The following is a 72,089-nucleotide window of genomic DNA, read 5'->3' as shown; positions in this document are numbered from 1 at the left end:
CTACACCTACTGGTTTTCATAAGTGGCACCATAGAGGAGTTTTTTTGATAAATCTATATGGCAAAATGTAGGGTAAAATAGTTCAAAGATTATATGGTAAGACTTCAATAGTTAAATAAGAATTACCCCTCAGTACACAGAGAACAGTGCATTCATATGACGTTTCACCACATTTCTGTCCTTTCTGCATACAGCCATGTCCCGCGATGACCTAGTGCATGCCACTATCCCTTTGAGAGGCTTTCTATAGGGTCTGTGCAGTTAGGCCAGATTATAGCAGCATCATCCATTTCTAATACACAAAAACATGCTTCAGCGCCGGTACGTACTGTATCAGACATATGCTTATATTAATAGCTTCTCAGCTCAGTGCCTCCAGGTCAGCCTGCAACAAAAGAGCCTCGTTGACTCTCTGAGGGATTCTGCCTTATTGTGCCAGCCAAGGAAAAAGATGCAGGGAGGGATAATCTGTATCAAAGGCTCTGGAGGACCCCTTCATTTGGTGTTGCTATCACAGCAGTATATTAGCATCTAAAAAAGGAGGCAGTGTACCCCGCAGCACAGGAGGAGCGTTTCAAGTGGTCACTCACCAACCTTATTTATTTCTTCATCATCCGTCACGTTTTATGCTGAGTAGCAGAGTTCTGCAATACACCCCTCCCTCCCCCCAAAAAATCCTAGTGTCTTCAACACAAAAGTATTAAAGTTGCTGCTTCTCTTTTTTCTCCTTCCCTACGTTTCACTTCTTTATGGCAGCGAGAGGTATGACAGCTGTCATCTGTACTCAGCTCCTCTCAGATCTACATTTCAAGGTCTGCAGGTTCGCTGGATAGATCTCCAGGTTCTGCTTGAATAGACAACAGAGAGGAGAAAAGAATCATCCCCACCTCTGATGATTATCCTATTTAGAATTTTTTTAATTTAGAATTTTTTTAATTTAACTTTTATTTAACTAGGCAAGTCAGTTAAGAACAAATTCTTATTTACAATGACGGCCTACACCAGCCAAACCCGAATGACGCTGGGCCAATTTTACCATTGTTTGGGTTTTATTGTAGTTCTTTAAAAAGATTTGGTAGTATTTTTTGACTACTTAGAATTTCTATAACACCATGTTTATTAGAATGCTAACTGCTGTAAATCTTGACTAGATTTACCAAAATAGGAAATCCCTTTTTTTGTAACATAAATGTTGTGATACTGGATCATTTTTTATGAAACTGCTGGCTGTTGTGGAGGAACGTGATGGCCAATATATAGAGAAAGGGGGGTATGGGTGGGTTGGGGGGGCATTACAACAGAGACGCTTTTTGTAAGGCTCTCTGATGTGAGGGCTTGAACCGAAATGGTGGGAAAGGGTGGTGAAATGGAGGTGTCTTGGTGTCTTTTATCCCAGCCTGTGTCTAATCACCAAAGGATTTGATGGCCATTTGTCTGTCACCGATCCTATCAGCATGATTATACTGCCACATTTGGCCCTGTTAGGCCTGCTGGTCTCGGTATGCCATGACTCAAAACATAGTGCAACTAAAAGAGGCCTTATAAACGGGCGTCTGTCAACTTGAAAAATTGCCATCCACTCTGGTTGAAATACCAAGGTAGAGTGTCTCAAATAGTGTGTGTCAAACATTTTATCCTGCAATGAAGGATGCTCACATTCAAAGATTGACATACATTAGACACACAAAAAAAATGGGGCGAAAGAAAATAGCTCAAACCCTTGTGTTTCAGGGTTATAACCTCAGGGCTAACGTTATTGAAATGCCGATCAGTTTTAGACAGGAGCAGGCAGCCTCAATCCCCATCACCAGCTAGCTGGCAGTCCTGTTTTTGAACCTGACAGTGCCTTCCCCTCTCCAATGCTCTCAGTTGAACCCTGTATGGGAGTCACATGTGAGTGGTCACCAAGTAACCTGCCTTCCACTATCCCCCGAATAGTGATCGCAATACACGCCATGGCCAACCCAGAATGCCGCGGGGCAGACTACAACAGCATGATAAGATGGATCAATCACCTGCTGAGGGACACTAACAGTTCTCCCTCTCACAGTGGTAAAGGAGAGCAGGAACTGCTGACTGAAGGTGAGGAAAGGCTAGACTTGGTAAATGGTTTACTGGAGGCTATTTCGACCCATTGCTAATTGTGTTGAGGGGGTTTTCACAATATGTGGAAAGGAAAGAAGAAATACTTGCCTTACAGTTGTGTGTATTCTGTTGTCCAGATGAAAACATTGTTGTTCAGAAAAACATGTTCACTCATAGAGAATGTCTGATTGATGTTACCATTGCTTTTGGATTCTGTGTAGACCCTCCTCCAGGCTGAAGGAGTTGGAGAGCCTGTGTATACTGTACCAGGCAAAAATGTGGATACGCCTACTCATTCAAGCGTTTTTCTTGATCTTTCCTATTTTCTACATCGTAGAATAATAGTGAATACATCAAAATTATGAAATAACACATATGGAATCATGTGGTAACCAAACAAGTGTTAAACAAATAAATATATATTTTATATTTGAGATTCTTCAATGTAGCCACCCGTTGCCTTGAAGACAGCGTTACACACTCTTGGCATTCTCTCAACCAGCTTAATCTGGAATGCTTTCCCAACAGTATTAAAAGGAGTTCCCACATATGCTGAGCACTTGTTAGCTGCTTTTCCTTCACTCTTTGGTCCAACTCATCCCAAACTATCTCAGGTAGGTTGGGTGATTGTGGAGGCCAGGTCATCTGATGCAGCACTCCATCACTCTCCTTCTTGGTCAAATAGCCCTTACACAGCCTGGAGGTGTGTTGGGTCATTGTCCTGTTGAAAAACAAATGATAGTCCCACTAAGCACAAACCAAATGGGATGGTGTACTGCTGCATAATGCCGTGGTAGCCATGCTGCTTAAATCACAAACAGTGGCACCAGGAAAGCAACCCCACACCATCACACCTCCTCCTCCATGTTTCATGGTGGGAACCACGCATGCAGAGATCATCCGTTCTCACACAGACACAGTGGTTGGAACCAAAAATCTCAAATTTGACTCATCAGACCAAAGGACAGATTTCCATCTGTCTAATGTCCTTTGATTGTGTTTCTTGGCCTAAGCAAGTCTCTCCATCTTATTGACACTTGATGGTTTTTGCAGCTGCATTTGAAGAAACTTTAAAAGTTCTTGACATTTAAAGAAATGATGGTCTGTCATTTCTCTTCGCTTTTTTGAGCTTGTTGTCACGTTCGTTTAGAGATGGATTGGACCAAGGTGCAGCGTGGTAGGCGTACATCTTTCTTTTATTTAAACAACCAAATACAAAACGAACGTAAAGCTACATGCAGTGCAGAATGCAACTTCACACAAACAAGATCCCACAAACTAAAGGTGGAAAAAAGACTGCCTAAGTATGATCCCCAATCAGAGACAACGATAGACAGCTGCCTCTGATTGGGAACCATACCCGGCCAACAAAGAAATAGAAAACATAGAATGCCCACCCAAATCACACCCCGACCTAACCAAATAGAGAAATTAAAAGGCTCTCTAAGGTCAGGGCGTGACACTGGTCTTGCCATAATATGGATTTGTTTTTTACCAAATAGGCCTATCTTCTGTATACCATCCCCACCAATTCACAATACAACTCATTGGCTGAAACACATTAAGAATAAAATAAATTCAACAAATTGACTTTTTACCAGGCACACCTATTCATTGAAATGGATTCCAGGTGACTTCCTCATGAAGCTGGTTGAGAGAATGCCAAGAGTGTGCAAAGCTGTCTGTAAGGCGAAGGGTGCCTACTATGAATAATCTCAAATATAAAAAAAAAAAGATTTGTTTAACACATATTTGGTTACTACATGATTGCACGTGTTATTTCAGTTGTGATGTCTTCACTATTATTCTACAATGAAGAAAATAGGAAAAATAAAGAAAATGTTTTGAATCAGTAGGTGTGTCCAAACTTTTGACTGGTATTGTACGTAACTGGGATAATTTACACAATTCTCCAAGCAAGCGTCGCTCAATAATTTACATTCTACAAACGTTTGAACCCTCTCCCCCCATTATAGTCCCTCTGTTTTGGGCTGCCCACAACTACCACACCCAAGCTCGTCTGAATAGCTTGGGGCCTAGTAGGGGATGGATCATAGGCAAAAGGTACAACGACTTATCTCAATACATGCATGAGAGCAAAATGCAGGGTCATTAGAGGTGGCTTGGGTTAACCTCCCGAAATCGCCTCTGAAAAGGAAGGAGATCCATGTCATCATCTCCGAATACATAAACAGCATTCATGCATCTGTCTGGACCATGCAACCAAGGATGGAGCAATTACAGACAATAACCTCAGAACAGTTATCAAACCATTTTTACAATCCTTTTTCTAAAGACTTTCTGTATCAACCATGTACTGTAGAAGCAACCCAGTTTCTTTCTTTCTTTTCTGTCTCATGATGAAGCATTCACAAATTTGCAAAGAATCACTGTTGTCATGATTTCAATTAATTCAATGGCTCTTTAAATTGATTAATGGACAATAAACACCCTGCCAAATAATACATTCCTATGAGTATATTTGCGTGCAATATGAACCCTCTTCATGCTCCATTGAACCCTCTTGAATTTTGACGTCTTCCCTCCCTATTAGAATGAATGCATTTCTCTGGGTTTGAGTCTCCAGCCAGACTCATGGAATTCCTAGCCAATCAGAAGGCAGGGTCTAGGCTGGCCACTACAGTACCTAATGGAATCCCACAGCAAAACAACCAACATCAAGTGTTTATTTTACCCCTTCAACTACAAAGAGGAGCTTATGCTGAAGCTCTTGGCATGATCTGGTCAAAAGCGAGCTTCAGATTTCAGATCATCTACAGCAGAGTACTTCGGCGAGTCTTCAAAACGAACTTGACTCCTTCAAAATCTCAGAAACTTTAGCGGTTCTTCTGTTCCTATTGGAGTGTGACGACTCTGACGAGGGGGAGTGGTTGGTTCCACAGTAGTTCTGTGCACTAATGGTGTCTCAGAGAAGGCAGAGCCAATCTACCCAGCTGGCAGGGACTCTCTCAGAGCAGCACACTTGTCACAGCCCATCACATGAGCACTCCTCTGAACTGGAGCCGTGAATAATTTCTTAAAGATCCAAAATGTCTTTATTTTGCTTTCTGTTGCTTTGCAAGAACCAACCAACACCAAGTCCTTGCAACTATTTCAACACACGCAGTGGAAAAAGTAAAGAGAGAGACGAAAATGGATGTCTCTTCTTTGTTTAACGGAATCATGTCAGCTGAGAAGTTTAGTAAAACTGCGTCTTGGAACTTGATATGAAACAGAGCAGAGCTATGCAGAAACGGAGAGGTGGTGACAGGGATCATGGGTAGAAGTGAACTCAGTTGATTGTAAACAAGAACACGAGTGCATGGACACTCATCATGCACATGCCAAAACACTGTTGCCCTTGACTCTGTTTGATGGCCACTATTCTGATTTACGCTTGAGGTTGTGTTTATATTCTAACTGGGGTTTTGTGATCCCAGTTTGAAATGGTGATTGTGTCAATTACTCACATGAATGCTGTTCGTTAAATGGAAACAAAGGAATGGATTTATTGCTAAGTCTCTAGGGCTTTTTCTCTGCCCTTCTCTTTGCTAGGTCTCTAAAAGCATCTGCCTGAGTTCCAATACTCTGAAATATCCCTGTACTCTGGATTATCACTGAGAGGTAAAAAGCATGGATGCCACCTGATTGCCATGACCTTTCAAGTGCTTTGAGATCGGAGGTCATGAAGGTAAGGCGACAAGGACAGGAGAATAAGGAAGAGGCTTAAAGCACCGGTTCTGTCTTTCCTGCCCTGGTGCTGTTGGTGTCTGTCTATGGAGAGGAGAGCAGGAATGTGTCCATTGAGGAGAACAGGACAAGCCTTGGACCAAAAGGCTTCTCAACAGCTTTTACCCCCAAGCCATAAGACTCCTGAACAGGTAATCAAATGGCTACGCGGACTATTTGCATCAAATGGCTACGCGGACTAAAGCAGCTTAATTGAATTTAAAACCCCAAATATAACTTTCATGACAAACTTTGTGAATATCTGGGGTTTCCCTCTTCACAATGCAGAAAGACTATTTAATCAGGGGACACCACTCGTTTTTATTGCAACACACCTGTCATAAATTGTTTTCTTTACTAAAGTAGAGGTTTATTATTATTATTATTATTGCTAAAGGTACTGCATAGGTGTTAACATATATTTTTTAGCAAGCGATAACTCTTGTATAGCCTAAGAAAGTGGCAGCAATGTGCAGAAAGTGGTTTTGAATGGATTTTATTGAAGGGAAACAATAACAGTCTTGAACTTTTTTGGTAACATTCAATTCAACTACAAAATACACGTCTTCATCTATTTTTTAACCATTGCCCCCACCCACAAGGTGTATAAATAACAACAATAAATAAGAATAAAATAAGATAGACACAACAAAAACCTGAAGAACATAAATCAATCAACTCTAATTAGTAAATGTAGGACAGTATGCAAGTGTGTGTGCATGGACTTCGCAGATGTATTTCTCACATGTGCAGCACATAGTATTTGTTTTACAGTCCTTTGGGGGGCAAAATTGGCATCTCCTCCTCTTGCCTGCCCCAGCTACAGCCTCAGGTGGATCAGGACAAGAATCAGCCCCCTGAACAGCTTTCACAAGTGCTGCAGAGGCTGCTGTGTGGGGGAGGTGCTCCCTTCTTTGAATGTGTGGGGTTAAAAGTGCTTTCCCAGCTGCTCCAGGAACACCCTCCTCTTGTTCCGCTTATCAGGCATCCAGGTATGGTTGATCTTGTTACACATCACAAAGGAATTGTATGAGGACACGTCAATGATGTTATGGAAGATGTCCAGGGGCCAGCGGGCAGTCATCCTCCTGCAACTGTAAGTTCCAATCACCTTGTCCAGGTTGTCCACGCCTCCTTTGTTGTGATTGTAGTCCAGTATGATGGCTGGCTTCCTTTCCTCATGCTCACTGATCTTAGCCGTTTTGTGCAGTGTGCTCAGGAGGACCACATTCTTGTTCCTCTTTAGGAGATAAGAAACTAGAGTGGTGGTGGGGGTGGAGACAAACTTTGATGAGAAGGCCTCTCTCCCCCTTGTTGTGAAGAGTGCAGGGGGGGAGCTCAGGCTTGTTCTTTCTAACTGTGCCAACCATGGTGATCTTCCTCTTCAGGAGCTGCTGGCTGAGTTCAATCAGTAGCACACATAATCTCAGTTTCTCATTGTGTGTGTGTGTGTGTGTTTGTTTGTTTGTTTGTTTGTGGTTTTTGTGCTGTGTAAATGATTTTATAACTGCCGGGTCAGACCCTAAGACAATCTTTGTACCCTGGTGGTGTACAGCTTTCATGGAAATATGAAAAAAGGTGATGATTCACTTTTCTAATGTTGGGGTCACTCTAGGAAAAGTCATAAAGCAGAAAAAACATCATTTAGGGTGTTTTCTCTGCTGTTAAACATAGTGGAGGGTCATTTTTGACCCTTAAGACAACACAGGGGTTAAATTGCACTGTTGGTTAGGGCTTGTAAGTAAACATTTCACAGTAAGGTCTTCACCTGTTGTATTCGGCGTACATGACAAATAAACTTGATTTGATTTGATTTGACAGCAGGCAGATGGGCTATGGCAAAGGGGACCCTTCCAGGGCTCATATTGCACTTCATTTCAGGTGGAGAAGACAGGGCAAGCTCCCCTCACACAGATATTCACAGGCTGCTGCTCCTAGAATGTCATGGGTTCGTGAAATTGTCTTCAGAAAGGACAAACACAGGCAGTCTTACGGTAAGGGGTTAATCTCTCTAGGGTATGTGGGACGCTAGCGTCCCATCTGGCCAACATCCAGAGAGGTTGCAGAGCACCAAATTCAATTACAGAAATGCTCATTATAAAAATTCAGAAAACAAAACATATTTTACATAGGTTTAAAGATTAACTTCTTGTTAAACCAACCAGTGTCATATTTATCAAATGCTTTTCGGCGAAAGCATACCTAGCCCAGAACATACCTAGCCCAGAACATAGCCCAGTTGCCAAATTATTACAAACAGTAACCAGCCAAGCAGAAGCGTTACAAAACTCAGAAATAGAGATACAATTAATCCCTTACCTTTGATGATCTTCATATGGTGGCAATCAGAAGACATTCGTTTACTCAATAAATGTTCCATTTGTTTAATGAATTCTCTTTATATCCAAAAACTTCTGTTTTGTTAGGCTCGTTTTCTTCAGTAATCCACAGGCTCAAACTCAGTCAAAACAATTAGACAAAAAAAATCCAAATTGTATCTGTAAAGTTCATAGAAAAATGTCAAACAATGTTTATATTCAATCCTCAGGTTGTTTTTTAGCCTAAATGATCTAGAATATTTCAACCGGACAATAACATTGTCAATATAAAAGGTAAACAAGAAATGCACATGCGCCTGAAAAAAATTCTGCGTCATGTTAGGGTCCACTCGTTCAGACTGGTCTTACTCCCTCATTTATAAGAATACAAGCCCGAAACGATTTCTAACGACTGTTGACATCTAGTGAAAGGCATAGGAACTGCAAATTGAGTCCTAAGTCAATTGATACTGTAATGGCATTGAATAGAAAACTACAAAACCGACAAAAAAAACGACTTCCTGAATGGATTTTTCTCCAGTTTTCGCCTGCTAAATCAGTTCTGTTATACTCACAGACACCATTTTAACAGTTTTGGAAACTTTAGAGTGTTTTCTATCCAAATCTACAAGATGCATATCATATCTTCTGGGCCTGAGTAGCAGGCCGTTTAATTTTGGCATGCTTTTCATCCAAAATTCCGAATGCTGCCCCCTGGAGGTTAAACAAGCTTCCCACAATAAGTTGGGGGAATTTTGGCCCATTCCTCCTGACAGATCTGGTGTAACTGAGTCAGGTTTGTAGGCCAACCTTGCTCGCACACACTTTTTCAGATCTGCACACAAATGATTTTGAGGTCAGGGCTTTGTCCTGGCCACTCCAATACCTTGACTTTGTTGTCCTTAAGCCATTTTGCCACAACTTTGGAAGTGTGCTTGGGGTCATTGTCCATTTGGAAGACCCATTTGCGACCAAGCTTTAACTTCCTGACTGATGTCTTGAGATGTTGCTTCAATAGATACACATAATTGTCCTGCCTCATGATGCCATCTGTTTTGTGACGTGCACCAGTCCCTCCTGCGGCAAAGCATCCCACAACATGATGCTGCCACCCCCGTGCTTCACGGATGGGATGGTGTTCTTCGGCATGCAAGCCTCCCCCTTTTTCCTCCAAACATAACGATGGTCATTATAGCCAAGAATTTATATTTTTGTTTCTTCAGACCAGAGGACATTTCTCCAAACAGTACGATCTTTGTCCCCATGTGCAGCTGCAAACCGTAGTCTGGATTTTTTATGGTGGTTTTGGAGCAGTGGCTTCTTCCTTGCTGAGCGGCCTTTCAGGTTATGTCGATATAGGACTGGTTTTACTATGGATATAGATACTTCTGTACCTGTTTACTCCAGCATCTTCACAAGGTCCTTTGCTGTTGTTCTGGGATTGATTTGCACTTTTCGCACCAAAGTACGTTCATCTCTAGGAGACTGAGTGGTATGAGCGGTATGATGGCTGAGTACCTGAGCGGTATGGCGGCTGCGTGGTCCCATGGTGTTTATACCTGCGTACTATTGTTTGTACAGATGAACGTGTTTGGAAATTGCTCCCAAGGATGAACCAGACTTGTGGAGGACTACAAATTTTTTTCTGAGGTCTTGGCTGATTTTTTTGATTTTCCCATGATGTCAAGCAAAGAAACACTGAGTTTGAAGGTTGGCCTTGAAATACATCCACAGGTACACCTTCAATTGACTCAAATGATGTCAATTAGCCTATCAGAAGCTTCTAAAGCCATGACATCATTTTCTGGAATTTTCCAAGCTGTTTAAAGGCACAGTCAACTCAGTCTATGTAAACGTCTGACCCACTGGAATTGTGATACAATGAATTGTAAGTGAAATAATCTGTCTGTAAAGATTTGTTGGAAAAATTACTTGTATCATGCATAAAGTAGATGTCCTAACCGATTTGCCAAAACTATAGTTTGTTAACAAGAAATGTGTGGATTGATTGAAAAACTAGTTTTAAAGACTCTTCATCTGTATATACACTACCGTTCAAAAGTTTGGGGTCACTTAGAAATGTCCTTGTTTTTGAAAGAAAAGCACATTTTTGCCCATTAAAATAACATCAAATTGATCAGAAATACAGTGTAGACATTATTAATGTGTAAATGACTATTGTAGCTGGATATGGCTGATTTTTTATGGAATATATACTTAGGTGTACAGAGGCCTATTATCAGCAACCATCACTGATCAATTAACCAATGCTAATTGATCATTAGGAAACCCTTTTGCAATTATGTTAGCACAGCTGAAAACTGTTGTTCTGATTAAAAAAGCAATACAACTGGTCTTCATTAGACTAGTTATGTATCTGAAGCATCAGCATTTGTGGGTTCGATTCCAGTGAGAAATTGCCAAGAAACTGAAGATCTCATACAATGTTGTGTACTTCTCACTTCAAATCAAATCAAATCAAATGTATTTGTCACATACACATGGTTAGCAGATGTTAATGTGAGTGTGGCGAAATGCTTGTGCTTCCGACAATGCAGTAATAACCAACGAGTAATCTAACCTTACAATTCCAAAACTACTACCTTATACACACAAGTGTAAAGGGATGAAGAATATGTACATAAGGATATATGAATGAGTGATGGTACAGAACGGCATAGGCAAGATGCAGTAGATGGTATCGAGTACAGTATACACATATGAGATGAGTAATGTAGGGTATGTAAACAAAGTGGCATAGTTTAAAGTGGCTAGTGATACATGTATTACATAAAGATGCAGTAGATGATATAGAGTACAGTATATGCATATACATATGATAATAATGTAGCATGTAAACATTATATTAAGTAGCATTGTTTAAAGTGGCTAGTGATATATTTTACATCAATTCCCATCAATTCCCATTATTAAAGTGGCTGGAGTTGAGTCAGTGTGTGGGTAGCAGCCACTCAATGTTAGTGGTGGCTGTTTAACAGTCTGATGGCCTTGAGATAGAAGCTATTTTTCAGTCTCTCGGCCCCTGCTTTGATGCACCTGTACTGACCTCGCCTTCTGGATGATAGTGGGGTGAACAGGCAGTGGCTCGAGTTGTTGTTGTCCTTGATAATCTTTATGGTCTTCCTATGACATCGGGTGGTGTAGGTGTCCTGGAGGGCAGGTAGTTTGCCCCCGGTGATGCGTTGTGCAGACCTCACTACCCTCTGGAGAGCCTTAAAGTTTTGGGCGGAGCACTTCACAGAACAGCGCAAACTGTCTCTAACCAGAATAGAAAGAGGAGTGGGAGGCCCCGGGGCACAATTGATTAGGAGTAAAAGTACATTAGAGTGTCCAATTTGAGAAACAGACACTTCACAAGTCCTCAACTGGCAGCTTCATTAAATAATACCTGCAACACACCAGTCTCAACGTCAATGGTGAAGAGGCGACTCAGGGATGTTGGCCTTCTAGGCAGAGTTCCTCTGTCCAGTGTCTGTGTTCTTTTGCCCATCTTAATATTTTCTTCTTATTGGCCAGTCTGAGATATGGCTTCTTCTTTGCAACTCTGCCTTGAAGGCCAGCATCTTCACTGTTGCCATTGAAAAAAAAAGAAATTTCTAAGTGACCCCAAACTTTTGAACGGTAGTGTATATATACTGTATACATTTTTTTTTTCATGGACTGAGGTCAAAGTTGAATTTAGGGTAGAAATAGCCATACCAGTATTCAGCAAAAGAAGAAGAGCCATACCAAGAAATTGTTTCCGTGGTTCTTAGCATTGCATCATGCTAGAACAAATGCTGTGGTAGTATGCTAATCCAATGGCTGTTGGCAACACATCATCTGCTCAACAGAGCAAAAGATTCAAAAGAAACTCCTTTAACTTGTGTTTTTAGAGACAAATATTTGTTTGGCAGTGTTGTGCACAACTCTCTGTGCCATAAGGCATAAGGATCAAGTAATAAATTGGACTTAATTTCTGTGGCTTGGAGCATTAAAACTCGATGCTCTTCTCCCCTTCGCTTTAAATGCCTGTGGACTCCTTAATGTGTTAACCAAATGCCCTGCTGGGCTGGATTTGCTGTAATGGATTGGGTCCAACAACAGATACCCAACGCTCATCAATTGACTTAAAGAAACAGAGATGATATTTACATTTGAGACATCAATGGGACACGGACCACAACAGTGAGACATTGAGAAAGTCAATCCCCCTGGAAACAACATACAAATTGACATATGAAAGGAAATCTCAATAATAGTTTGTTTCATTTCTAGAAGTGATTATTTTTTACAGTACCCAGTAGAATTTTTTAAATGTTTTCGCTAATAGTGAAAGTCTTTGTTATTCTTTCCATATTTAATTTTACAAGGATGCAATTAATTAACACGTGTGTATTTAGTGTTTAACGTCTAACTCATATACTTCATCAAAAGTTAATACTTAATTAATTACTTTTGTATTATTAATAGCATTAATATGATCTTATTGTGATTAGTAGTAGTATTAATATAGGTTTCTAGGTTTCTGTCTCAGAACATAATCTAAACAACTTTAGGCCACAGATTCTGTTTTTAAATCTAGTCACTTTGCCAGCTAGAGTCAGATTGCTCATAGATGTGGCATTGAATCAAGTGATCAGATTACATTAAATGCATTTTTTGTATCCGCAGCCCTCTGCCATAAATTAAAACGATCTAAAAGCGTCTGGAGTGCATTTCCTTTTGCCTTGATTCATGTGCTGTAATATAACCCCTCTCTGATTCCTCCGCCATGGCACAGGCCGGCAAGGCGAGTGGGCTGCGGAGCGCGTCAGGAGATTAAAACCCAGTCGTGAGATTGAAAACGAGATCGAGAATCAGATAATGTAGTAGAGATATAATGAAAGTGTAAACAAAAACCTGGCGCAAGAGAAATGGCTGCTCATAAAGTCTCTCCACTGTCTTCATCACAAAATAGATTTTGCAAGCCTGGCGCCCAGCAAGTTATTAACAATTGACCGAATTACACTGTTCAAAACTTCAACTGATTAGATTTTTTTCTTTCTTCCCTCCAAATGTCTTAGAGTCTGAGTACATGTGGCACGTCATAGTAGGGTGGACTAGGAATCTGCTCACTCTTTGTGTTTGAAACCATTTCATAGCATGTTCATAGCAAAATTATATTGGTTGAAGGACTGTCCTCATCGGAATGGTACAACTTTTGATTATATCTCTAGATCAAAGTTTATAGATGTTTTATTTTATTTATTTAACATTTACTTAACTAGGCAAGTCAGTTAAGAACAAATTCTTATTTTACAATGACTGCCTACCCCGGCCAAACCCTCCCCTAACCCGGACGACACTGGGCCAATTGTGCCACCATTATTATCTCATTTATCAAATAATTTCTGGGTAACAAATTAGTACCTTACTGTGATATTCTGGGAGTGGTCTGAGTGTGGAGGGGAAAACAAGCTGTTATTGGCAGAGAGGTTTAGAATTATCAGTCTTATTGGTCTATTAACTTACTTACAACCTGGTGATGTCACCAGGCAGGCCACAGCTCCATCCCAAAAAACCAGGCTGAAATTCCAGGCTGTCTTTTCAAACAGCTCTTACACTAAAAGGGTATAATCATCATTTTCACAATTTCACTGTATTATTCCAAACTCATAGTGTGGAAATATACATAAAACACAGGAAACTGCACTGGGCCTTTTACAATGAAATGGGTCTATAAGACTTCATCAAAATGTACATTCCTGACTCAGTCAAGGCATTGACAAAGAAATTCCATAGCATTTAAAAGAAAGGGTGATTTTACCGATCTCATCCTCTCCCTGACAGTGATGTGTAAAGCCCTCACACTCCACCAGCACACTACTGAGCTGGAGCCTGTCTTTCCAGGGTTCGTTTACAGCTTTGTGTCCTGGTGTGCCCGGCTGCCATGTTGAAAGATTTGCAGGCGCTGTGATGTGGGCGAGCGGGGAGCATCATTCGCTGAGTGACTGGCAATCCGGACAGCTGTGTTGGCAGGGCCTGCCATCCTATCTTCCAAGTCTCAGAGCAGACAGCAGAGCATCTTTCCTTTCCTTCTCCCTGAGTACTGCTCATTATACCCTGATGAAGACAGCTTGTCTGTCGAAACGTTGGTTATTAGGTTATTAAATGATTGCATCTGAGCTCCTAGTGTTCTACTCCGCTAGCCAGCACTTCGCCTAAACAGGTGTTCCACTCCGCTAGCCAGCACCTCGCCTAAACAGGTGTTCCACTCCGCTAGCCAGCACCTCGCCTAAACAGGTGTTCCACTACTCAGCACTAGCCAGCACTCCGCTCCAGCACCTAAACAGGTGTTCTACTCCGCTAGCCAGCAGGTGTTCACCCGCTAGCGCCTAAACAGGTGTTCTACTCCGCTAGCCAGCACCTCGGTGTTCCTAAACAGGTGTTCTACTCCGCTAGCCAGCACCTCGCCTAAACAGGTGTTCCACTCCGCTAGCCAGCACCTCGCCTAAACAGGTGTTCTACTCCGCTAGCCAGCACCTCGCCTAAACAGGTGTTCCACTCCGCTAGCCAGCACCTCACCTAAACAGGTGTGCGTTTCTTTCACCTCCAGATTACTGCTCAGTACTTACCACCAGTGCTTCACTGCTGCCACGCTACAGCGGGGAACAGGCAGCAACACTTCACATCTCTTTTCTACTCTTGCTAAACTGGTCAGTTTCTGGCTATTGGGGAAGTCACTCGGTCTGTACTGCTGGGTCTTCTAATGGAGAGGGTCATGTTTGGTTTCTTGCAGTCTATCACAACCCAGGCTGTATCTGTGGGGAGCAAACACCATAAACAGTATTGATAAGTTAGATTTGCAAAATGATGGTACATTGTAAAACACTGCAGCCTCAGTTAACAAACTCAGGAATTGAGACATGCTCTCACTTCATTAGGGTAATTGAAGAAGTGAACATGAAAAATGTAGTAGGATGGATGTAATTAGTATTTTGTTCTGGCACCAGACTGCATTAATAAGAGATGAGAAATCAATAGCAGTCATTATACCACATACAGTATACAAGATGAAATATTAACTAGTCTGGAAACTGACCTGAAGAGTTTTCTTCTCTCCTAGACAGAGTACTCTGTCTGTGGCTTAATGTTGTCAGTGCTGCAACAAGCAGGGGAAAAATCATATGTACAAAATAACACCAGGGTAGGTTAGCAGTTAAACTTAAAAGCTAATACATTTTACCTGCAATGTCCCAAATGTTTTGCCAAACCAGTGCTTGCAGTGGAGATTTTTCAACGTATCCTCTTTAATATAATGGAAATCTATGGAAAATAAGTATTTGCATGGAAATGATTGCTTTTTTGAATCCAGGACCTCAGAAACATATCTGCTGTACTCCAGCTTTGTGCAAACATCTGTCAGTGTCATCGTACAGTATCAAATGGATGTAGTTGCTTTGATCACTCTGAGCTAATATCAAGTGTAAATGCACAATAGGATCCTGTTGGTCTTAATGACTTACCCTCTGTTGTATGAAAAAATAAAAATTCTCCATAACAGGATGCAGATAACGTAGCTGGCTTCAATTCCAAACAACACCCCCCCCCCATCCAAAACAGAACTCTTACACTGTACTCCTCTGCCGGCAACTCCCCCCATCCTCCCCAACCTCCATACCCTCTCTCGGTTTTGTGAATGGATTCCCAGTGGTAGGATCGTCAAGAATTTCACAAACAATTTATTGTAAATTGCAGGAAGATTGGCTGCAGATCTTAGAGGAGAAAGAGAAGGGGAAAAAAACTGAATGAATTTACGATAATCCTGGGGTATTTATTCACTGAGGCTCTCATGGCTGTCCGTTCCACAGCGTTCCGCAGGGCTCTCCCCTTTCAAAATAGCCCCCCTAGTCCCCTCCTCGCCCCTTTCATTTGCCGTTTCAAATGTATTAATGGGCCGGAACCTTCCTGGATGATCTTGGCCCTCTTCCTAATGAAAATGCTCTGCGGCTGGGTCCCAACACAGTAATCAGGCCCTGGCCTCTGGAGCTCAAGGGGTTGCCGCTGCAGAGCAGGAAGAGCCCCATCATGACCCCACACTACATCCCTCTGTCACCCCAGACCTGCCTCTGTCCTACCCATCTCCTCCCCAGGCCTCTCCCCTGTCCTCCACGGGGCACACCTGTCTCCACGCCTGAGCTCCACTGGGCTTGATGGACTGGAAACAGCACTGTTCACCACAGTCATTGTATATTTAAACTCAATGATTTGTGAAACCCAGTAGTACAGTAGTTTCTTTATAACAAGCAGAAAGTGCTCTGGCTTGGCTTTGGCTGGAAATGAGCTGATCTAATTTTAAGACTCTTTTATATGTGTTTTATTAAATGTTTTGTAGATTTCCACCGAAATATACATACCCAAAAGTAATAATGTATCATGAAAGGGCAGTAAACAATAACTAGTATTGCTTATGCTGTTAGAAACATTCAATTTCTTGTAAAAAATATATTTAAATTGCTGAGGTGTAGAGGACAAAAGCTCAAGTACACAGTACAAATATGATACAAATACGAAATGATGAAAAATAATGTTTTTTCCCTGTTCAACAAAAGTGGTAGAATAGGGCTTGAATTGATTGAAATGCTTTGTCAATATAGTACCATTCAAATTAGAAACAACTTACTATAATATTTCACCTCATGGAACGAACTGCAAAATCACTGAAGTTGGCTCTGCCTCACTAGCTTTAAGCACCAGCTGTCAGAGCAGCTCACAGATCACTTGTACCTGTACTTAGCCCATCTGTAAATAGCCCATCCAACTACCTCATCCCCATAGTATATGTATTTATCTATCTTGCTTCTTTGCACCCCAGTATCTCTACTTGCTCATTCATCTTCTGCACATCCATCATTCCCGTGTTTAATTGGGAAATTGTAATTACTTTGCCACCATTGCCATTTATTGTCTTACCTCCCTTATCTTACCTCATTTGCACACACTGTATATATACTTTTTCTACTGTATTATTGACTGTATGTTTGTTTATTCCATGTGTAACTCTGTGTTGTTGTATGTGTCGAACTGCTTTGCTTTATCTTGGCCAGGTCGCAGTTGTAAATGAGACCTTGTTCTCAACTAGCCTACCTGGTTAAATAAAGGTGAAAAAAATATAGTTAAAAAATGTAACATATAACTGTAAAATAAATGTGATCATACTACAAAATTCACCTTTTCATATAACTGTTTACATAGCATTTTCTGCCCTGCTGACTCGTTACAACTTCAGCTTTAAGCTTTGTCCCTCTGTGACCAAGAGAAAGTGGTCTTGATTAGATTTTATGAAATGATTTAGCATTTTTTTCATGATGAGAGCTCTAAATCACAGCGTGATGAGACTGTGTTTGTTGTAATCTTTAGTCTCCCATTTCATATGCCATATTGTAAGTGGAGCTGCTAGGTTCAGAGACAGGGGAGTTAGATCGTTTGTCTGGATAGGCCAGAAAATGTGACGTGTTGCTCCCTACGCAAATGAGGTGTCAGATTTCAAATACTGCATCACCAATGAGAGAGGAGAATGGCATGCAAAGCGCTATAACCAGAGCTTTCACTGAGTGCACAGCAATTGATGTTGTGCTGTTTACAGAGTGCTTCGTACACACACATGTTGATCAGAACCGGTCCAGAATCACTCAAAGTCCTCTAAATAAGGTACTAACAAATATCTTAAACTCTGATGCCCTCTGGTGGCATTTTCTAAACGACATATAATATTGTATACTACCCTCATAAAGTACTTTTTGGGTCGTACAAACCCATGCTTAGTACTGTTAGAAAGGTGTCAGTAACAATCTGACTAATACAGAGCCCGAGATACAGCAGGCCCAAAAAACTGACAAATAGTTTTTTGTTGTTGTTAGTTTTCTTCTTCGGGGCGAAGAAGGGTCCCCCCAATTATCTTAATGTTGGGGAATAAGATATTTGAAAGTCTAGGCTTTAAATATTTGACCTAATGGGGTTGCTCTAAACATGTGCAAATTACCATAGGAACAAAGCCATTTTAAAAGTACTAGACTTGTGCAACACCTTCATTTCCCTACTTACAAGAATGATATACATACGAGGAGAAAGCTGAAGTCTCTACCTATCCATTTATATAAATATATCCCCTATCGGATTTGCATTTTGTACACTAGATAGCAGTGGGAGATTACATGATGTCTCTTGGCCACTTGAGAAAAAACAAGAAACCCGTATACTGCTCTTTCTAGTATCAGTGCTCTTTATTAAGCTTTATGTAACGGCCTCAAGGCCCTCATCTGAGCTTGGCCATTTGAAACCAGTTGAGTCTGCTTGGGGTAGTGAGTCACTGTGCCAAAATGGCTGAACAGATTTCCAAGCCTTAAAATGCCCTTAGCATACAGGGCTTCAAGTTATGGAGTTGTATATATAAGGCACAGACAGGTAAGGAAACTTCCAACAAATGTTCCCATTTACCTATTGTAAATGATGAGCTAGATCAACAACGCATGTGGAGAAAGCATACAAGGTAATGTGGATGGAGAAGGAAAAGCATTACTTCACAATGACCATCAGGGTGTACCATTTTCTTGCATACAAAATGTTTGACTTGACCGAAGTTGCATACTCTTTAAATATGATCATAGCGCGTGATTTATGGCCTTTAAAGGGGGGGGAGACGGTGGGGGGAGACGATTCTCATGACAGTGAGATCTGAGTTCAATTTCCAAAAAGACCAGCTCTGTAGCTCAAATGATGTGTCACAATGTGAGCAAGACAAAGGTGCTGATCGGGGACTAAAGAAACAGGAGAGCCAAACAGGCCCCCATTAACATTGACGGGACAGAAGTGGAGTGTCAAGAGTTTCAAGTTCCTTGTTGTCCACATCACCAAGAAACTATCATGGTCCAAGCACATCAAGACAGTTGTGAAGAGGGCACGACAACACCTTTTCCCCCTCAGGAGACTGAAAAGATTTGGCATGGGTCCCCAGATCCACAAAAAGTTCTACAGCTGCACTATCGAGAGCATCCTGACCGGTTGCATCACCGCCTGGTATGGCAGCTGCTCAGCATCCGACCATATGGCACTACAGCGGGTAGTGCGTACAGCCCAGCTTCCTGACATCCAGGACCTATATACTAGGCGGTGTCAGAGGAAGGCCCATAAAATTGTCAAAGACTCCAGTCACCCAAGTCATAGACTGTTCTCTCTGCTACCTTATGGCAAGCAGTACCGGAGCACCAAGTCTTGGACCAAAAGCCTCCTTAACAGCTTTTACCCCCAAGCCATAAGACTGCTGAACAACTAATCAAATGGCCACCCAGACGATCTACAGCATTGAACCCCCCCCTTTGTTTTTACACTGCTGTTCCCCTGCAAATTGACTCGGTACAGGTACCCCCTGTATATAGCCTCGTTATTGTTATGTACATTACTTGTGTTACTTACTTTAACTTTAGTTTATTTAGTAAATATTTTATCTCTTTCTTGAACTGCATTGTTGGTAAGGGCTTGTTTTTTTTAAATTGTTTTTTATTTCACCTTTATTTAACCAGGTAGGCCAGTTGAGAGCAAAGCAGTGCGACAAAAACAACAACACAGAGTTACACATAAACAAATGTTCAGTCAATAACACAATAAGGGCTTGTAAGTAAGCATTTCACGGTAAGGTTGTATTGTATTCGGCGCATGTGACAAATTAAATGTGATTTGAACCAGGAACAGATATAGCCCTTGGTTCTCCCCAGACCTGACTGCCCTTAACCAACACAAAAACATCCTATGGCGTTCTGCATTAGCATCGAACAGCCCCCGTGATATGCAGCTGTTCAGGGAAGCTAGAAACCATTATACACAGGCAGTTAGAAAAGCCAAGGCTAGCTTTTTCAAGCAGAAATTTGCTTCCTGCAACACTAACTCAAAAAAGTTCTGGGACACTGTAAAGTCCATGGAGAATAAGAACACCTCCTCCCAGCTGCCCACTGCACTGAAGATAGGAAACACTGTCACCACTGATAAATCCATCATAATTGAGAATTTCAATAAGCATTTTTCTACGGCTGGCCTTGCTTTCCACCTGGCTACTCCTACCCCGGTCAACAGCACTGCACCCCCAACAGCAACTCGCCCAAGCCTTCCCCATTTCTCCTTCTCCCAAATCCATTCAGCTGATGTTCTGAAAGAGCTGCAAAATCTAGACCCCTACAAATCAGCCGGGCTAGACAATCTGGACCCTTTCTTTCTAAAATTATCTGCCAAAATTGTTGCCACCCCTATTACTAGCCTGTTCAACCTCTCTTTCGTGTCGTCTGAGATTCCCAAAGATTGGAAAGCAGCTGCGGTCATCCCCCTCTTCAAAGGGGGGGACACTCTTGACCCAAACTTCTACAGACCTATATCTATCCTACCGTGCCTTTCTAAGGTCTTCGAAAGCCAAGTCAACAAACAGATTACCGACCATTTCGAATCTCACCATACCTTCTCTGCTATGCAATCTGGTTTCAGAGCTGGTCATGGGTGCACCTCAGCCACGCTCAAGGTCCTAAACGATATCTTAACCGCCATCGATAAGAAACATTACTGTGCAGCCGTATTCATTGATCTGGCCAAGGCTTTCGACTCTGTCAATCACCACATCCTCATCGGCAGACTCGACAGCCTTGGTTTCTCAAATGATTGCCTGCCTGGTTCTCCAACTACTTCTCTGATAGAGTTCAGTGTGTCAAATCGGAGGGTCTGCTGTCCGGACCTCTGGCAGTCTCTATGGGGGTGCCACAGGGTTCAATTCTTGGACCGACTCTCTTCTCTGTATACATCAATGAGGTCGCTCTTGCTGCTGGTGAGTCTCTGATCCACCTCTACGCAGACGACACCATTCTGTATACTTCCGGCCCTTCTTTGGACACTGTGTTAACAACCCTCCAGGCAAGCTTCAATGCCATACAACTCTCCTTCCGTGGCCTCCAATTGCTCTTAAATACAAGTAAAACTAAATGCATGCTCTTCAACCGATCGCTACCTGCACCTACCCGCCTGTCCAACATCACTACTCTGGATGGCTCTGACTTAGAATACGTGGACAACTACAAATACTTAGGTGTCTGGTTAGACTGTAAACTCTCCTTCCAGACCCATATCAAACATCTCCAATCCAAAGTTAAATCTAGAATTGGCTTCCTATTTCGCAACAAAGCATCCTTCACTCATGCTGCCAAACATACCCTTGTAAAACTGACCATCCTACCAATCCTCGACTTTGGCGATGTCATTTACAAAATAGCCTCCAATACCCTACTCAAAAAATTGGATGCAGTCTATCACAGTGCAATCCGTTTTGTCACCAAAGCCCCATATACTACCCACCATTGCGACCATTTATTTATTTTGCTCCTTTGCACCCCATTATTTTTATTTCTACTTTGCACATTCTTCCATTGCAAAACTACCATTCCAGTGTTTTACTTGCTATATTGTATTTACTTTGCCACCATGGCCTTTTTTGCCTTTACCTCCCTTCTCACCTCATTTGCTCACATTGTATATAGACTTGTTTATACTGTATTATTGACTGTATGTTTGTTTTACTCCATGTGTAACTCTGTGTCGTTGTATCTGTCGAACTGCTTTGCTTTATCTTGGCCAGGTCGCAATTGTAAATGAGAACTTGTTCTCAACATGCCTACCTGGTTAAATAAAGGTAAATAAATAAATTATAAATAAATAAACTTGGGAGGATTTGACAGCATAGTGCCACTTGAGTCATGACTGCAACAGTAGGGACCGGAGAAATTAATGTTCATCACTAACCACGTTAGTTCATCAGATGCTCCAAAAAAATACATCTGCAAAAACAAATCAATGCTAACTAGTTAAGATTTTCCTCGTTGAACCTGCATTTACATTAGCTAGATTTCCATCCAATTGGCGACAGATTTTCATGTGAATATAAAAACATCTACATAAACAAAATATGTGGTGTGTTTCCACCAAACCTACTTGTTCTGGATAGAATTCAGTGCAATGGCATAGTGTACACAAAATGTACTTTTTTGGTTACGTTTTCATGTACCGAATAAAAATTGATTGTGCTTCCATTGCATTTTTAACTCTACCAATAGCTTTTTCACTCTGGCCTTGCCACATGCGCTCTAGCCAACAGCTCGCAGACACAGTGTGGGTGGGCTGTGCAGGTAGGCTAGTCTACATGATGAGATTATTATGGATGACAAACGGACTTGTTCAAACTGACTTGTTCTGTCAAACAGCAGTCAAGCATCGATCATCATGTCACCAGAATAAGACCCTCGATATTTATTGGAAAGGATCATCAAGATCACTGCACTTTCACCACCCTGTGAAGTTCATTCTAACTTATTTCATCCCTAGACTTGTAAACTGCAGAGTTTCCTGAGTCGTTGTGAGAGGACCACACACCATATCATTGCGTGACTCCAAGTTTACTTTGACATGATGGTTATTATATAAATATTTGAGCCTAAAGGAGTTTCCACCACAATTTCTCGCATAATTAATTTTACAGGCACAAAAAGATTCCACCATGTCAAACAAACAAATTATCTGTCAGCATTTATACAATTGTTTCCAGCACAACTATTTTATAAGGTATGACTTTACTCGCATAAAGAATGTGGATGGAAACGTGGTTAATGTATCCAATTTTGGTTTGTGTGGTTGTTGGTTTAGCTTTCTATAACTTCGTAGAAGTACTGTGCATGTGTAGGTGCATATATCGAGCCATGACGGTAAGATGTCCCGATATCTTTCCCAACTGTCCCAATATCTTTCCCAACTGTCCCAATATCTTTTCCAACTGTCCCATTATATGATTTTAATTTCCATTCTAGAATGCCCTTCTAGCCAATCAGAAACGAGTATTCAACAATGCTGCGCGATAACAGGTTTTAAGATGTTGCTACGCTGTCAAGCACAGTAGAGGCTAGTTTGGATAAAGTGGGATTTGGGTCCCCTCGCACACTCTCAGAAAGACGAGACCTGCCTGACAAAGTTTGAGTCGCAAAGATAATGATTATTCTATGAAGTCAGTTCCTCCTACATATTTCAAAAGATTACATCACCCTAAGAAGAGAAAAATAGTAATTATTTTCCCATGTTGTGTTGGATATGTTGCATCTGCACCATATACCGAAGCCGGTCACATTGACATCAAAACACTGTGCTCCTTCATCTATACATTGTGAGCTGTCATTCTGAAAGGCCGTACTCTTGGCCACGATGATGGATTAATGTATCACCAGAGAGGTTTTCTCTCTCCATGTGTGTTTACCCTGCCGGTGGCTAGATAAGGCCTTTGTCTGGTCAGGTTTGAATGGTCTCCTTTTGTCTCACCTGTCCCTCCAGGCCCTGCCCTCAGCCTCCAGGTGAGCACGGCCAGATGTGGAGACCCATGATCCTCAGCATGTAGCTGCACGCGATACTAGGCTGGTTGGTGGGAGCTGGCGATGGGGCAACCGCAATGCTGCGGCTCACGTCATCTGTTTCAGCTTGTCCATCTTCCCTGACAGATCTGCTGAGTGCTATTTTCATACCCTCTGATAATATATTGTACAGTTTCGCAAAACTGTCAGTGGACCTTCAAGGAACTAGAAAACAGAGCTCTGCAGCCAACCGGCCCTAATCACAACCCCCAAAACGGGGCACAGAGGTGCTAACTACAACACTGAGGCTGGCTCAGATTTTCTGATTGTATTATGATTCACCAGGGTGATTTTCTCTGACCATTTAGCTCGTTGACACACAGTATTATTTTTGCATTTGAAAATATATGTTTTATTTTTTCATGCGTAAAGTGTAGCCTTTAAACGTAGCTTTTTTTCAACCCAAAGCTCAAATGAACCTTAAGGCTTTTTCCTCATGTCATCGTTTGGCAACCTCAATTACTTTTATATCGTCTCTGAGGCCAAGTTGAAATTCCTTACATTACTGCGAAGAAGTACAATAATTTAAAGAAGGTGGAACGTCACTGGAACGTCACTCACCACCAATATCATCACAATAAAGAAAACTCTGGAGGCCTTTTTCTTAAATCATGAAAAATGTTCCTCTTACTTCAGTTTATAAGGTCCACATTTATGTATGAGTATTTCTTCAGAGCAATTTATGAAAAAGGAGCCAGTCTTCAGATGTATTTTAGAAAGCTCAGTTAAAAGCGGAGGGTGTGACAACTACACTATGGTCTGCATTTGTTTTTCTTGGGCACCTCCATTTTCTCTCTGACCTTGAGGAACAATGACCGCTGGGCAATTGGCTGTTGTCTCGAATAGTTAAGTCAGACATTTTATTGTTTCAAAAGAACCACCACAACCCTTAACTAGTGAAGAAACCATTGAAAAAAATTATGGAGAGTAATCTGTAAGATCTGAAAAGTCTCTTTATTGTAAGTGCTCAGCTGAGCTTTAAATGCACAATTTAAAAACATTTTTTTTCCATAAACAAAGGCTTCCATCCCATCTTCCCAGATAATGATTGTCTGAGAGAAAGTCGGGAAAGCCTTCAATTTTCATCTCCAACACCCACAACCCCCCCTCCCTTACCTCCCCTCCCCTTCTTCTGCCACATCCCAACACCTTCCAAACCCCACTTTCCCAGCCCCATCCCATCCTCAGACGGAACTAGCTATAATGTTCTGCCTGGGTCCTGCCTGGAGTTAAGAATCAAATTTGGCGAAAAGCATCAGGCGATGAATCTCTTCAAGTCCCCCTGAACCACATAAAACAGAGTGGGCTTCCATTATTCACAGGGCTGGCTGAAGTGCGAAGGGATAGCTGATTGTTTACAGTGGAGTGGAGTGGACCACCGCTGCACCTGCACTCCACACAGCCTGACAGCTTGATGGGGCCTTTAATGATGATTCACAGGCCTGATCTATGGGAATAAAAACATGGAATTCTGGGAGAGCAATTTAATAAGAAAAATAAAGTGTTGTTGAATGGCTGCCATGGTCATTGGATGGGCTTCAAGAGGGCCATGTTTGGACCACGTTGTCTGGAATCTTGGGCATTTATTATATGCTATCACTTGGAGCTGAGAAAGCTGGAATAGAGTGCCATAGGGTCAGTGGTCGACCGTCATTCAGGGCAGGTGGGACAGATCTTAGCTAGCAAGCAAGACAAGCAGTCATCATCATGAATCAAGTCTACAATCTACTGGCAAATCCTTTTCAAACCTTGTCATATGAAGAGAAATTATAGATAATAAAGTATCGGTGCTCATCGGCCATTGGACATAAACATTACACAACAAGTTGGAATTCGCAAATTCAACAATGAGCGGTTTGGAAGGAATCAGTGGCTAACTGCAAGTATTGCAAACCAATCACTAGCCTGCTATTCAGTGGAGTGGGTGTGTGGTCCAAGTCTGGGTTTGAGGGTCTCTTTTTCAAGCTTAAAAGGATAAACATGCACATGCAACACAATGGGAGAGAAAAGTTTTAATACGTTGGCCATGCTGTCAATCCAGCATGACTGGGAAATCTCAGACTTCAGTGAGTTCAAGACAACTGGGAACTTGGGAAAAAACGAGCGTGGACTGGAAAATAAGTTTTGAACGGTCATCCAACTCGAAATTCCAAGTCGGGAACTTGTGCCCCTTTCTAGAGCTCCGACCTGAAGATCACTTACATTACCATTCAACCTTGTTTTTTCAAGTTCCCAGTTGTCTTGAAAGCACCATGACTCCAGAGCATGCCAGACTTTGGTGACAGTTAGATGACAAAATGTGCCCACAAGAAGGACCGCTGCGCCACCTTCCTGTTCAAGTCATACCACTGCATACCACTGCTGGCTTGCTTCTGAAGCTAAGCAGGGTTGGTCCTGGTTAGTTCCTGGATGAGAGACCAGATGCTGCTGGAAGTGGTGTTGGAGGGCCAGTAGGAGGCACTCTTTCCTCTGGTCTAAAAAAATATCCCAATGCCCCAGGGTAGTGATTGGGGACACTGCCCTGTGTAGGGTGCTGTCTTTCGGATGGGACGTTAAATGGCTGTCCTGACTCTCTGAGGTCATTAAAGATCCCATGGCACTTATCGTAAGAGTAGGGGTGTTAACCCTGGTGTCCTGGCTAAATTCCGAATCTGGCCCTCAAACCATCAAGGTCACCTAATAATCCCAGTTTACAATTGGCTCATTAATCCCCCTCCTCTCCCCTGTAACTATGCCCCAGGTCGTTGCTGCAAATGAGAACGTGTTCTCAGTCAACTTACCTGGTAAAATAAATAAATAAATAAAAGTTTAAAAAGTTGTATAAATGATGTAATATGCCAGGGAGATATGTACAGTGGGGCAAAAAAAAGTATTTAGTCAGCCACCAATTGTGCAAGTTCTCCCACTTAAAAAGCTGAGAGAGGCCTGTAATTTTCATCATAGGTACACTTCAACTATGACAGACAATAGTAATAATAATATGCAATAGTAATAATAATATGCATATATTAGCATCTAGGACAGAGTAGGAGGCAGTTCACTATGGGCACGCATTCTCTCCAAAGTGAGAATGCTGCCCCCTATCCCTAAAAAGTTAAGCAAGTCAGCCATATCAGCGATGTTTTTTTAAAGGCAGTAAATGAGGCTGAATAAACTGTTTCACTGCCAGACAAGGCTCCGCTAATAGCCAGGTGTAGTGATGGTAAGGATTCACTCCTTGGTGCTGAAAAGAAAGCTCTGCTGTTGGGACAGCTTTATGTCGGCCCTAACAGTTTGTGGGCACTGTTTGTCACCGTTATAGTGCAATTAATATATTGTTTAGTGTTGTGTTGTGGCTTTGCTGGCATGCATCTAAAAAAATGCTTTTGAGATTGCCCCCCACCAAGATTAAAATCACCATTGCATACGGTCAAGTGAGGGGTGATTCTGCTGTTACCTTTAAACCTATACTCTTCTATCATCGCTCATTGCAAGTCATGTGGGACATTTGCGGTGTCATTGGCCCGCCCACCAATGTCAACGCTAAACTCTTTGATTGTATAGGCATCCTATGTACTAATGACTGCAATAGGCACCTTAACAGTAGACAACCAACTTTAGTTATCCCAAGTCACTCTCCATTGAGGTGTAAAGTATCCAGAGGCAGACAGAGCTCTGTGATGTTCAGCATGTAGCTATTAAAGACAAATGGGGCCTTAACCCCAAAGTCCCCATTGATCTCCCCTTTCCTATATCATTAAGGAGGGTATTATATCCTTGTTTAGGAAGCACAAGACTGGGTGTATAAGTGAGTTTTGCCAGATTAACTCATAAAGCCAAATACCCCCTCTAAAACCTCCCCAAGGTTAGGGCACTCCTAGCCCAGCCAGGACAATAATGGAGTGATGTCATGGAGTCTCATGTGATACAGTATCTCTCTGGGACAGACCCCCAGACTGATCTCAAATCAGCTCATAACATATCAGTTTGAAATTCATTAATCCATTTAGGCTGGACAACGCTAGAAGAACAGCTGTGTCAAAGGCTAACCTGTTCTGTAATGACGACAGAGTACAAAGATGCCACAAACATATGGCGGCTCAGGAAGAACTTGAGAGTACCCCACCTTGAACACAGCATCACATCATACAGAGCAAGTGGGTTGAGTGAAGTAAAGATTTTGTTAGGATCCAACCCATAATGCACACCAGTGATATTGATCAGTCTAAACATCATCTTCCCTATGTGTCTCACCCATGGGTTATCAGAGCATCATTACCATCCGGGGTTTGGGGTGAACCCATTATACTGTAAGGCAAATGGACCTGCTATTGATTTTACATGACAGAGGGAATGGAGGGAATGGCAGATGAAAGAGGAGGACAGACATGGATGGGACATGGATGGGGCAGGGAGGAAGGGTAAAATGTGTGCACACACGCAGAATGCGTGTGATGGCCCTCCAGTGTCAGATGATACAGAGCAGTGTCCTCGGGGCATAGGCCACATAATGTACAGATCACACGCCTCTCATCGGCTTCCACCATGGAAAATCACCTGACATGGTAGAGAGGAGCTCTGTCTCAGTGTGAAACCACAGGATTCGGAAGGGTAAATACTGCAACCTGATATGTACAAAAACCTGGAAATATTTCTGCATTTGTGGTAGTCTTTCTGCATGCGCTGTTGGTAATACATTATGTAAATATGATTCCATAATGGGATGTCCATAAAAAATGAAGTTTGAAAGTTTTATTCTACAGAGAAAAATGTGAACTATACCTTGAACTATCCCACTAGATCAGTAAATTCTTTCTGCTTTGAGGTGTTAATGTGATGAGTAGCATGAGAGCTAAAAAACATTACGAACAATACTTCCTTTCAGGAAAAGGATATCCTGAGGCAGAATGATATAGACCTTAAGTGCTGACAAAGAAGATATTGTATTTTTCCAGTAATCCTTTTAAACACTGCGGGGAAAAGGCTTGGAGTTCATTCTGGTCATACTGTAATGCAACTGTTAAGTTACATTAAAAACATGAATGTTTTGATGATATCACGGCTGAACTGTAGATCAGACAGCATGATAACATTTTGTGAATGCAATGATCAATGACACAATGGTGAATTTGGCGTTTTCAGCAATAAACTCTGTGAACGTAGAATAAGGACAAGCTTTTTTTCAGAATCAGGTCGACCACATGCCCAAAGAGCAACGTTTTTTCTTGTTTAGCCAAGAATGAGAATGATGGAAATGTATGTATTGCTTGGACAGTGTTTTAAATAATTTCAGTGCTTTAAATACTTTAGCCAGACAATCAAAATCCTTTCAGCACCCGCTTTTCTGATATCATGAATAAGCTTCAAGAAAAATAAATGTTAGGCATGCCGGTTTTGGAAGACATGTCAACAATCCATCCCCTCCAGAGATCCTAACTGTCAGGCAGAGCTTACTAGCGGCTACGATTGGGTTGGATTTGCGTGATGCTCCACAACCTTGACACTGAACTGTGAAACAATTTCACGCAACATTCCAAAGGAGCTGTCAATCAGGTCACAATGATCTAGATAACTATCAGTGTTACCAAGGTGTGGTTTTGGAAAGAACAGATACTGAAAATATGACTCGACTGGTCTCATAAAACTACACTGGACATTGTGAAAACTGAAAACTGCATATCCTGAGGCTGCATTTATTGTATCTGGGGACATTAATGAAGGAAATCTGAGGAAAATGCTACCAAAGTTTTATCCACACATCTCCTGTGCTACTCGCTAATTGAGCACTCTTGACCATTGCTACTCCCCCTTCCAGGATGGCTACAAGACCCTCCCCCACCCTCCCTTCGGGAATATCCTATCATACCTCCATTTTGATCATCCCCTCCAATTGGCAGAAATTTAAACAGGAAGTATCCGTGGTAAGGACTGTTCAATCTATGCTTCAAGATTGTTTTGATAAATTCCGGGTTACCTCTTAGAATAGCATTGATGTATACACTGAGTACGTTTACATGCACACTAATAATTTGATATTAAACTGATTATGGCAGTAGGCAGATTATGCAATAGGCATGTAAACACCTTACTCTGCTTATTTTAATTGGCATAAGATCAAAACTGAAGTAAGAATACACCGATTAAAACACCTGGTTTTCTAATTAGTAAGACATGTATACTCCTTAACCCTTGCAAGGCTGCTGGCCCAGACGGCATCCTAAGCCACGTCCTCGGAGCATGTGCAGACCAGCTAACTGGAGTGTTTACGGACATATTCAATCTCTCTCTATCCCAGTCTGTGTCCCCACTTGCTTCAAGAAGTCCAACGTTGTTCATGTATGAAGGTAACTGAACTAAATTACTGTCACCCTGTAGCACTCACTTCTGTCATCATGAAGGGTTTTGAGAGGCTAGTTGAGGATCATATCACCTCCACCTTACCCGAACACCCTAGACCAGGCCTGGGCAACTCCAGTCCTCGGGGGCCTGTTTGGTGTCACACTTTTTCCCCAACCCCAGCTAACACACCTGACTTCAGGGATGGGGGAAAAGTGTGACACCAATCAGGCCCTCGAGGACTGGAATTTCCCAGGCCTGCCCTAGACCCACTACAATTTGCATACTGCCCCAACAGATCCACGGATGACACAATCACCATCGCGCTGCACACTGCCCTATCCCATCTGGACAATAGGAATACATATGTAAGAATGCTGTACCTCGACTACAGCTCAATCTTCAACACCATAGTGCCCTCCAAGCTAATCACTAGGCTCGGACCCTGGGTCTGAACCGCTCCCTGTCCTGGATTTCATGACGGGCCAATCCCAGATAGTGAAGATAGGCAACAGCACCTCTGCTACGTTGATCCTCAACACGGGGGCCCCACAAGGGTATGTGCTCAGCCGCCTTCTGTACTCCATGTTCACACATGACTGCATTGTCACGCACCTTTCCAACTCAACCATCAAGTTTGCAGACGACACAACAGTGGTAGGCCTGAAGACCAACAATGACGAGACAGCCTACAGGGAGGAGGTGAGGGCCCTGGCCGAGTGGTGCCAGGAAAATAACCTCTCCCTCAACATCAACCTCAGGAGGCTGAAGAAATTTGACTTGGCCCTAAATACTGTCATGACGTGACTTAACATTAATCTGATGACTGTTATGTATCGAATCAACTAGCTAGGTTTAATTGTACTCAATTAAGTTAATCATTAGAATTGGGGGCACCACAGAATAAGTTATTTAACAAGTTACCATCACCCAAATTAAACTCTAGATGATATAAGATATATATTAATAACAGTTATCTATTAATCATTACCTCAAATCAGTCTTATAATTCTGAATGTCTCATACTCCTTGCATCTGCACAAACCCCAGCTTTACTGATCATTTCCTACCACACAAATTGATTTCATAATTTATTTACTAACTAAACTTAATACGATGGAAACAGGTCCCTAGCAGACTAACAACAACATGACTGCTTGTTTATCAAAATAGGGAGGAGTAGAAATGAGAAAAGGGAGAAAGAAAGAGAGACAACACTTATACAGTTGAAACTACGCTCATAGTAATCATAATAATGCTTTGCACCTGAAACACCATCCATTTGGAGTAAGAATTCATGAATGTATTTAGGTGTTTCAATGTCTTCCTTCCTCGTTTATCCCTGTTGGACCCTAGCCTTCGTGGAAAGAGTTCCGTTGGGCCATCTCCCGATCTCTTACGTGTAAGGCTCTGATTGTTCACAAGAGGTCATAACATCTTTCTTCTTAGTTTTTCATGGCTTCAATGCCATGTCCTGTAGTCTAACAGGGTGGTGTTTACTTTTACTCGTTCTGGAAGAGTGATCCTCTGAAGACAGCTAATCAGCCATGTCGATGATCCCCAATGGGGTGATGAGAGCATTGTAGTAGATGAGGGTTTGAAGAGAGTAACAGGAGGGACTTAAATCCACTTTCTTAGAGTACTTAGAACAGCTACTCAACCATAACCTTGATTGTTAGAGGGGCTACTTTGTTGTCTTCACCTCGTGTTGATTTCTAGGGTTGTAACCAATGGAGATCTAAGCTGCAGCTTGAGTCCTTGTGGTCTCATATGTTAATTCTCAACTCATCCTTTAAACACTGGTAAAAGGAGGCATTCTGTCATGCTGACACGCTCTCTGAGCTCCCTCAGGCGTGGCTAATTACTGGGGCAAAGTATCATCAAAACTAAAATCACATTCCATCTTGACAAAAATCTTTGATACTGTATTTCCTACACAAAGTAGGAAAGGATGAAAACCTGACATATGCAGTGTGTATACTGTTCAAGTTACAATATTTTTATACAATTTTTAATGACATCACAACATTGACATTCATTTTCCATAGACCATCTCTCATCATTCCTCACATTCAGATATTAGGAATATTGTTCCAGTGTTCACTTTTGGACGTTAGAGTTTTTGGGTGGCAAAATGTCTCTGTAACAAAGTCACATTCCAATCACCAATAATAAAGGGTAAAAAGAATCCTCTGCAGCATACAATTTACAACCGGACGTGAGGTGTCACAAAACCCCCACATCAATCCCTCCTCCCTTCTGTGGGTGAGAGGGGTCTGGTAGAAGTTGAGCCATTGTAAACTTGATCTTTGAATTGAGAGCATCTTGTTGGACTGTATCACCGTCTGGTAAGGCAGTGTTGTAAAGAACTGAAGGAAAAATATTTTAAAGGACTACTTAACCCTCCTGTTGTGTTCGTTTCATGTTAATGAATTGTGTTCCTGGTCCAAAATGACCGCCCCCAATACAGCTGATTATTAATACATAATAATACACATATTATCACCTAATGTTGTGTTAGATCTTTTTTATCAAATTAAGTTATTGTGAACATTACACGTTTTGAACTTCTATTTGCTACTTATGGCCTGTAGTTCTCATTGGCCTGAGCTCATACAACTAGTTTGAGTTTTAAAAAAAGCATAATGGATTATTTTGGATTATTTTGACTATAACAAATACTCTGATGAAACATATTCTGCTATTTATCACAGACTACTTTGTGTCAAAGTTTAACAAGGACATTTGTTTTAAATAGTGGCACAAAATAACATCTGTTGTGTTCCCGGTTGTCACGTTCTTGATAATGGACGGACCAAGGCGCAGCGTGTGTTGAGTTCGACATCGTTTATTGAAGTGAAACTTTCAAACAAAAACAATAAACAAGCAACAAAACGTGACTTACGTGGTGCAACCAGCACAAACACAAACAATATCCCATAACCCAGGTGGGAACAATGGAGAACTTAAGTATGATCCCCAATTAGAGACAACGATAATCAGCTGCCTCTAATTGGGAACCATACCAATTACACCAGCATAGAAATAGGAAAACTAGAACACCAAGGGCTCTCTATGGTCAGGGCGTGACAGTACCCCCTCCCCCCGTGCCTGGACATCGGCGCAGAGGCCCCCGGCCATAGAGCTGGGTTGGACGCCGCGCCCGGACTGGGCACCGGTGCAAAGGAAGGCTCCTGCCCTGGAGCAGGACTGGACACCGAACGTACCGGGCTGGGGAGACGCACTGGATGCCTGGTGCGTGGAGCCGGCACAGGTGACACAGGACTGGTGACACGCACTTCATGGCGAGTGCAGGGAGCTGGCACAGGTGGCACAGGACTGGTGACACGCACTTCAGGGAGGGTGCGGGGAGCTGGCACAGGACGTATCGGACTGGAGAGGCGCACTGGAGGCCAGATGCGTGGAGCCGGCACAGACTTCACCAGACTGCTGACAGGCTCTTCAGGTCGAATGTTGAGCAGAACACACCAGCACAACATCGTTCTCCTCCCCCCTCGCCCCCTCTTGGTGCACACAGATTGCACCTTTTCCTTTTGTCTCTTCTGCCTCGGGCGGCCGTAGATCTTGCTTCTGGCCCTTGTATATATCTCTCACCAATCCAGCAGAAGATGGTGTTCCAGGAAGGTGTAGGCACCTTTGAATGAGGGGTGCCACCATGGCTTTCCCCAACTCTTCTAGGAATAGTCTCCTCTTGAAAAACCTCCCCTGCTCCCGGGCTGGAATCAAATCCATCCACACCACAAACGTGTTGTAGGCCGACACATCTAGGATGTTGAAGAACACCACAATGGGCCAACGTGCCGTCATCCTCTTACAAGAGTATGTGCCAGTAACCTGCAAAAGTGCAACAATCAGTAAATAGAATAATGTGTACATACATAGTCTTGCATAGTAACGTGAAAAATTGCATCAAGCGTTGTTTTAATTTATCACATCTAAAACATATTTACATATTCAAATGAATAGAATCGATTCCATATTGTTCACAAATTCAACGAGCATTTCACCAAACAACAACATGTCTTATTTTTATGGTGCAGATAAAACAATCTGGTAATAGAAACAAAAGTACATGAGACTTGAAAGATAAAAAGTAACATACCTGTAACATAAATTGTCACGTTACGTTGTGTTCCTGGAGCCCTGCAGTCATTTCCAGGACCACCCGCTTCCCCTGCATCCTTTCGGGAACACCGTCAGCAGGTTTCCCGGTGTAAACCTACATGTTCCAGGCATAACTTGTCCTGGCATCACATGCTGCCCATGTCTTCATTCCATACTTAGACGGTTTGCTTGGCATGTACTGTTTGAATGGGCAGCGACCAGCTCTCATCCACTGTGATGTCTGGACTTGGGTTATAGATGAAAGGCATGCGCTCCACCCACTTGTGCCAGACCTATCGGATCGCTGCCAGCTTGTCTTGTTGACGGCAGCCTGGTCTTGTATCACGGTTGTCGAAGCAAATCACCCGTGACAACACGTGAAATGTCTGGAGTGACATAGTGGCACAAAAAATTGCCCGACCAGTCTCTGCATCCCATAAACTGGTGGTAGATTCGTTTCTGGATCTGTACACACCAGCCAAAATCAAGAGACCCACGTCTGCTTGGACATCTGTCTGGTCCACCTCCTTCCAGTTGTCTGTGTAAACGCGTCTCCCCTCCAAGTTGGTCATGTTCATCACTATCGTTTCGATTGACTCTGTCAAGAACAGTTTGAAGCAGGATTTTATGTCATCAACCCAAGATATGGCATATCTTGTTGGCCCTGGGGTCATCCTGATAACATTTTCAGCTGACAGCCGACCTCTCCTCTCAGGTAGGGATGAAGACCAGGACAAATTCTCATTCTTTGACCAGAATGTAACAACAACCTCAGTAGGGCCCTCTTCCTCATCACTGGGTTGTTCCACATCGGTTGTCTGTTGGTCTGGATCGTATTCTGTGTTGTCTTCAACTTCTGACACTTCCTCCTCTAATGCATCTTCACTGTCAGTTTACTGGCCTCTCTCCTCCTCATAAGGGTCATGATCAAAGATATGATCAAGAGCCTCACATACAATATATCGTTTGGTCATTGTGCTGCCACAGAATGAAAAGCATTATATACCAGAGCTGTGAGAAAAGTTCTATATATTATTGAAACAATGTTGCGATTGTTTGTGAGAATGGGCAGCGACCAGGTGTGGTTCCCGTGGGGAAATTACTATTTTGGGGAAAGGTTCCCGATGGGAGTTGCCATGGAAGCCAAGAAGGGGAGTAATGAAAATCATCTAAATGTATTGTGTGTGTTCAGATGCCCTGTGTGGACAAAGTCATGGAACCGTATGACAATCAGAATAAATTAACTACATTTGTTTTTGTTACGGTCCAATTCGACCGGAACAAAACAGGAGGGTTAAGTAGTTATTTTAGGTATCTGTACTTTCCTTTACTATGTATATTTTTGACTACTTTTACTTTGCTACATTCCTAAAGAAAATAGTGTACTTTTTACTCCATACATTTTCCCTGACACCCAAAAATAGTCATTACATTTTCGATGCTTAGCAGGACAGGAAATTGGCCCAATTCACTCACTTATCAAGACACCATCCCTGGTTATCCCTACTGCCTCTGATCTGGAGGACTCACTAAACACAAATGCTTAGATTGTAAATGATGTCTGCGTGTTGTAGTGTGCCCTGTAGTTGTAGTGTGCTCCTGTAAATATAATTTTTGGGATTTTCTTATTATAAGCAATTTTAAGTTATTTATACTTTTACTTTTACTTTTGATGCTTAAGTATATTTAAAACTAAATACTTTTAGACATTTACTCAGGTAGTATTTTCCTGGGTAACTTTTACTTGAGTAATTTTCTATGAAGTTATCTTTACTCAAGTATGACAATTGGGTACTTTTTCCACCACTGTGGTAAAGCAATGACTGTCCGCAACCGCAGGGCTCTCTAGAGGGTGGTGCAGTCAGCCCAATGCATCACCGAGAGCACACTGCCTGCCCTCCAGGACATCTAAAGCACCCGGTGTCACAGGAAGGCCAAGAAGATCATCAAGGACCCGAGTCACGGCCTGTTCACCCCGGCTGAGTTGTCAACCAACATGAATTTAACGTGAAATCCCAAATAAAGTCACCATTTAGATTTAGATTAAAAGTTAGGTGAAAAATACGAAATTCCCTTACGGTGATGACTTTTTGCAAATACAATCAGTTTTCCACGTTGATTCAACATCATCACATTAGATTTTTTGTTGTTGAAATGATGTGGAAACAACATTGATTAAACCCGTTTTTGCTCAGTGAGATGTTATATTTTAGGTTTAGCATAATTTCTGGCATGGTGTACATACAAAAACCCAACATGGCTGTCAAGGTTGTCAAAATGTTGCTAACGTAGCAGTGTTTCGGCTCAGGTACTGTAGTGACTAAAAACAGGTACTGTGTATTTAAAATAGTATGACGTGTGTGTGTGTGTGTGTGTGTATGTTTCCTAGTTCTGCCCCCTCCCCTCCTCAGAGGAGACCTTGAATTAGAGCGGTGTCCAACTCGATCTCCAGCTACAGTGGATGTTGCTTGGCAGGCCCTGTCCTCATCACCAGACTGTCACGAGTCTGTTGTTACCTCCTTCTCATTAAGACCAGCACAGTGCAGGTGGATCCTCAGTCTCCTCGGGGGCTGTTTTTCATGGTTTGTCTGTCTTTGGTCTAGCTGTCCGTGTGTCTGTCTGTGCGAAGAGCAAAAACAGTTTTTTGTCTTTCTCCTGCTAAGAGTGTCATTAACAAGTGGACCAGAGAGGTTATGTGAAATATAAAAAAAGCCAGGAAACACATTTTTCAATACAATAACGTTCGGGAAGCATCTTTCCCAAATGTCTCTGTTATTACTTAACCTCAGGGAAGGGGTCATTTGAATTTCACCAAACATTCAAGGTTCATGATTCATGATTCTCTTGTGCCATGTCAGTTACTCTGGGGCTGCAGTTTGTGTGTGTGTGTGTGTGGGGGGGGTAGCAAACGAGTGTGAGTGAGTGAGTGAGACTGACTTACTGAGTGACTGAAAGAGTGAGAGAGACTGAGTGAGTGACTGAAAGAGCGACTGAGTGAGTGACTGAAAGAGCGAGAGAGACTGAGTGACTGATAGAGCGAGAGGGACTGAGTGCGTGACTGAAAGAGCGACTGAGTGAGTGACTGAAAGAGCGACTGAGTGAGTGACTGAAAGAGCGACTGAGTGAGTGACTGAAAGAGCGAGAGAGACTTTGTGAGTGACTGAAAGAGAGACTGAGTGAGTGACTGAAAGAGCAACTGAGTGAGTGACTGAAAGAGCGAGAGAGACTGAGTGCGTGACTGAAAGAGCGACTGAGTGAGTGACTGAAAGAGCGACTGAGTGAGTGACTGAAAGAGTGAGAGACTGAGTGACTGAAAGAGCGAGAGAGACTTTGTGAGTGACTGAAAGAGAGACTGAGTGAGTGACTGAAAGAGCGAGAGAGACTGAGTGAGTGACTGAAAGAGCGAGAGAGACTGAGTGAGTGACTGACAGAGAGACTGAGTGACTGATAGAGCGAGAGAGACTTTGTGAGTGACTGAAAGAGCAACTGAGTGAGTGACTGAAAGAATGACTGAGTGAGTGACTGAAAGAACGACTGAGTGAGTGACTGAAAGAGCGAGAGAGACTGAGTGAGTGAAAGATAGAGAGACAGACATAGAGAGAAAGAGCGAGACAGAGAGAGAGAGAGAGCGACAGAGAGAGAGAGAGACAGAGACAGAGAGAGACAGAAAGACTGAGTGAGTAAGAGAACTGCGTAGTAATGGCATCTGTTGTTCAACAATACCTCGTAATGGCAACACACTGGGTAAAAACTGCAAACACCTCTGTGAATACGTTGAATCAACGTGGAAAACTGATTGGATTTGCAAAAAGTTATCATCGTAAGGGAATTTTGTTTCCCCCTCCCCCCACCTTTTAACTTAAATCCAATGACAACTCAACCAAATCTGAATCAAAACCAGATGTTGATCTGACATCTAGTGGGAAGTCTCAACAGATAGATGGTGAGATAGATTACAAGAACAAGGGGAAAATAACTAATATTAGGTAGCCATGTACACCGAAGCAGTAGTTGACAAATATTGCTCAATTCAATATGTGAATGTGAACATAAGCTGAAGTATTGAATAGCAACACGGTTTAAGGAGAATCTAACGCTTCTCTTTAGTGTGTCTGTTTTTTTCTGCTGACTGGTGAAATCAGGTGAGACCATTCAGCTAGGATGTTGAGTATAATTTCCCCAGACTTTCTAGTGGACAAAAGGTGTAGGTGTGAGTTCTCATGGCCTACAGGCCAGGAAACCTGAATGCTACGCCATGGGAAACAAGGGGCCTTATGAGGACTGAACCGTATTATTGGAAACAAAGTCTGTTCTCTGGGCAGGCCTGCCCTCAGAACACTAAGAACGGACCATGCTAAAAGGAAAGGGTGGGCTAAGGTGTGGCATAGTGGTTAGTATTCCATCAGGGAGCAAGAGGAATATCACACAGGCTGTGAGGGTCAGTAGAATGTGAGTCAGATATGTACTCAGAAGAGCTTCAGCTCAGCTTGAGTTGGAAGGGAAAAGGTGTTCGACTGAGCGACTTACGTTGTGTGGGTCATTTAGGCTATCATTGAACACTGGTTTACCTCAGTGAGTGAAACTCCACCTCAGGAGTGTAAGAGCAGAAGAATGACACTACAACAACAAAGGGTCTGTTATCGTTGGCCTAACAGGATTATTCAAGCCTCTCTCCACATCATTCCTGTTGGATTAGTGTTTGGCAGGGTTTCCAGACTGTCAGTCAAAGACGTGCCTGGACACATCGTCCAGTAATCATCAGAGTTTAGAGAAGTCAACCCCCTGACAGTTCAGAATGACTGATACAACTCACTATCATAGCATGTCTGTCTGAACATGTAGTCAGATTCCCATGAAGAGATCCTCTTATAAAGGAGGATTTGGGGCGGCAGGTGGCTAGTGGTTGGAGCGTTGGGCCAGTAACCGAAAGGTTGCTAGATCGAATCCCCAAGCTGACAAGGTAAAAATCTGTTGTTATTCTCCTGAACAAGGCAGTTAACCCACTGTTCCAAGGCCATCATTGTAAATAAGAATTTGTTCTTAACTAAATTGCCTAGTTAAAGAAAGGTTAAATAAAAAATATAAACAGGACAAGATGGCTATCCTGGTATACTGAAGAGATTAGTGAAAAATAATTCCCCCTCTGGAGGTGATTGAAGACCTTCTGTTTTAGAAAAAAACAACTTATCCCGGGACACTTCATAAGATGACTAAAACAGAAAGAAGAGCATTCAGACGTCTGCATTGATCTTCAGGCTTATTCAGGGAAAACAAATAGGCTTACGTTTCAGCCTATCAGAAACATCTTCAGATGTTCTGCTGGCTCCAGTCATAATGTGCAATCACCAACAATGACAAGGCCTGGCATTCTGTGTCATGAGGGTCTCATGCCCATGAGATGAGTGGCGTGACTAAGAATACAGATGCCCACTGGCCTGACGTATGGGCAATGCTTCTGTGACATCATAAATATGCATGGTGCTCTATACTATACAGGGCATTTATTTACATCAGGGAAGTGACAGTTTAAAAAAAAAACTTTTTAGGGCCACTTACCTGTCATGCAGCGTGACAGTAGCGGACAGTAGGGGACACAACCAGACAGTAGAGAGTGGACAGCATGTCTAGGGGTTCGTAATAGCTCAGGGCTGATATGTTTATGCAGTTTAATTACATTGACATCAAGCAATGTATTTAACATAATGAATTCCACATATTCCACATGTAGGCTATCCACTTATGTCTGAGGACATCCCACTGGGGACACCATGTCATATCAACGTGGATAGTTGGGTCATAATTGGTTAAGGCATACATCAATGAGATTACAACCTATATTTACCCACTCAAAAAGACAGCCAAAATGTAGTTGAATTCCCCAGTTTTTGTCGCCATGCTTTCAACCATCAAAAAGCATAAACAAATTCCAATGGAAAAAAAGATAAGGTTTTTGGGTGAGTTGTCACCCAAATGTCTGTAACTGCACTTTCATCCATTTAAAAGCACAGCAAAATTCGAACGGTAATACAATGTCAGAAATTATGCTTATTTAATGCAACATATTAATGTGTTATCCCTATGCTTCATCTAATACCAGAACTAAATTACCTGGATTGCAGTTGAGATTACATTAAAAGTACATAGTGCAAGTGATCAACGTCGTTCAAGATTCTGTTCCGATTTATACAGCAATTGTGAAGATCTCCACAGACCTGTGACGACCTATGCATGCTATCTTGAAGATGCATGAACATGGATGTGTTACTCATTTTAAGGTTACTATATTACAAAAGTAATATTGAATTGTGTAGATGTATCTACTGCTTGTATAGTTTGAGATGTGAATCCAACATATCATGTGTCTGTGCTACTGACTTAGTCTGGCTTTAATTCCAGTTTGTCTACAAATGAATCATTTGTATGTCAGATTCACATCACCATCTCAACCAAAAATCTAAGTTAATGAATAGGACTAAATCAAATCTAACTTTAAATGCACTTGGATTTTGTTGAGTTGAAGATGTGAATCTGACATATACAGTGGGGCAAAAAAGTATTTAGTCAGCCACCAATATTGCAAGTTCTCCCACTTAAAAAGATGAGAGAGGCCTGTAATTGTCATCATAGGTACACTTCAACTATGGCAGACAAAATGAGAAAAAAATATCCAGAAAATCACATTGTAGGATTTTTAAGGAATTTATTTGCAAATTATGGTGGAAAATAAGTATTTGGTCACCTACAAACAAGCAAGATTTCTGTCTCTCACAGACCTGTAACTTCTTCTTTAAGAGGCTCCTCTGTCCTCCACTCGTTACCTGTATTAATGGCACCTGTTTGAACTTGTTGTCAGTATAAAAGACACCTGTCCACAACCTCAAACAGTCACACTCCAAACTCCACTATGGCCAAGACCAAAGAGCTGTCAGAGGACACCAGAAACTAAATTGTAGACCTTCACCAGGCTGGGAAGAGTGAATCTGCAATAGGTAAGCAGCTTGGTTTGAAAGAAATCAACTGTGGGAGCAATTATTAGGAAATGGAAGACATACAAGACCACTGATAATCTCCCTCGATCTGGGGCTCCACGCAAGATCTCACCCCGTGGGGTCCAAATGATCACAAGAACGGTGAGCAAAAATCCCAGAACCACATGGGGGGACCTAGTGAATGACCTGCATAGAGCTGGGACCAAAGTAACCTAAGCCTACCATCAGTAACACACTACGCCGCCAGGGACTCAAATCCTACAGTGCCAGACGTGACCCCCTGCTTAAGCCAGTACATGTCCAGGCCCATCTGAAGTTTGCTAGAGAGCATTTGGATGATCCAGAAGAAGATTTGGAGAATGTCATATGGTCAGATGAAACCAAAATATAACTTTTTGGTAAAAACTCAACTCGTCGTGTTTGGAGGACAAAGAATGCTGAGTTGCATCCATACCTACTGTGAAGCATGGGGTGGAAACATCATGCTTTGGGGCTGTTTTTCTGCAAAGGGACCAGGACGACTGATCCGTGTAAAGGAAAGAATGAATGGGGCCATGTATCGTGAGATTTTGAGTGAAAACCTCATTCCATCAGCAAGGGCATTGAAGATGAAACGTGGTTGGGTCTTTCAGCATGACAATGATCCCAAACACACCGCCCGGGCAACGAAGGAGTGGCTTCGTAAGAAGCATTTCAAGGTCCTGGAGTGGCCTAGCCAGTCTCCAGATCTCAACCCCATAGAACATCTTTGGAGGGAGTTGAAAGTCCGTGTTGTCCAGCAGCAGCCCCAAAACATCAATGCTATAGAGGAGATCTGCATGGAGGAATGGGCCAAAATACCAGCAACAGTGTGTGAAAACCTTGTAAAGACTTACAGAAAACGTTTGACCTCTGTCATTGCCAACAAAGGGTATATAACAAAGTATTGAGATAAACTTTTGTTATTGACCAAATACTTATTTTCCACCATAATTTGCAAATAAATTAATAAAAAATCCTACAATGTGATTTTCTGGATTTTTTTTCTCAGTTTGTCTGTCATAGTTGAAGTGTACCTATGATGAAAGTTACAGGCCTCTCATCTTTTTAAGTGGGAGAACTTGCACAATTGGTGGCTGACTAAATACTTTTTTGCCCCACTGTAAATGATTTATTTGTAGACAAACTGGAATTAAAGCCAGACTAAGTCAATAGCACAGATCTGAACTATCCAAGCAGAAGAAAGATCTCCTTCAAATGTGATATTTGTTTGCGTTGACAACAAAACACAATTCAATATCACTTTTTAAATACAATAAATAGCATATTAACATGTTGACAAGTTAACAAATGATATGTTGGATTCACATCTCAAACTCAACCAAAAATAAAAGTCAAAGAATATGAGTAAGCCAGTGGCTTAGAACTATAGAAGCAGTTGGTACAAATTCAATATCACAATATCTTTCAACAATCAATCTCACGATAGCACAATGGTAATAGTCAGTGACAAATATCGTAGCTAGACTTGGTTAAAACCCTGGATGGCAGACCAAAGGGTACCTGTAGAAAGATCAATTCTCCAGTAGGAGGGGCTGCCCAGCTCATATAAGTTGATATAACATTGAAGGTACAAATTCAACATATTTTATACAGGCTTTGTCTTTGTTGAAATTTGGTTACCATAATGACTTAATCCTGTGGTTGAAATGTCACTCTCAAAACAACAGTCTTTTTTAAATCCAATGTATTTTCCACGTAGATTCCACATGACAATACGTTGACAAATTACAATGAAACAACTTTGATTCAACCACTTTGTGCCCAGTGAATGTATTAACCTGATGTTTGTTTAATTAAACCCTATTAATTAACCCCCCCCACACACACATACACACCCTCTATATTTTGAATGTGAAATGCATGTCATTAAAGCAGGGGCCATTAAAACTCTATTTTCTCCCTCAAACAGGGCCTGTTCCCCCTCTGGGTACTCTCCTACTACAGTATGGTTCAGGAGCATGTTAGATGCAGTGTTTCAGATATGGTGACCACAGAGGGGTCACCAGGCAGACAGGAAACCAGAAAGAAGAACATGTCTGGAGAGGGGATAGAGGAAAGAAATGAGTCCTTCAAGCATTTATAGTTCTGGGCCCAGGAGTATCAGAGTTCACATTGTAAAGAGCGACCAATCACAAGTAAATCATCCGAGAGTGGCAAGAATTCAGGGCATGTGGAGGAGTGTTAACCCCCTGCTACTCTGTCCTCTCCTCCCTCATTCTCTCTCTTTCTCTCTTTAACCCCCTCTCTTTGTCTCTTTACTTCACCTTTACTTTCACTCTTTTTCTCATCATCTCTCTCTCTCTCTCTCTCTCTCTCTCTCTCTCTCTCTCTCCCCCCTGCCTCTTTTCCTCTCTCTCTCTCTCTTCTCTCTCTCTCTCTCTCTCTCTCTCCCCCCCTGCCTCTTTTCCTCTCTCTCTCTCTCTCTCTCTCTCTCTCTCTCTCTCCCCCCCATGCCTCTCTTCCTCTCTCCAGGATGCCTTTCCTAAGCTGATTGGGGTTAATGCACCGGACAATGAGCAAAATGCTGCCCTTCTGTTGCACATTATGCTCCTCTTTGTGGCGGTATGGTCCTGCTTTGGAGGGTACATGAGCCCTAGCCTCAAAATAATATTTCCCAGACCCCAGCACCAGACCCCAGCATGTGGTATCGTTTTCAGATGGGCCGAGCAGCTTGGCTGATATCGCCAACCCTCAACGATCAGGCCATTGCTTGTTGCATGGCAGTATGAAATCATGACATAGTGTCCTGTGCCGTCCTCTGTGACATGTTCTGTTTGCCTTCCGTGAATGTTTTGATCCATGACCTTTAAAACAATAACTTAGCTTGTGATGTCACTAGGGAGTAGAGGGTTCTGGGCAGACAGAGTTGGATGTTTCTCCTCCTGGGGGGTCACCGTGGGGTCAAATGGGGAAGTGTTGATTAGTTGTCCAGAAATGCCATTCGAAGGACTGTGACGCACAGAAAGACTGTGCCGCGCAGCCGTGCACTGGGTCAGATCGTGTGATGTGCAAAGCTATGTCGAAAGGAACACAGGTGCTTTGATTAGTCCTGCATATTGCAACACCAATCCAGGCATTCAGAGAATCCCCCTCCACCCTTCCCTCCCTGAAGACCATCTGCCCTGAGAGACACTGATCCTGTGGACCTTATGTCAACACCAATGGCCTGTTTCTTAGTGGAATCCGAGGTATTGAGTCAGTCGAGAAAGGGGCAGGGAAGGGTTGCGCTAAAGAGGAGGGGATATGGGAAATTGTTTTCATAAAAAAACATACTCCTGGGAATTCGGCAGATTTTTCCTTCACCGATAGATGTCTTTTAGCTGTTTAGGAGAAGGTCTGATAAAGTTGACACAGGGATATACTCAACTGATAAATCCTCGAATACTTTAAGGTAAATACAAACTGGAGGATGCAATGGAAAAATGATGATGAATAACCCTCTCATAACACAACTTAACTATATGTCTGTTAGCTGAGGAAATGATAACGTACAGCATCATTCACCCTGCTGTGCCGAGACTCAAAATAGTCCAATGTTTCACTTCTTAAATACATGTTTTAATGCACTGAGTCAAGGCATCATGGCACAAGCCCAAACACAGCCCAGCGTAAAGGCAGCGAGAGCGGTTCCTAAGCCCTGGTCCCACACTGCTGAGGGAGTAACAATGTTTGGTTAGGCCCTCCTCCTTTCATCGGAATGGACGGAAATGTTGAATTGATGACCTCATGCACGGCGTGAAAGATTTATCTGGCAGCGCTGCGTGGCCTGTCTCCCCCTGCTCTCCACCGTGCCCCTGGGCCCCCGCCCACCACATAGAGCTTTGCAGTGCTCCGAGTAGCTAACTTTGAAGTTAATTTGGAAAAGCAGACGACTGTGCGACCACTTTAACCTGACTCCATCACTGTTGGAAACATTTAAACAATGATGTTTTTTGTGTTTCTTCTTGGTTTCTATTATTGGAGTGTGTGAGGGATAGCTTTTGGCTCTGGGATGGATCTAGTCCACCATCATCATGTTTTGGCTTAACAGGGTTAGATAAATGCGTAGGGATGTTTTTTTTTTAAATTATATTGGTGTACATTTTGGCAACGATCCAGAAACAACCAGTGAATAGAATCAATGGTATTGGGCTCTATTCAATCTGGATCACTGAAGCGTTGCAGCTTGCACAATAGACATTTAAATGTAATTTCAGATTGAGACGACATATGCAGCGTTTACCGTGAATGTAGTCTCTGCTAACGCGGGAACATTGCCTTTAATTTTAAATCACGCTGTAATGCTGAACTTCCGCGTTACGGATTGAATAGAGCCCAATGTTGAGGACAGGCACAGTGAACTGAATCCAGGCCTGACCTAATGGGTTTATACAGTTATACAGTGTGTGTGTGTATGTGTATGTGTATGTGTATGTGTGTGTGTGTGTGTGTGTGTGTGTGTGTGTGTGTGTGTGTGTGTGTGTGTGTGTGTGTGTGTGTGTGTGTGTGTGTGCGTGTGTGTGTGTGTGTGTGTGTGTGCATATTTAACACACACGTGTGTGTATATTCGTAGGCGGGGACAGCGGTGTGGGGGTAATCAGAAAACTTTACCACCCTACACTGACTGCCTGGGGCTGACTTGTCACTGTCATAGACCCCATGGGCTTATGGTGTGTAATGGATATACGGTGACACTCAGTGAAGTAACACTCTCAAAGATTATCGGCCTAGATAATAAATACACGTCTTTCATCGTTCAGCTGAAAGAATCCTTAGGTCTACAGGGCCAAAGATTATCGGCCTAGATAATAAATACACGTCTTTCATCGTTCAGCTGGAAGAATCCTTAGGTCTACAGGGCCAAAGAAAAGATGGAGGGGTTGGTGAGAGGAGGGAAGGAGAGGGCTGGCGAGGTTGAAGGGGGGACAAGAGGGATCAAGGGGCAAAGGAAAGGGTGCAAGGCTGGAGAAATACAAATTGAAGGTGGCCGCAATGATTATTTTCGCTGCCCTCCTCACTATAAAGGGACTAGGGCCTGTGGCCCCAGAAACACTGCCTGTGCCTCGGAAGTGACCTGCCACTAAAAATACTCCCCCTGCCCCGCAGAACGTCATTGTTTGAGTTCTGTCTAAAATAGAAATGGTTCCTATGGGGTCAGGATCCCACGAGAGGGACTTGTCCCTATAGCCCGAATGTAGGGACAAGGAAATAAAGCGACACATTGAGGACACATCAACATTTTTGGGAACGTTTTCCTCCCCTAACCATGCTAGTCCTGGCACAGTGAGCAGCAGCAAAGCCAACCACAGCCCCTTTGAGTGCATCCTCAAACAACATGTAGAGTGAGAGATAGCGATAGAGAGAGAGAGACAGAGAGAAAGAAAGAAAGAAAGCGAGAGAGAAAGCGAGAGAAAGCGAGAGAGAAAGAGAGAAGAGAAAAGAAAAGTAATTCGGCAGACATAAGGCGTGTGGATCAGGTGGGAGTGTCAGGCGGGTGTGTCAGTCTATCGGCTGTGTCTCCATAAACTGCTGGATGCAGTTAAGCCCAGCATGAGGGTCTGTGGACCGTACCATTATAGAGAGCCCAGGGGAGGCCAGGCACAGGTAAAGTAATATCCCAGCTAGAGCTGTGGAACGGCCACTTCTGGTCTCACTGAAGCACTTCCACCACTGTCTCTGTATGTCATTAACAACCTTCAATCAGTAAGATTCATGAATTCATGATAAATGTATGTGTGTCGAAATATAATAAAAACATGTCCTAGAATAGCAGGGTTTTCACTTAAACACTTCAGGAGAAATAATGACGGTGATTTAATGTGAAAGTGCAAGAGCCATTTCCAACATTGTGCTTCTATGCAGAGTACATTACCAACATTACCACTATAGGCCTAGATAAACCACGTAATGAGGATTATAATCATAGAATCTTACCAGACTTTAATCTCAATTGTGGATTTCAGAGAAAACAATAATATAATGTTTTACTCAACTCCCTTTCCACACACACAGATCCCAGTCTCTCCTACCCTTGGCTGGAAAGCGGCAGGTAATCTGGAGGCAAGCCAGTTCTCTGTTTACAGTTTTTTTTCGATTGCTAAACGACAGTGGGCACAACTGGAGTCACATGTGCAAAACTCTAACTACAGTCTACACTACCAACAGTCACCTGAGCTAAACAGTTCACATCACCTGCAAAACTCATTCCAAGCAACACAACTCTTAACACATGGCTCAAAACACGCTCAGTGCAGCCAAACACTATGCACAACCCTCACTGAGATAACACACACTGTCACTCAGAACACACTGAGAGTAAAAACACTAGCATCAAACACCAATACAGAAAATACAAACTTTTCATCTTTACAGTTTGAACAATTTCAGTGACTTCATACAAAGTAATATTTCTTCAAAGAAAAGAGTGAAATTATCTCACATGATTTATTACAATTTTTAGAACATAACAATTCTTTAAGGTAAATGAAAATTAGCAGTTTGCTTCAATAGTCTGTAGTAATTTACGGAATTACAGTAATGAGAAAAAAAAGGTAGAAACTAAAAGTACATACTGTAATTCGAACAAATAATTGAGGGGCTAATCCTGCCTCTCTCTAGCATCAGGCCACAGGTTTTCTTCAACATCACATCTAATGTTTTCTCTTGCCATGCACCTGGGGAAGAACCTTCTGGAGTGCCTTATCCATACCTGGCAGTCCTCTGGACTCGTGTCCTCACATCCGGCACGCATGGCTTCCAAAAGAGACATTTGGTCATGTGGGTGGTGACCAAACACTTTCAACCTCCAGGCAGAGAAAAACTCCTCTATTGGGTTGAGGAAGGGTGAATATGCAGGCAGGTACAAAACCATAAATCTGTGATGTGCTGCAAACCAATCTGTGACAGCTGCAGTGGTGAAAAGCAACGTTATCGCAAACTATGACAAAACTTGGGGGTTTCTTACTGGCTCCCCTGTTCTGCTGGCACTAGCTGAGCATAGAGCTGTTCTAGGAAAGCTATAAGCCTTTCTGTGTTGTATGGGCCAATGAGTGGTGTGCTGAGAAGCAAACCATCATTGGCCATTGCAGCACACATGGTGATATTTCCCCCCCTTTGGCCTGGAACCTCCACAGTGGCTCTTTGACCTATAACATTCCTTCCTCTGCGCCGTGTTTTGGCAAGGTTAAATCCAGCTTCATCGATAAATACAAATGAATGTGGTCTTTCCAGTGCTTCCACCTCCATTACTCCATTACTCTATAAAAAACAGTAAGTGCACAGTTTTACTGTAGAAATGCTAGTGTTTTTTTTTTTACTGCAAATATTTTGTATAGCTGTGTACGTAACCTCAGACGTCTTACCTGGACATATTGGTATCTTTGCTCTTTTACCCGTTCACTGTTTCTCTCGAACGGTACAGTGTATAACTGTTTCATTGTAACTTGGTGTTTCTTTAGGACTCGAGCAATAGTTGTTGTGCTGACAGAATTAACATTTTCAAATATATCATTATCAGCCAGCACTCTATCTTGAATCTCCCACAGTTTTATTGCATTGTTGACAACAACCATGTCAACAATAGCATTTTCCTTCGCATCTGAAAATATTTTTCCTCTTTCCCCTGTTGGGGGCAGCCTTTGGGTCCTGTTGTAAAAATATATTTTACAGTCAAACTTACTGTAATATATATCTGTGTAAATATTCTATAATTGCAATACAAAATAGATTCCTGTAATGTTTTCATTTACTGTACGGATGTAACTCTCACCTGTTTGCATGATGGAAAATTCGCATTACAGATGCCACTGTGGATGTTTGCAGATTGGGTTGCACCCTCAACCCTGCCTCTCACAATGAGAGACCATGGTTCACGACATGGTCTATAAGTGTAGCCCTTATTTCATCTGAAATAACAGCTCTTTGTCTTCTTTGTCTTCCTCCACGCATCCGCCCTCTCCCTGCCACCCTTCTCTCTCCACGAACCCATCTTCCTTGTTCCATTTCCAAAATGAGTCTTTCTGAGCTCTACCTATATATACTGTAATATGTGTGTGTGTTCACTAACAAGTCTAAAACAAGCCACCTGCTTAGCCTTTCAGCTGAAATTGCAATCAGCAGTGTTTGAAAGGCACAAGGCTGAAATCTATTCCGTTTTGAATGTGTGGTTCACAGTTTTGACAGCAGTGTGTTAGCATTTGAACAAAGTGCTGTAAATTAAAGTCATGGGATAAGTGTGTAGAGTTTTGAAAACTGTGTTCAAGCAATGAAAAACGAACTAGAGTTTGGTCCACATGAACTGCTGCTGTGCAGACTGTAGTTAGAGTTTTGCACATGTGACTCCAGTTGTGTCCACTGTCGTTTAGCAATCGAAAAAAAACTGTAAACAGCACTGTGCCTAGAGCCCTGCTAAACACCCTCCCATGTATCAGGTCCAGGAGAGCAGAATGAAGGAGAATCTACCAGTGAATGAACCCAGCCAGGCGCAGGTTAATAACAGGCCTAACCCTCGCCTGTCCACCGAGTTTCACAGCTCCTCTGTGTGTGTGTGTGTGTGTGTGTGTGTGTGTGTGTGTGTGTGTGTGTGTGTGTGTGTGTGTGTGTGTGTGTGTGTGTGTGTGTGTGTGGTGTGTGTAGGTGTGTGTGTGTGTTGGAATCTATGGTCCTGCTCTCTCTCTCTCTCTCTCTCTCTCTCTCTCTCTCTCTCTCTCTCTCTCTCTCTCTCTCTCTCTCTCTCTATCTCATAATTTCTTCCAGTCCTGGAAGTCTCAAACCTGGAGCCTCAGCCTTCCGTCTGGAACGCCATTAATCCCAGCATTCCGATCTCCGTCTGAGTGAGATCATCAGGTCACTGACTAGCTGCTGGCTGGTTGGCCTGCGTATAAGGAGACTTATTCTGATGAGATTCTCCCCTTCCCTCTTTCCACCTCCTCATCCCCATCTACCATCCATCTTTTCCCTCCTCTCTCCATCTTCCACCTCCCTCTGTATGAATGCTAGAGGGGTTGAGGAGATGAATGGAAGGGAAGGTGGAGGAGGGAAGGTGGCTTTGCCAAAAGTAACTTTTTTCCATAATTTTGTGGAAGGTGGGGTAAAGCCTGTTGGAAAACTGAAATAACTACATTTGGTTGCGTTTTCGCTATCATTACATTTTTGGCACTGCTATCAGTTTCATTGCATCATGAAGCAACTTGATAGCAACTGGACAGCGATTTGTTCTAAAACAAAGTGTCTCTCCCTGAGAATCTTGGACAGAAATACTGTATGTCTGAGTTGTGTTCGTAGTACAAACTCTCACTGGGGATATTAGTTGCAGTATTTGGCACATCACAACTACAGTGAACATAATGTTTAGTCTGAATCCCTCCCCGAAGCAAAGCTCAAGTCTTCTGCTTGGGGAATTGCATCAACAGTAAGAAAAAAAGCAGTGTAGGCCCCAGATCAGCTTACTGTGAGTGGGCTGCTAGTGTCAGAGTCAAAGACAATATTACAGTTTCCTCATCATCTGAGGCTTGAATTCAAATAGGCTGGGGAGTAGGGACTACAGAGAACAGGGAGAGAAATAATGGAAGGGGTATACTCTATGGGCCAGACAGGAGAGCGGCTGACAGCCAGATGACTTGGATTCACACAGGGAGAGAGAGGGCATAATGTAGCACATGTGAATGCTAGGTCTATAACAACACAGGATGAGACCCAAATACTGACACAGGAGGATGATTCGAGTCTCTGACATTTATTAATAGACAAGGGGCAGGCAAGAGGCAGGTCGAGGACAGGCAGATGGTCATAAACCGGGTCAGAGTCAGATAGGTACAGGACAGCAGGCAATCTCGAGGTCAGGGCAGGCAGAATGGTACGTCACGTGGTCTCAGGTTCAGGGCAGGCAGCAAAGGTCAGAACCGGTAGGACTAGAACACAGGGACTAGAAAAACAAGAGTATGGAAAAACACGCTGGTATGCTTGATGAGACAAGACAAACTGGCAACAGACTAACAGAAAACGGTATAAATACACAGGGGATAATGGGGACAAATGGGAGACACCTGGTGGAGACAAGCACAAGACAGGTGAAACAGGGTGTGACAGTACCCCCCCAGCATCCTACCCGGGCACATACCTGGTGTACCAGGGTGCCGGTGGTGAACGTCAGGGATGAGGGCCGGGTCCAGGATGTCCTTAGTGAGGACCCAGAACCTCTCCTCCGGGCCATAACCCTCCTAGTCAACCAGGTAGTGGATACCCCTGCCCAGAGGTCAAACACTCAGGATGCGTCTGACTGTGTATGCCAGATGGCCGTCAATGAGAAGAGATGGGAAGGGGGTTGGAGCTGGAAACAGGAGACAAGGGGCTTTGAGACAAAGGTTTCATCTCAGACACATGCAAAATGAGATGTATACGTAGGGTGCGGGGCAACAGAAGACGAACAGCAGTAGGACTGATTTTAGAGATGGGAAAGGGGCCGATAAAGCGTGAGGAAAGTTTACGGGATTCTACCCTGAGGGGCAGAACCCGAGTGGACAGCCATACCCTCTGCCCGAGACGATAGCGGGGAGCCGGGGTCCGGTGGCGATACCTTGAGGTGGTCTTAAGAGGGGTCCGGGCCCTCTTCCAGGTACGCTGACAGCGACGAACGAACATCTGGGCAGAGGGTATGCTGACCTCTTCCTCTCTTTCCCATATGTATATATTGGATTTTATACCATATATTGCATCTTGCCTATTCCACTTGGTCATTGCTCATCCATATATTTGTATGTACATATTCTTATTCCATCCCTTTACTTAGATTTGTGTGTATTAGGTAGTCGTTGTGGAATTGTTAGATTAGTTGTTAGATATTGCTGCACTGTCGGAACTAGAAGCACAAGCATTTCGCTAAACTCGCAATGACATCTGCTAACCAGGTGTATCTGAACAATACAATTTTATGGCCGCATTTTATATATCATGCAACAAAATACACTGCTTAACTCAGCTTTATGGCTATAGACCAATGTAGACATCCACAGTTAGGCCTACTAACAGTGAGCAGACATCCACCCAGTCTTTTTGTTCATACCACTCCCATTTAAACATTTAATCAGATTCTTTTTTGTCCCTTCCTCTGAGGATGTTCAGGAAGTTCAGGTGTTGGTCTCCCTTTCTGAAATAGCTTACATTAAGCATTCCTTTGAAATCCAACCTAAAAAATGGTTTGAGTTGCGGTATCGTGTCCCTTTTGTCAGGTTGTTTTTGCTCGCTAGCAAGCTTCCTTACTCAGTTCAAGGGATGCGCACCAAATCATGTAGACAAGCCAAATAAGCAAGCTTTTCCCACACAACATGTTTAAGTCTTAAAGGAAATGCCCATGCGCAAAATATTTTATCCGCTCAATGCAACGAATGAAGCAGGTATAGGCAGAGAGACCTCCCCGGTCCGTACACAGTGACTGGAGTAAGGATCACCCATGCCGTCAAGTAGGGTTCAATATTTTCCTGGTATTTTACAAATGTTCCATTCTAAAATAAAATAAAAATTCTCCCGGGTAACCCCGTTATAACGAATATAAATAGGCCTATGTCTGGATTTGAGTAAAGCTTCGATCGAAAATTCAAGCCTGATGCTATCTGAGCCTGATGAGCTATACATTAAAGACATTTAATGAGCCTACATTAAAGACCTTTAACTTTTTGACGCTACCCATCCCTTAAATGGGATAATTGTCATCAGCATCTGCTGAATAGCATAGCGCCTCAGTCAAATATAATATTACAAAAAATATTCATATTCATGAAATCACAAGTGCAATATTGCAAAACGACTACCGCCCCGTAGCACTCACATCCGTCATCATGAAGTGCTTTGAGAGACTAGTCAAGGACCATATCACCTCCACCCTACCTGACACCCTAGACCCACTCCAATTTGCTTACCGCCCAAATAGGTCCACAGACGATGCAATCTCAACCACACTGCACACTGCCCTAACCCATCTGGACAAGAGGAATACCTATGTGAGAATGCTGTTCATCGACTACAGCTCGGCATTCAACACCATAGTACCCTCCAAGCTCGTCATCAAGCTCGAGACCCTGGGTCTCGACCCCGCCCTGTGCAACTGGGTTCTGGACTTCCTGACGGGCCGCCCCCAGGTGGTGAGGGTAGGCAACAACATCTCCTCCCCGCTGATCCTCAACACTGGGGCCCCACAAGGGTGCGTTCTGAGCCCTCTCCTGTACTCCCTGTTCACCCACGACTGCGTGGCCACGCACGCCTCCAACTCAATCATCAAGTTTGCGGACGACACAACAGTGGTAGGCTTGATTACCAACAACGACGAGACGGCCTACAGGGAGGAGGTGAGGGCCCTCGGAGTGTGGTGTCAGGAAAATAACCTCACACTCAACGTCAACAAAACAAAGGAGATGATTGTGGACTTCAGGAAACAGCAGAGGGAACACCCCCCCATCCACATCGATGGAACAGTAGTGGAGAGGGTAGCAAGTTTTAAGTTCCTCGGCATACACATCACAGACAAACTGAATTGGTCCACTCACACAGACAGCATCGTGAGGAAGGCGCAGCAGCGCCTCTTCAACCTCAGGAGGCTGAAGAAATTCGGCTTATCACCAAAAGCACTCACAAACTTCTACAGATGCACAATTGAGAGCTGTATCACCGCCTGGTATGGCAACTGCACCGCCCTCAAACGTAAGGCTCTCCAGAGGGTAGTGAGGTCTGCACAACGCATCACTGGGGGCAAACTACCTGCCCTCCAGGACACCTACACCACCCGATGCTACAGGAAGGCCATAAAGATCATCAAGGACATCAACCACCCGAGCCACTGCCTGTTCACCCCGCTGTCATCCAGAAGGCGAGGTCAGTACAGGTGCATCAAAGCTGGGACCGAGAGACTGAAAAACAGCTTCTATCTCAAGGCCATCAGACTGTTAAACAGCCACCACTAACATTGAGTGGCTACTGCCAACACACTGTCAATGACACTGACTCTACTCCAGCCACTTTAATAATGGGAATTGATGGGAAATGATGTAAATATATCACTAGCCACTTTAAACAATGCTACCTTATATAATGTTACTTACCCTACATTATTCATCTCATATGCATACGTATATACTGTACTCTATATCATCGACTGCATCCTTATGTAATACATGTATCACTAGCCACTTTAACTATGCCACTTTGTTTACATACTCATCTCATATGTATATACTGTACTCGATACCATCTACTGTATCTTGCCTATGCTGCTCTGTACCATCACTCATTCATATATCCTTATGTACATATTCTTTATCCCCTTACACTGTGTATAAGACAGTAGTTTTGGAATTGTTAGTTAGATTACTTGTTGGTTATTACTGCATTGTCGGAACTAGAAGCACAAGCATTTCGCTACACTCGCATTAACATCTGCTAACCATGTGTATGTGACAAATTTAATTTGATTTGATTTGAACCGAGAATTCCATTGTCTGTAGAAAAGCCATGGAACGCAGGTCGCTATCATGTGAATTGCTCATGACCAGGACCTGGCTCTCTGCCAGACCACTGACTCAAACAGCTCCCATCCGGCCCCACATTACAGTAGAAGCCTCATTCAAGTTTCTAAAGACGGTTGACATCTAGTGGAAGCCTTATGAAGTGCAACATAACCAATATCCCACTGTATCTTCAATAGGGGCTGGGTTGAAAATCGACCAACCTCAGATTTCCCACTTCCTGTTTGGATTTCTTCTCAGGATTGTGCCTGCCATATGAGTTCTGTTATACTCACAGACATCATTCAAACAGTTTTAGAAACTGTTTTCTATCCAATGTTTTCTATCCAATACTGATGATAATATGCATATATTAGAAACTGGGACTGAGGAGCAGGCTGTTTACTCTGGGCACCTCTGGGCACTTGTAACGGTTTTCCTTAGGTGAAGGAGAGGCGGTCCAAAACTCAGCGTGCTGATGATTCATGTTTGTTTAATAAAGGAAAACTATACATGAATAAACTACAAAACAATAAAATGTGAAAACCCAAAACAGCCCTATCTGGTGCAAAACAGAGACAGGAACAATCACCCACGAAACACTCAAAGAATATGGCTGCCTAAATATGGTTCCCAATCAGAGACAACGATAAACACCTGCCTCTGATTGAGAAACACTCCAGACAGCCATAGACTTACCTAGAAAACCCCACTAAGCCACAATCCCAATACGTACGAAAAAACCCCAAGACAAAACACACCACATACAAAACCCATGTCACACCCTGGCCTGACCAAATTAATAAAGAAAACACAAAATACTAAGACCAGGGCGTGACAGAACCCCCCCCCAAGGTGCGGACTCCCGACCGCACAACTAAACCCATAGGGGAGGGTCCGGGTGGGCGTCTGTCCACGGTGGCGGCTCCGGCTTGGGACGTGGACCCCACTCCAACAAAGTCTTTGTCCCTTTGCCTTGCGTCCTTAGATACAGGATCTGGAAGATCCTGGCTGACTGGCGGACCCTGGCTGACTGGCGGATCTGGAAGATCATGGCTGACTGGCGGATCTTGGCTGACTGGCGGATCTGGAAGATCATGGCTGACTGGCGGATCCTGGCTGAATAGCGGATCCTGGCTGAATGGCGGATCCTGGCTGAATGGCGGATCCTGGCTGAATAGCGGATCTGGAAGATCCTGGCTGACTGGAAGCTGTTGTTGCTCCATGCTGACTGGCAGCTCTGGCTGCTCCATGCTGACTGGCTGCTCCATGCTGACTTGCGACTCTGGCTGCTCCATGCTGACTGGCAGCTCTGGCTGCTCCATGCTGACTGGCGGCTCTGGCTGCTCCATGCTGACTGGCGGCTCTGGCTGCTCCATACAGACTGGCGGCTCTGGCGGCTCCTTGCAGACTGGCAGCTCTGGCGGCATCCTGCAGACTGGCAGCTCTGGCGGCATCCTGCAGACTGGCATCTCTGGCAGCTCCTTGCAGACTGGCAGCTCCTTGTAGACTGGCAGCTCCTTGCAGACTGGCAGCTCCTTGCAGACTGGCAGCTCCTTGCAGACTGGCAGCTCTGAACAGGCGGGAGACTCCGGCAGCGCTGTAGAGGCGGAAGGCTCTGGCAGCGCTAAACAGGCGGGAGACTCCGGCAGCGCTGTAGAGGAGGAAGGCTCTGGCAGCGCTGGACAGGCGAGGCGCACTGAAGGCCTGGTGCATGGTGCTGGCACTGGTGGTACTGGGCTGAGAACACGCACAGGAAGCCTGGTGCGGGGAGCTGCCACTGGAGGACTGGTGTGTGGAGGTGGCACAGGATGGACCGGACCGTGAAGGCGTACTGGAGAGCTTGAGAGCAGGGCTGGCACAGGACGTGCAAGGCTAGGGAGGTGCACAGGAGGCCTGGTGCGTGAGGCTGGCACAATCTTCACCAGCCGACTAACACGCACCTCAGGACGAGTATGGAGCGCTGACCCAGGTGCCATCAAATCCCCGACACGCTCCGTCGGGCGAATTCCGTACCTAAAGCACCAACACAGCAACTCCCTCATAACTCTCTCCTCCAATTTCCCCATTAACTCCTTCACAGTCTCTGCTTCGCTCACCGCCAACACCGGCTCTGGTTCTGGTCTCCTCCTTGGCTCCTCACGTTAAACAAGGGGAGTTGGCTCAGGTCTGAACCCTGACTCTGCCACACTCTCCCTCTCTCCCTGAGCCCCCCCCACAATAAATTTTTGGGGCTGACTCTCGGGCTTCCTTCCGCGCCGCCGTGTCTCTCCAACTCCATTCTCCTATAACCTTCCACGCACTGCTCCATCGAATCCCAGGCGGGCTCCGGCACTCTCCCTGGGTCGACCGCCCACCTGTCTATCTCCTCCCAAGAAGTATAGTCCATACTCTTGCAGTCCAAACCGTACTCCCATGTCCATTCCTCTTTTCGCTGCTGTTGCTGCCTTTCACCACGCCGCTTGGTCCTGTTGTAGTGGGTGATTCTGTAACGGTTTTCCTTAGGTGAAGGAGAGGCGGACCAAAACGCAGCGTGGTGATGATTCATGTTTGTTTAATAAAGGAAAACTATACATGAATAAACTACAAAACAATGAAATACACCTGCCTCTGATTGAGAACCACTCCAGACAGCCATAGACTTACCTAGAAAACCCCACTAAGCCACAATCCCAATACGTACGAAAAAACCCCAAGACAAAACACACCACATACAAAACCCATGTCACACCCTGGCCTGACCAAATTAATAAAGAAAACACAAAATACTAAGACCAGGGCGTGACGGCACCTTTCATCCAAGCTACTCAATACTGCCCCTGCAGCCATAAGAAGTTTTAAGTCAATAAGCATTCAACTCCTTTTTTATGGTAAGCCTAAATAAGTTCAGGAGTAAAAATGTGCTTACAAATGTGCTTAACAAGTCACATACAAGTTGCATGGACTCACTTTGTGTGCAATAATAGTGTCGAACATGAATTTTTAATGAATACTGTACCTCATCTCTGTACCCCACACATTAAGGTGGTGTCGTACTGGATGGCTGCCATTTTGCAAGCTCCGACCCAACTTGATTCCCCCCATGGCTATCCAAAGCACGGACAGGACAGAGAAGTTGGTGAAATCAAGGGGGGAATTCTAGAGCGGTAGAAGTGCCGACCCACTGTTCAACCGTCTTGGAATACGTAATGGTCAAATACCAACCCAAGCTGTTACCGTGACTGCTGTATACATTCCATCTCAGGACAATATAAATAACAAGCTGGCACTTAACAAACTGTACAAGGCTTTAAAAAAGCAGGAAAACCTACACTCAGAAGCTATAATTTAATTTTGGCGTCACTAAGTCACGTGATGCCCAACTTCCATCAACATGTTTCCAACACCACTAGGGGCAATAAAGTCCAAGACCACTACTATTCTACCCACAAGCAAGCATACAAGGCCCTCCCTCTTCCGTCATTTGGCAAATCAGATCATGACTCCGTACTCTTGCTTCCTGTTTACAAGCAGAAGCTGAAACAGGAAGTACCCATGATTCACTCCTTTGAGAAATGGTCACCAGAATCAGAGGTTATGCTACAGGACTGCTTTGCTAGCACTGATTGGAATATGTTTTGAGAGTCCGCCGATAAGATGGCGTAGCAGTGCAGACGTGTTTCGTTCGTCCTCTCGTGTAGTTTTTGTATTTTCGTCTTTTTATGTATATATTTAAATTTTATTTTCAATATCTTTTACCATTTTAATTCAATTATACCATCAGGTAACCTGCCTCACCTAATGTGATACGGAACCGCTATTATTTAAAAATTTTAGACCTTATAGCAAGAAACACCTAGCCATTAGAAGCTAACCAGCTAATTAGCTACAAGCTATTTAGTCATTGTTAGCTACTGCTAGCGGCCTTTACCTTCTGCACAGATACAAGCCTTTTTTTAAATAAAAATAAATTGCCTGGATAATACTCGCCAGCCTACCAGTATCGGACTGTCTCTCCACTACAACGCCGGATTCCTGCCGTAATCCCTGGACCATTACTCCTGATCTTCACAGCTAGCTAGCACCCACCGAGTTACCCAGTACCGAAGCTATCCCTGAGGCCCACCTCTCGGCCTACTCAGTTGTTCACCCGGACTACAACCAAACATGGCTAAAACCCTACTACACTGGATCCTTGCCGTAAGCTCTGGACCTTGGCACCGGATCACCGCTGCTACCGAGTGGCTATAGTGGCTAATTCCCCTGCCCCGAAGCTAGCACCAGTTGGCCGTGAGCCAGGAGCATCTCCTGGCTAGCAAACTAAATTACAACAACTACAATACCTCTTTCGCCATCTGGCTTGGATCCTTGGTCGACACTGCACCCCGCCGCACCACCACGACTGGTCTGCGATGAATTGTCCATCCGCTGTGCCTTCAACCGGCCTCCATCGGACGTTGGAGCAGACGCTTCTACTAGGGCTACTAACTTTAAACACTGTGTCGCCCGCGTGCTAGTGTAGAAACGACTACTCTGTGGCTTCCCTGTTCCATCTATTGCTGCCCCCTTGACCCTATGATCACTTGGCTACATTGCTGATGCCTGCTGGACTGTCCATTAAATCACGGTACTCCATTCTGTTTATTTTTTGTTTATCTGTCGGACCCAGCCTCCAACTCAGGCCCTGTGTGTAGTTAACATACCCTCTCTGCCCATTCATCGCCATTTTACCTGTTGTTGTTGTTTTAGCTGATTAGCTGTTGTTGTGTTACCCGTTGTTGTCTTAGCTAGCTCTCCCAATCAACACCTGAGATTGCTTTTTGCCTCGCTCTATGTCTCTCTAATGTCAATATGCCTTGTATACTGTTGTTTAGGGTAGTTATCATTGTTTTATTTTACTGCAGATCTCCTAGTCCCACTCAACATCCCTCAGAGAGCTCTTTTGTCCCACCTCCCACACCTCACCCATTATAACCAGCATGTCCAGAGATACAACCTCTCTTATCATCACTCAGTGCCTGGGATTACCTCCTCTGTACCCGTACCCCACCATACCCGTGTCTGCACATTATGCCCTGAATATATTCTACCACGCCCAGAAATCTGCTCCCTTTATTCTTTGTCTCCAACGCTCTAGGCCACCGGTTTTGATAGCCTTTATCCGTACCCTCATTCTACTCCTCCCCTGTTCCTCGGGTGATGTGGAGGTAAACCCAGGCCTTGCGTGTTCCCAGCTACCCTCATTTGTTGACTTCTGTGATCGAAAAAGCCTTGGTTTCATGCATGTTAATATCAGAAGCCTCCTCCCTAAGTTTGTTTTATTCACTGCTTTAGCACACTCCTCCAACCCTGATGTCCTTGCCGTGTCTGAATCCTGGCTTAGGAAGGCCACCAAAAATTCTGAGATTTCCATACCCAACTACAACATTTTCCATCAAGATAGAACTACCAAAGGGGGAGGAGTTGCAATCTACTGCAGAGATCGCCTGCAAAGTTCAGTCAAACTTTTCAGGTCTATACCCAAACAGTTCGAACGTCTAATTTCCAAAATTAATCTCTCCAGAAATAAGTCTCTCACTCTTGCCTGCTATCGACCCCCCTCCGCTTCCAGCTGTGCCCTGGAAACCATTTGTGAATTGATCACCCCCCCATGTAGATTCAGAGTTCGTTCTGTTAGGTGACCTAAACTGGGATATGCTTAACCCCCCTTGCAGTCCTACAATCTAAACTAGGTGCTCTCAATCTCACACAAATCATCAAGGAACCCACCAGGTACAATCCTAAATCCGTAAACATGGGCACCCTCATATACATTATCCTGACCAACTTGCCCTCCAAATACACCTCCGCTGTTTTCAATCAGGATTTCAGAGATCACTGCCTCATTGCCTGTATCCGCTATGGGTCCGCGGTCAAACGACCACCCCTCATCACTGTCAAACACTCCCTAAAACACTTCTGCTAGCAGGCATTTCTAATCGACCTGGCCCGTGTATCCTCAAAGGATATTGACCTCATCCCGTCAGTCGAGGAAGCCTGGTCATTCTTTAAAAATGATTTCCGTCACCATCTTAGATAAGCATGCCCAGTTCAAAAAATGCGGAACTAAGAACAGATATAGCCCTTGGTTCACTCCAGACCTGCCCTTGACCAGCACAAAAACATCCTGTGGCAGACTGCAATAGCATCGAATAGTCCCCGTGATATGCAACTGTTCAGGGAAGTCAGGAACCAATACACGCAGTCAGTCAGGAAAGCAAAGGCTAGCTTTTTCAAGCAGAAATTTGCATCCTGTAGATCTAACTCCAACTGTCCATGGAGAACAAGAGCACTTCCTCCCAGCTGCCCACTGCACTGAGGCTAGGTAACACGGTCACCACCGATAAATCCATGATAATCGAAAATTTCAATAAGCATTTGTCAACGGCTGACCATGCCTTCCTCCTGGCTACTCCAACCCCGGCCAACAGCCCCCCCCCCCTTCTGAAAGAGCTGCAAAACCTGGACGCGTACAAATCAGCTGGGCTAGACAATCTGGACCCTCTCTTTCTAAAGCTATCCGCCGCCATTGTTGCAACCCCTATTACTAGCCTGTTCAACCTCTCTTTCGTATCGTCCGAGATCCCTAAAGATTGGAAAGCTGCCGCGGTCATCCCCCTCTTCAAAGGGGTGACACCCTAGACCCAAACTGTTACAGACCTATATCCATCCTGCCCTGCCTATCTAAAGTCTTCGAAAGCCAAGTTAATAAACAGATTACTGACCATTTCGAATCCCACCGTACCTTCTCCGCTGTGCAATCTGGTTTCCGAGCCTTATACAACCCACCACTGCGACCTGTATGCTCTAGTCGGCTGGCCCTCGCCACATATTCATCGCCAGACCCACTGGCTCCAGGTCATCTATAAGTCTATGCTAGGTAAAGCTCCGCCCAGTTGACAAATTATTACAAACAGTAACCAGCCAAGCAGAAGCGTTACAAAACTCAGAAATAGAGATAAAATGAATCCCTTACCTTTGATGATCTTCATATGGTGTCAATCAGAAGACTTCCATTTACTCAATAAATGTTCCTTTAGATAAATGTTTCTCTTTATATCCAAAAACGTCTATTTTGTTAGCGCGATTTCTTCAATAATCCACAGGCTCAAACTCAGTGAAAACAATCAGACAAAAAAATCCAAATTGGATTCAATCAATTGTTATTGATTATTGCATTGTTGGGTTTTGAGTGTGCAGGAAAGGCATTTCATTGTACTTGTGCATGTGGCATTAAAACCTGAAACCTGAAACCTGAAACTTGAAACAATTCTCTGTAAGGCCCCTTAGCAGTGAATTTCAAACACAAATTCAACCACAAAGACCAGGGAGGTTTTCCAATACCTCGCAAAGAACAGCACCTATTGGTAGATAGGTAAAAAAAAAGCAGACTTTGAATATCCCTTTGAACAAGTGAAGTTATTCATTACACCTTGAAATGTGTATCAATACACCAAGTCACTACAAAGATACAGGTGTCCTTCCTAACTCAGTTGCCTGAGAGGAAGGAAACCGCTCAGGGATTTCACCATGAGGCCAATGGTGACTTTACAGAGTTTACAGAGTTAAATGGCTGTGATAGGAGAAAACTGAGGATGGATTAACAACATTGTAGTTACTCCGCAATACTAACATACATGACAGAGTGAAAATAAGGAAGCCTGTACAGAATACAAATATTCCAAAACATGTATCCTGTTTGCAATAAGGAAATAAAGTAAAACTTCAAAAATGTGGCAAAGAAATTAACTTTACACTACCGTTCAAAAGTTTGGGGCCACGTTGAAATGTCCTTGTTTTTTAAAGAAAAGCAGTCTAAAGAAGGCCAGTTTTATTGCTTCTTTAATCAGGACAACAGTTTTCAGTTGTGCTAACATAATTGCAAAAGGGTTTTCTAATGATCAATTAGTCAATTAAAATGATACACTTGGATTAGTTAACACAATGTGCCATTGGAACACAATAGTGATGGTTGCTGATAAAGGGCCTCTGTACGCTTATGTAGATATTCCATTAAATATCATCCGTTTCCAGCTACAATAGTCATTTACAACATTAACAATGTGTACACTGTATTTCTAATCAATTTGATGTTATTTTAATGGACAAAAAAAACAACTTTCAAAAACAAGGACATTTCTAAGTGACCCCAAACTTTTGAACGGTAGTACATGTCCTGGATACAAAGGGCTATCTTTTGGGCAAATCCAACACAACACATCACTGAGTACCACTCTTCATATTTTCAAGCATGGTGGTGGCTGCATCATGTTATTGGTATGCTTGTCATCGGCAAAGACTAGTTTTTTGGGGATACAAATAAACATAATAGAGCTAAGCGCAGGAAAACTTGGTTCAGTCTGCTTTCTGACAGACATTGGGAGACATATTCTCCTTTCAGCAGGACAATAACCTACCAAGAGGATATTGAATGTTCCTAAGCGGCCTAGTTATATATTTTTTCTTAAATCGACTTGAAAATCTATGCCAAGACACAAAAAGGCTGTCTAGCAATAATCAACAACTAACTTGACAGAGCTTGAATAATTTTGTAATAATAATGTGCAAATATTGTACAATCCAGGTGTGCAAAACCCTTAGAGACTTACCCAGAAGGACTCAAAGCTGTAATCGCTGCCAAATGTGATTCTAACATGTATTGACTCAGGGATGTTAATACTACATTTCTGTATTTCATTTTCAATAAATGTACAAATCTTTCTAAAAACATGTTTTCACTTTGTCATTATGGGGTTTTGTGTGTAGATGGGTGAGAAAAAACAAACTATTTAATCCATTTTGAATTCAGGCTGTAACACAACAAAATTTGAAATAAGTCAAGGGGTATGAATACTTTCTGAACGCACTGTAGTTCAATTCATTGCTATCCTTTAAAAAGATATCTTACAATAATCCCGCCGTACCTAACATCATTAGTAACCTTTAGATGTACGAGTTACCATATCTGGTCTCAGGGATGGCTAACTCTGATCCCTTCAGTCTGCACAGTTAGGTAAATACGCTTTTAGTTTTTTTGCACCCCATGTAACTAGATGTACTGGTGCTTTTCAGGCAACTTAAATTGTTTTTTGGGAACCACTTTCCTGAGGAATGCGATTGTTGCTCTTGAGTGTGTTTTTTTTCTTCAATATTGTATATTTATTTTTATTATGTGGTATATGTAAAGTGTACTGTATATTCGCAGGACTCATAAGTAAAATAGACCTTGGTCTCAATGGGATTCCCTGCTAAAATAAAGGTGATTTAAAAATGAATAAAAGTCTATTGATTAACTCCTGTGACTTACTGTACTGTATGACGGAATACAACATTTATCATATGGTCAAACAATGGACAGGTTCACATCTGTCAGTGTCATAACTGGCTGTGTCCAGTTTGGTGAATATACTGGTGAATATAATCTTAATGTAACTTGACTCAGACCAACCCGAGCAAGAGGCCTTAACTGTACCATAGTGTGACTCAATTAGGCCCCTAAGCGAAGCGGCTGTGAATAAATCACTTTGTCGATCAATGTCTTCAATAATTCAATGCTACCCGATAGCTTTTCTGTTTGGCTGCTGTCAATATGTATGAAATGTATTTCCCTCACCGCTACAGGAAGTCCATTTTTTACAGCTCATCGATTTTCGTCTGGGAAAGCAAATCATTTGAATGCGGTCGTGAGGGGGAAATTAGAGAGTCGGCAGTGTAACTTCACACGCTGATGTCTTTACATTCTCTCTCTTTTTGCTGCAGGGGTTAATCAATGAAGAAATAGAGATATGCCATACAGTTCAACAGTTCTAAACACTATAGTGTACTCTGGACGAGAGATGGGGATATACAATGCCTGAAACACTTTACTTAGAAAGGCAGCGATATGAAATAAACATATAGTGCTTTCTGTTATGGTCCGTTATCTGTTCTAGTCAACTTATGTGATGAAATACATCCAATCTAAGTGTTTATTATGGTTCTTTATGCAGTTGCTTCTTGTGTCTTCAACATGAGCGTCCTCTGGACAGCCTTGAATATGATAATTCCTCTCTAACCTCAGGCTATTCGCAACACTTATGACTGACAATAAAACTTACTTCCAAATGGAACCCCTGCCTGCCCCCTTTGTAAGGCTATTTTCCAAGCTGAGAACCTAGTTACTAACATTTGAAGCAAAGGGACAAATTATTCACTGAGGCAAAGACAAGTAAGGTCAATAAAGAGTTCCCTACCCTACCCTGCACAGAGCAAGTGTCAGATTAGTAACAAGCAGTTACAGGTAAGTCTCTGGCAGCAACCAAGGTTTACACAAAGTCTAGCATACCTACCTGCACTAAAGCAAATAATCACAACATACAGAAATAAAGAGTGAAGCTGTCAGTGAGGCTGTGGATGGGGAGAGGAGAATGGAGCAGTAGCACATAAATCAGAGCCAGTTTCACAATGCTGCGCCTCCTCCAACATGGCCCCCCGGAGAGGAGTCTGAGCACAGTGAAATCCTCAGCCTATCTCAACCTCACTCGGAACTACAGTATGTAAATCTTACCTGCCTGCATCAACCACCCCGCCACACCAGAGCCCCTCAAGAACACAGCTCCCTTGCCCTGCTCCCCTGCTCCTCAGTCCTTAATTCAACCCAGCAGGCCCTCAGCCCCATGCATTCCCAGTCCTCAGCCCCAGTCAGGAAATGAAGCAGAGAGGGGCGACAGTGAAAATTGGAACCTCCACCGTCGCCATGTGAAAGCAAAAGATAAACACACTCCTTTCGTCTCTAAAATGACCTTCACAGAAGCGGCAGGTTTGAAAAGGAGGGAAAATACGCTGGCTGCAGGTTTGCTTTAGAAGGGCCATGTTTAAACCTTCCAGACACCTCATTGGGAGCCCTGCTGAGGGAAAAAGGAGCTGTTGATGGAATGTAGCCATTTGTTTGACCCCCTGGCCCTCCCTGGGAGGAAGGCCGGAGACAGCTAGATATATGGCCAGTTTGTTATTGTGAATTCCAGATCCTGTGATTATCTCCGACTCCAACTTCTGGAGTTTTTTTTATCTGCATGGGATTCCTGAGTATGTTTCAGCCAGGGCGGCTGCCGCTGCTGTTTTCTGCTCACCTTTCCCTGACCCCCTCCCCCCCCCATGTTTATCCCCACCCCCCACTCTCCCCCTTTGTAAGAAAAAATTAAAGACAAAAAATACACCATACTGATTCCAGGGTCAGGTTTCCTTTTAATGTTCGTTACCATGTGGGTGGGGGGTGCAGGGGGGAAGAGCGGGGGGTGTGGGGTTAGGGGAAGTTCCTCCATTTTAACAGACATGCAACTGATGCCACACACCCAAACTTCGCCCTCTCTTCTGTCGTTAGGTGATGGGAAGCAGAGTTCTAATCGACTGTCACTGAAGTCCCTCTCTCTCTCCACTGTTGATCAAAGCTTCAAAAACATTGGTGCTTTCAGAGCGGGTGACGGACTCCTGATAGCTGCTTTGACATCTAGACAAAAGGAATCAAGTTTCCCTCCTTGGTCCGTGCTCCAAATGAGAAGCAGTCTGATTGAAACCAGATAAGGCTAAAATGGAATTGTTAGTATCAGTAATGAGATTCCCCCAGTGTATGTTTGGATTAGGTGATTACAGACCCCCTCTACCCCCCCCCCCCACCCCTTCTCCACCCGACCCCTCTACATACCACCATCACACCACCCTCCACCCATCCATGCCAGTTCCATAGTAAACTATCAGGCCATAGACGAGGGGGGAAAGAGAGTTCAAAGGATGGTGGAATATACCTCTTTCATCTTTGCTCTGTACTTTAATAGGGAGGTGTAGTGGAACAAAAGGAAAATGAGTTATGAAAATAGACACAGCTGGCAGATCCCAAACAATCACAGCTGGCAGATCCCAAACAAAGACCCAGCTGGTTCTTAGTGGAAGTTATGATCCTCAGACCCTCAGAGCAGAGTGGAGCGGAGCAGACATGAGCGACCGACAAGGTCAGAGGAGTTGGTGTTGTAATGAAATGACAGGCAGGATTAAAAGAGACAGAGGGATAAGTCAATAACAGACTGAGACCCACAACAGTCAAACCAACACCTGCTTTCACAAAGGTTAAGTTGGCACTCTTTAGCACACAAACTCTGCTGCTCGGGGTCAAGTGAAAGAGTTGAAACCGGGATATGCCTTAGGTCAGCATTGCTATTTAGGGTATTGTATTGGCATAAATGTTTTACATTGATGATTTTTTTGGAGTGATTAAGTTTCTATACTTGTTTGTATGTTTTATTTAATCAATTACTGTAAATATTACATTTGGATATTTCTGAAATTCATAAATGAGTCATCATCCAATTAGCTATGGATTATACATTTATGAACCAGTTGCTTTCAGAGCTTCATCAATAAATATGTTCAATGTCATTAGCCAAGGATACATTTCCTAGTTATCGTTGTAAATGAATAAAATACAATTAATGAACTTCTATATGTCATAAGGTAGCCTGTTTCCTGCTCAAAGTAAATCATTTCCACATACCCTATATACTTTCTTACATGGTTCACTTCTTTACTCGCTCTGCAGTCAAACAGTACGTTATATTGACATACAGTACCAGTCAAACATTTGGACACACCTACTGATTCAAGGGTTTTTCCTTATTTTACTATTTTCCACAATGTAGAATAATAGTGAATACATCAACACTATGAAATAACACATATGGAATCATGTAGTAACCAAAAAATGTTAAACAAATCAAAATATATTTGAGATTCTTCAAAGTAGCCACCCTTTGCCTTGATGACAGCTTTGCACACTCTTGGCATTCTCTCAACCTGCTTCATAAGGAATGCTTTTCCAACATTCTTGAAGGAGTTCCCACAAATGCTGAGCACTTATTGGCTGCTTTTCCTTCACTCTGTGGTCCAACTCATCCCAAACTATCTCAATTGGGTTGAGGTTGGGTGATTGTGGAGGCCAGGTCATCTGATGCAGCATTCCATCACTCTCCTTCTTGGTCAAATAGCCCTTATACAGCCTGGAGGTGTGTTGGGTCATTGTCCTGTTGAAAAACAAATGGTAGTCCCACTAAGCACAAACCAGATGGGATGGAGTACGGCTGCAGAATGCTGTGGTAGCCATGCTGGTTAATTGTGCATTGCATTCTAAATAAATCACCAACAGTGTCACCAGCAAAGCACTACCACACCATCACACCTCCTCCTCCATGCTTCACAGCAGGAACCACACATGCAGAGATCATTCGTTCACCTAATACGTGTCTCACAAAGACACAGCGGTTGAACCAAAAATCTCAAATTTGGATTCTTCAGACCAAAGGACACATTTCCACTTCTTGTGTTTCTTGACCCAAGCAAGTATACTCTTCTTATTGGTGTCCTTCAGTAGTGGTTTCTTTGCAGCAATTCGGTCATGAAGGCTTGATTCATGCAGTCTCCTCTGAATAGTTGATGTTGAGATGTGTCTGTTACTTGAACTCTGTGAAGCATTTATTTGGACTGCAATCTGAGGTGCAGTTAACTCTAATGAACGTATCCTCTGCAGCAGAGGTAACTCTGGGTCTTCCTTTCCTGTGGTGGTCCTCATGAGAGCCAGTTTCATCATAGTGCTTGATGGTTTTTGCGACTGCACTTGAAGAAACTTTCAAAATTTCTTGACTGACCTTCATGTCTTAAAGTAATTATGGACTGTCATTTCTATTTGCTTATTTGATCTGTTCTTGCCATAATATGGACTTGGTCTTTTACCAAATAGGGCTATCTTCTGTATATCACTCCTACCTTGTCACAACACAACTGATTGGCTCAAATGCATTAAGAAGGAAAGAAATTCCACAAATAAACTTTTAACAAGGCACACCAGTTAATTTAAATACATTCCAGGTGACTACCTCATGAAGCTGGTTGAGAGAACGCCAAGAGTGTGCAAAGCTGTCATCAAAGCAAAGGGTGGCTACTTTGAAGAATCTCAAATATAAAATATAATTTGATTTGTTTAACAAATCAATATGTGTTATTTCATAGTTTTGATGTCTTCACTATTATTCTACAATGTAGAAAATAAGACAAATAAAGAAAAACCCTTGAATGAGTACGTGTGTACAAACTTTTGGCTGGTACTATATGTTGAAAGTTTGTAGGGATAAGTATGCGGTGAGATGTATGGTAGGTCTATGCATAACTGTAGGTACGAAGTTGTTGGCGGTGAGGTGAGGCAGCTCACTTCAATAACTGTATGTCTAATTATTGTTCTCGTGAAAGGTTTGTTACATGGCCTGTAATGCTGGATATCACTCCTGCTTCTGTTGCTGTCTGTCACTCGTTATCATCACTAATTCCTTATGTTTCTGCACACAAATATTTCAATAGTATATTAGCATACCGCTATAGTAGCTGCTGCTTGCCGGGGGGGTGAAAGAAGGCGATAATCTCCCTATTTTTTCTGTTTATCTGCAAGCTATCCTTCAGCAAAGTGCTCGACATTAGGAATTCTTCAGCAGTCACTTATATGAGAGAGAAGGAATTTAACGTTTCAATTCGCATCATTTTGAAATATGAAACGAGGCTTGTGTTCTTGATGACAAGCGCACTTAAGTTATTCTTTTAATATTCCCCAAAATTATTCTGTTTTACCCCAGGTTAAATGGCAATGTTACAAAAGAGCGTAAATAAAATTATTAAATGCCTACCACAATAGTTTGGGGTAGCGCGGGGGCGACTTACATGCACATTTAATTGCATTACAAGACAAACATTTAGCAGCATAATGTAGAATCAGAGCGGTATAATTTCACAGCGCTTCTACACAAAAACACAGCGCCTGGCATCCATTCTGGCATATCCATCACAATACCCCTATCTGCAAGGTGCAGGGTAACTTGATTTAAGGGCAACTTATTGGATTTTGGGAGGGACGGAGAGGGTAGAAAAGAAAAACAAAAGGGAGGAATGAATCACGTTGAGGTGCTATGACGGAACAAAGGCAGCCATGAAACAGTTGCTTGACGAGAGAATGATTGCATGATCTGCAAGTAACCGCCTGCCACTGGCAATGTTCTCCTTCCAACTCAACTTGTCAGGTGTAATAATTTTGTTTGGCTTAATGTTTTATGCTAATGCACTCGGGGAGAGTTTTGTCAGGGGTTGTTTTTTGTTTTTGTGTGAATGTGAGCGGATTTGTGTGGTGGGGGTCTGTGTGTGTGTGTTTGTGTGTACGTGTGTGTGAAAGTGTGTGTGTGTGTGTGTACTCTTATGTTTGTGCATATGTGAGTTCATGCGTGTGTGTGCATACAAGTGTGTGTGTTGTGTATGTGTGTGCAGTGCATTGTTTTTTAAGCAATCTGAAAATATTTGCATCCTCTGAACGTTGCCGGTGTTGCCCTGATTAGTTCCTGTATGCATCAAGGTTTTCTCTGGTGGAGATCACACAGCTCGTCACATCATGTGCTGCCTGGATTGCAGGGGCTGGCATGTACTGGGGCCTGCTCCTCCTATTCCACTTAGCCCATCTTCATGACAGCATGGAGAGGAGAGGAGTTTTGCATACTATTGAGATACAACTCAATGTATTGGCAATTCCCTACGATGATGGATGGAGCTGGAATCAATTTGTATGTTTTGGAGTTTGATTGACTTGACCTCAAAGACAGATCACCAAGGTGACCAGAAAAACTCAAGCAATCATCTAATTTGTATCTGCAATCAATGTGGTCAATACTGATTTGTTTTCCAATCCTGTAACCTATAATGTGATACCCCCATGTTTTTCCACTGCTATCTGCTGTGTCTAGCCACACACGGTCCAGAACAATCTCCCTTTGCCCAGCTTGCAAAGAGTACATCAGCAACATCAGATGGATCTAACTGGGGATCTCTCTCATTCAAAAAGGCAAAGCACTAGCACTGAACCCAAAGAACCCAGTCAAAGCGCAGACCATCCAACCACATTTATGCCCCAAATCAAATAGTTTCCCCCATAAATAACAATGGTAATCATCTCTAAAAGCCAACCAAGAGAAAAAGGCTTTAGAAGCACCATGAACCAAAGTTAACACGGCCCCCAGGTCCCCTTTATGAACTAATGTCTTTTTCTACTTTACGGCCCTATATCTTTTTTTATGGTCCGTCGTCATCATCAGAGGAGCTCATCTGAGAATCACAGACTGATGTCAGCATTGAGGAAGAAGTTAGTCAGTCAGACTTTCATTCTCACCAGGTTTTTTTCAACTTATTTTGTGCCTTAATTCGCTACCAGATGCAATCAAAGGGATGTAGCCTGTGGAAAACTGGTCTACTGTCTTATCTCCAGAATGATATTCTCTGCCATTACCTTAAAAACCCTCTCATACTTTTATGCAGCCGGTTGACGATTATAGAGCTGGTTCTCTCTCTTCCTCAGTTTCCTATTTCAGTCAAACATTAGTTTGAGATAACTGCCTTTTTGTGGGTGTCAGTGTGAAATAATAATAATAATTACAAAAAATATAAATATATTTGGTGGGTGTGTATCAATGTGTGAATTTTAAATGTGTTTTTTTTTGCATATAATTTCTGACTAATTGAGTTGTTCTTTACTTCATTCTTCTGAATTCTCAATAGGATGTTACTCCACTGTCACTCCCATAGTTTCAGTTCTACTTGTCATTATTTTACATGCACTTTTCTTTCTTTTCTCACAATCACCAACTTTAATGTTGTTGTTAAAGATATGTGGGGAGCTGAATGTTGATGAATCATGACTTTGATGTCACGCCCTGGCCTTAGTTATCTTTGTTTTCTTTATTATTTTGGTTAGGCCAGGGTGTGATGTGGATGATTTATATGTTTTGACTTGTCTAGGAGTTTTTGTAGATTTATGGGGTTGTGTTCAGTTTAGTTGTCTAGGTAAGTCTATGGTTGCCTAGATTGGTTCTCAATCAGAGGCAGGTGTTTATTGTTGTCTCTGATTGGGAACCATATTTAGGCAGCCATATTCTTTGAGTATTTTGTGGGTGATTGTTTCCTGTCTTTGTGTTTACTGCACCAGATAGGGCTGTTTCGGTTTTCACAGTTTTTGTAGTTGTGTTCATGTTTGAGTTTTCCTATTAAAACCATGGACACTTACCACACTGCGTATTGGTCCGATCCTTGTTTCACCTCTTCAGAGGAAGACGAGGAAGAAAACCGTGACATTGGAAAATAAATGGTATTTTTAAAGAAGTGATGCCTCCTTTGACCTACAGTACAGTGCCTTGCAAAATGATTCAGACCCCTTGGATTTATTCACGTTTTATTGTTTTACAAAGTGGGATAAAAACAATTGTCATCAATCTGCAGAGAATACTCTGTAATGACAAAGTGGAAGATTATTATTATTGTAATTATTATTTTAGATTAATATAAATGTAATAACTAAAATATAGTCGTTGCATGAGTATTCAGCACCCTCAGTCAATACATGTTAGAAACACCTTTGGCATCAATTACAGCTGTGCGTCTTCTTGGGTACGTCTATAAGAGCACACCTGGATTGCCCATTATTATTTTCAAAAT

At 43.0% G+C, this 72,089-nt stretch overlaps 1 long non-coding RNA gene across 1 annotated transcript; it reads right to left on the bottom strand.

Annotated features, from left to right (window-relative positions):
• Positions 1–50,768: 50,768 nt before the first annotated feature.
• Positions 50,769–65,416, bottom strand: LOC112232707. The gene is made up of 3 exons (XR_002950678.1): positions 65,098–65,416; positions 51,161–51,370; positions 50,769–50,965 (listed from the first exon to the last, which is right to left on the bottom strand). It is a non-coding gene; the product is annotated as an uncharacterized LOC112232707 (long non-coding RNA).
• Between the last annotated feature and the right edge of the window lie 6,673 nt (positions 65,417–72,089).

The sequence above is a fragment of the Oncorhynchus tshawytscha genome, linkage group LG08 (genome assembly GCF_018296145.1).
Source record: "Oncorhynchus tshawytscha isolate Ot180627B linkage group LG08, Otsh_v2.0, whole genome shotgun sequence".
NCBI classification, from domain to species: Eukaryota; Metazoa; Chordata; class Actinopteri; order Salmoniformes; family Salmonidae; genus Oncorhynchus; species Oncorhynchus tshawytscha.
This window is presented reverse-complemented; position numbering and strand designations above follow the sequence as displayed.